The 60,873-nt window shown below is 41.5% G+C and overlaps 3 protein-coding genes across 11 annotated transcripts; 1 reads left to right on the top strand and 2 right to left on the bottom strand.

Moving 5' to 3' along the window:
* The first annotated feature begins 1,780 nt into the window (after positions 1–1,780).
* On the top strand, positions 1,781–30,877 carry gosr1 (golgi SNAP receptor complex member 1). Of its 2 annotated transcripts, XM_072692013.1 has the most exons (9): positions 1,781–1,872; positions 2,703–2,814; positions 2,939–3,026; positions 3,135–3,242; positions 3,590–3,681; positions 6,702–6,776; positions 21,719–21,748; positions 24,889–24,971; positions 26,599–30,877. In XM_072692013.1, exons 1-9 carry the CDS (start codon positions 1,845–1,847, stop codon positions 26,721–26,723), a joined length of 741 nt encoding a protein of 246 aa, XP_072548114.1. In that variant the 5' UTR covers positions 1,781–1,844; the 3' UTR covers positions 26,724–30,877. The 2 variants fall into 2 exon arrangements, with proteins under 2 accessions (XP_072548114.1, XP_072548115.1); XM_072692014.1 differs by lacking the exons at positions 24,889–24,971; positions 26,599–30,877 and adding an exon at positions 24,265–24,881.
* A 522-nt stretch (positions 30,878–31,399) lies between these two features.
* Positions 31,400–45,877, bottom strand: trarg1a (trafficking regulator of GLUT4 (SLC2A4) 1a). Its single transcript, XM_072692017.1, has 3 exons — positions 44,897–45,877; positions 34,959–35,085; positions 31,400–34,231 (listed from the first exon to the last, which is right to left on the bottom strand). Exons 1-3 carry the CDS (start codon positions 45,284–45,286, stop codon positions 34,218–34,220), a joined length of 531 nt encoding a protein of 176 aa, XP_072548118.1. The 5' UTR covers positions 45,287–45,877; the 3' UTR covers positions 31,400–34,217.
* Positions 45,878–47,955: 2,078 nt separating this feature from the next.
* Positions 47,956–55,620, bottom strand: aipl1 (aryl hydrocarbon receptor interacting protein-like 1). Of its 8 annotated transcripts, none has more exons than XM_072691142.1 (7): positions 55,361–55,620; positions 52,469–52,648; positions 50,802–50,990; positions 50,100–50,276; positions 49,344–49,485; positions 48,593–48,897; positions 47,956–48,472 (listed from the first exon to the last, which is right to left on the bottom strand). In XM_072691142.1, the coding sequence occupies exons 1-7, from the start codon at positions 55,454–55,456 to the stop codon at positions 48,170–48,172; spliced, it is 1,392 nt and encodes a 463-aa protein (XP_072547243.1). In that variant the 5' UTR covers positions 55,457–55,620; the 3' UTR covers positions 47,956–48,169. The 8 variants fall into 8 exon arrangements, with proteins under 8 accessions (XP_072547243.1, XP_072547246.1, XP_072547239.1 ...); XM_072691145.1 differs by having other exon boundaries at positions 47,956–48,459; positions 48,697–48,897; XM_072691138.1 differs by having other exon boundaries at positions 47,956–48,897.
* Between the last annotated feature and the right edge of the window lie 5,253 nt (positions 55,621–60,873).

Below are 60,873 nucleotides of genomic sequence, written 5' to 3'. Positions count from 1 at the left end.
AACACCAAACACATAAACAAATACACTCTCGCTGACCCCCACCCTGGCAGCCGTGAAATGAGCAATACAAGGGCCGGGTACTTTAAAATGTGCCAGTTGAAGAGCTGACCAACACTCGGCAGCAGGGAAGTGAGCAATAGAAGTGACGGGTACTGTAGAATCTGCCAGTTAAAGTGCTGACCAACACCGGCAGCAGTGAAGTGTGCAATACAAGTGCCGGGAACTTTAGAATGTGCCAGCTGAAGTGCTGACCAACACCCGGCAGCAGTGAAGTGAGCGATACAAGTGCCGGGTACTTTAGAATGTGCCGGCTGAAGTGTTGATCAACACCCGGCAGCTGTGAAGTGTGCGATACAAGTGCAGGGAACTTTAGAATGTGCCGGCTGAAGTGCTGACCAACACCCGGCAGCTGTGAAGTGTGCAATACAAGTGCCGGGAACTTTAGAATGTGCCAGCTGAAGTGCTGACCAACATCCGGCAGCAGTGAAGTGTGCAATACAAGTGCCGGGAACTTTAGAATGTGCCGGTTAAAGTGCTGACCAAGACCCAGCAGCAATGAAGGGTGCAATACAAGTGCCAGGTAATTTAGAATGTGCCAGTTGAAGTGCTGATCAACACCCGGCAGCTGTGAAGTGTGCGATACAAGTGCCGGGAACTTTAGAATGTGCCAGCTGAAGTGCTGACCAACACCCGGCAGCTGTGAAGTGTGCGATACAAGTGCCGGGAACTTTAGAATGTGCCAGCTGAAGTGCTGACCAACACCCGGCAGCTGTGAAGTGTGCAATACAAGTGCCGGGAACTTTAGAATGTGCCGGTTGAAGTGCTGACCAAGACCCAGCAGCAATGAAGGGTGCAATACAAGTGCCAGGTAATTTAGAATGTGCCAGTTGACGTGTTGATCAACACCCGACAGCTGTGAAGTGTGCAATACAAGTGCCGGGTACTTTAGAATGTGCCGGCTGAAGTGTTGATCAACACCCGGCAGCAGTGAAGTGTGCAATACAAGTGCCGGGAACTTTAGAATGTGCCAGCTGAAGTGCTGACCAACACCCGGCAGCAGTGAAGTGAGCAATACAAGTGCCGGGAACTTTAGAATGTGCCAGCTGAAGTGCTGACCAACACCCGGCAGCTGTGAAGTGTGCAATACAAGTGCCGGGAACTTTAGAATGTGCCGGTTGAAGTGCTGACCAAGACCCAGCAGCAATGAAGGGTGCAATACAAGTGCCAGGTAATTTAGAATGTGCCAGTTGAAGTGCTGATCAACACCCGGCAGCAGTGAAGTGAGCAATACAAGTGCCAGGTAATTTAGAATGTGCCGGTTGAAGTGCTGATCAACACCCGGCAGCAGTGAAGTGTGCAATACAAGTGCCGGGAACTTTAGAATGTGCCAGCTGAAGTGCTGACCAACACCCGGCAGCAGTGAAGTGAGCAATACAAGTGCCGGGTACTTTAGAATGTGCCAGCTGAAGTGCTGATCAACACCCGGCAGCAGTGAAGTGTGCAATACAAGTGCCGGGTACTGTAGAATGTGCCGGCTGAAGTTCCGCTTGCTTTAGGAGGTGCTGGGTGGCGTACCTATAAAGTGTCCGACGCCTCTTCAAAACGTTTATGCATTTAAACGAAAGGTCATGAATTATTACTACCCTCACATGCCCAAATCGTTGTTTTCATACAGTCCCGTTATTTTTTTCAAGCTCAGACTGTCCCCGGACTAAGCGCTGCTCGTTGTTGAGTGAGTGAGCGAGCTTTCCGGGCACAGAGCGGCGCTGTGAGGGAGCTTTTGAGAGCTGAACCGCGGAGTCGTTCCTCTGCCAGCGCGACGCGGATGACGTTCAACAACAAAGATGGCAGGAAACAGCAACTATTGGGAAGGTGAGGTGGCAAAGTGGCGTTATTTGGACCGGGCCGTGGTATTTCCAGCACTTTGAAGCCGCTTAATCCAACTTTTCTATTTTTATGGTGCTGTGTGTGACGACCAGGTCAAACCAGAACACATCGGCCCACTTCACGGCGTTGGCTTTCACTAGCCCGGTTCGCTGGTGCTAGCTAAGCTGGCTAGCGCAACGTCAGTGATTTAGCCGAACACGAAGTCGGAAATACAGCGTTATTGTTTATAGTGTGACACTCTTCACCACGTATTGTTTGTCGGCTTATATCGCGAATATGTGACGCATGTTGTAGTGTTTATGTTATAATAATATTCTGTTTGGCTAATAAATTATATTTTAGCAATAGTGAGGCTGTGGGTTAGAGCTAGCACTAGCTAGCGCGAGCTAAGTTAGCTAGCTAGCTAGCTACGTTGGTGGGTACTTTGAATACTTGTCTAGATAAGGGAGGGATGCTGTTTTAGGAAGGGAGTTAGACAGAAACATTGAGCTCTGTGGCAAAAGTACATGAGTATTTCTTCACTTTTCTTCAAGATGTGATTGATGGTAGACTCAGCTCTGCTTCACACACCTTGATTCGCATAAACAGCTTGCTTTAAACCCCACCTTTCATTAACTAACCTTACCTGTCACTCAGACTGGCCAGCATCTGCTGCCCTCTCGCACTTCAAGGTAGCTAAATGTTATACAAGGGTTCCCAATCCTGGTCCTGGAGCCCTAGCTACCGCTCTCCAGAGTTCAGGTGGAAGCCTAATCTAACCATCAGTGTAATGAAGGAGGAAGCTAACTTGCTGTGTTCATGTTGTATCATTGCAGATTTGCGCAAGCAGGCCAGACAGCTGGAGAATGAGCTCGACCTGAAGCTGGTGTCCTTCAGTAAACTGTGCACCAGCTACAGCAGCTCTAGGGATGGTCGGAGAGGAGACAGGTACCTGAGGATGTCAGCAAGCGAAGCTGCAGTGACCCAGCTGACACTTGCCTGTGTTCTGTATAGGACTGGCTTACCCCCCTGTGCTTATTTCAGTCTTGTTCTCTGTTTTCCCTTCAAACAGTTCTGACACAACACCCCTCCTCAACAACTCCACTCAAGACAGAATGTTTGAGACCATGTCGGTCGAGATCGAGCAGCTTCTTGCTAAAGTTAGTCGCCTTTCATTTGGTTTGTTGTGGTGTGCTACAAGAAAGCTGTGTTTAGTATGCCAACAGTGATCCTATATACTTATTTCATTGTCCTGTTGTTTATTCTAGCTTACAGGTATAAACGATAAGATGGCAGAGTACGCCAGCACACCGGGCGTGACATCTCTTAACGCTGCGCTAATGCACACCCTCCAAAGGCACAGAGACATTCTACAGGTTAGAGATCTGACGTATTCCTGCTCATCATATCCCATCTCAGTCTGCAAGAAACCACTGTGATGACCTTTAGAGACTCCCTGACTGAGATCCCTCTGTGGCAGCTGTTTGTAGTATCAGTATGCTAAATCAGTCATAGTACACACTTAAATTAAATGCTACATAGTCCTTTATTAAGTGATGCCATAGAAGAACCATTTTTGTAAAAGAGGTTTGTGTGTGTTATTTTTACCCATTTAAAAAGATTCTTCACCTCACTGTTGTTTGATTTGAAGGACCACAGCGTGGTGTGTTCAGCATCTCATTTGTTTAACACACTCTTCATGTTTTGCTCTTTTTACTCACAGGACTACACACATGAGTTTCACAAAACCAAATCCAACTTTTTGGCTGTCAGAGAGAGGGAGGATCTTCTCGGATCTGTCAGGAAAGACATTGAGTGAGTGGTGTTCTTCAAAAGCTTTCAGATGTTTGCATCTGTCCACTCTGTCTTTCTGTAATATGGCTTAAGTGTTTTATAGTGCAATCTGAACATGAAGAGCAATTATATCTTTAAAAAAGTGTTTGTTTTTAGATTTGTGAGTTAACTCAACTGAACGTAACTGAAACTATGGTATTTTTGCTCGGTTAACCATTAAAAGTGTAAATAATTCAAATCTTTGACAGCAATAGGTTGGGTTAAGTTTATGAATGGACCATAACACATTTTAAAGCAATGTGTATTTGCAGCTTTGGTTGTTTGGTTCATTTAATTTATGTGAGACCTGTTAGCTCACTGTTATTTGTAATGAAGCAAGCTCCTTTTCGGAAAATGTTTTGTGAGCTTTTGTTTAATATATTTATTTATTTATGTATTTATTTAATGTATAACATTTCAAGCATTTCAGTTTTTACGTGTTGGAACAGACAGTCAAGTGTTTGCATGTTCACAAATTGTCATATGACTGTATCTAAGATGTTCAGTATCTTTTAAAAGGGCTGTGTCACATGTCACCATGGGCTCTTATGGTTACTAACCTTTTTTCTTTCTTACTTCTTCTAGCTGCAGTTGCTCAACCATCTGTGCTAAGATGTTCTTTTTTTTTAGTTAACAAATAACTTTAAGTTGTTACAAATGACCATACATATTTATGCATGGATGAATATGGAAGCAGTGAAATTGCAGACTGCAGATAACCACGTTCAGAATCTACATTTAGTCTGAGGGAAGTCAATATCAGCCCAGTCATAGATGGTCTTATTATAGCACCTAATGAACTGTGGGTAGGAGCAGCCTCATATAGCACTCTTTGGCACACAGCAGTTGCAATAGTACTGCAGGTGTGTGTGAGGTCACAGTGTCCAAATGTTGCTTTCCAATAAGAAACCACAATGGAGTAGCCCAGTGGGTTTTCAACCAGCGAACTATACATTTATTATTGTGTTTATCTTTGCTTGCATCCGGTTGTGGTGACTTGAAGCTTTTGCAATTGATTGTGAAGCAATACAAATGCAGATATTTGTGTATTTGGAGACCCGTCTTGCCTAAACCTTCTGGTCTTCCCAAGTACAATACATCATTAAATAGTGGTGTAAAATATATAACATATACACATACATAACAGATGTTATATAACATCTAAACATCTGTCTGATATAGAGAAATAATTTAAGTATAATCGTGAAAACATTGACACCTATAGAAATGTAATATATATTTTAGTATATTTAAGCATATGTGCACTTGATGTTCATTTAATTTATGTTAAGAGGTTAAGGTAATTGATTAGCTGTAAATGATTAGAACATAGTCTGATTAAAAACATCCAGACGAGACTTAAGTTAGAAAAAAACACTATGCCCCATTCAGTATACAGTGCACTATTTTTGGGGTTCTACTGTTCTGTAGTAGAGTCTGAAAACATAGTGCCGAATTATCGGTTCACTGTAACAATCCCACAAAGCACTATAATAACCAGATGTGGAATACCAACAAGCCATTGTGTTGTTTGGTTTGAATGTTTGCACTTCTGTAAAGAAGGCAGATGTGTGTGTATATATATATATATATATATATATATATATATATATATATATATATATATATATATATATATGTGTATATATAAAGGCAAAATGCTATGTTTTTACAAAAAAACTGTATATTTGTGGACAGGAAATTGGTGTGTATCAGTGTAGGACTAGCCATAGCTGCAAGCTTGCTGAGTAAAAGGATCCTGTCTCACTCTAATATCTACAGTATAGGTTTGGTTACCTCTGTTATTTTGTCGTATTGGTTGGTACAGTCAGTTCAATGATCAGAGAAGTGTTACCTGTATTAACCACCAGGTGTCAGCATTGACTCTTCAGGAAAAGGTCAGTGTAGGTCTAGCTGTGTTCACACACTTCTCTCACCGCTTTCCCTGTATGTGTGAATGTAAAGTCTCTGGTTTCAGCATGAGGGCAGCAGTAATCACATGGGGGATTCACCCATCTCTTAGCCTTTGTTCAATGTGCTCCTCATGTTACCTGCTCCCCTCATTGATCCGTGGAGCTCGGTGCAACCCCTGAAAATGCCACCAGGCAGATATGACAAATCCTGTGTGTGTATGTGTGATTACAGGGTCCTGTCCTTTCACAGCCTTGTTGGAATGATTGAAGTTGGCTGTCAGTCTTCTGCTGCTGTGATTCGAATAGACTGACATGTGGTTTGACACATTTCTAGAGTGATAACACCTCTTTCACAGCTGTGCAGTTGTAGCAACCCAAGAGAAGGGTTGAGAGAGGCTTGTGATGGTTTAGTGATTCAGTCAGCCTTACATCACTCACTCTAGGCCTCACGTGTGTCTCTTCCCTTTGAAATGGAGTATGATTTTAATTTGTGTAGGCAATAAAGCCTGGAATGTAGGCTCTGGGTTCAGAGAGGATCCAGAGCACTATAGGTGGATGTGGGTAGATTTACCCACCCCTGACCTGATTAACTGCTCAAGAAGAGCTGCTTTTCCAAGTAGTGCACTCATTCATTATTCACACTAAATGCTTTCTGTGGTAGATCTGGCCCTGTGCACTAGGCAGACAGTGGGAGGAAGAAGACGGCATTGCTGTCCCACCTAGTCTTCTGTAGCTCAGGCTAAAGGAGGTGGCTCATAAGGAGATCTTTAGAAATTTACAAAGGGCTTGGAAGACATTGAGTTTGGATGTTTTGTTTCCAAGGGTCGTTTCCTGTACCATATAGTAAAATTTGAGTTTCTAAGCACTTAGATTATTATTTTTATTTTATATTTTAATTTGATTCCTATTACATGACTAAAGCATTAGGAGGAAGTTTAATTGATGCACCGTTAAATTCACCACTTAATGGATGAACGATTATCCCATATAAGATGAATGTGCTTGCATGGGGCATTTACATAGAAAGTGTGTGTGTAAGCAGTTGTGTGCATTCACTGAATGGAGTGTCTGTGTTGTTTTATTTACCAGGACGTACAAGAGTGGCTCAGGGGTGAACAACAGACGAACAGAGCTTTTCCTTAAGGAGCACGAACACCTAAGAAAGTAAGACATTCTCCTAATGTTTCCTAATCTTAGACAATTGTAATATTATGGACATTTTCTACCTAGGACTACATTAATACATTCATTAAATAAATGAAAAGCATTGTATTACATATATTGCACCCCTCCAGCCCCCCCAAATGTCAAAGACCTTAATGTTGAATGTCAGTGGGCCAGTTAGTACTGAAGTACTGAGCTGATTTGTTTCTAGCCTACATTTATAAAAGGAACATTTTTGTTGTGTGCAATATAATACTATTTGCTTAACTTCCCTGATCATTTGGTTTCTTTAAAATACTGCAATGAAATCACAGCATATAGGCTGAAACTGTAACTGTTCTGTAACTATTGTATGTACAGTAGTCTGTGACTCTCCTTCGGTTTTAAGCATGCTGTTCAGTGCCAGTTTAAGACCAAAAAAAAAAAAAGTACAGCGTGGCCGCCTGTCTTGTTTTTCTCAAGGGAGAATGAAAAACATTGCAGTATTAAATGTCCCACTTTTTTTCATTTTATTTATTTATTTATTTATTTATTTATTTATTTTTATTATGCCAAGAAACCGCAGAAAGAAGACGTAGCAATAGCAATGCAACAGCCCTTCTCTCAACTTATATGCCCAGGTCTGTAGGAAACGTGGCTTGTTCAAAGAAGCCAAAACACTAGAACTGCAGATATGGTGTGAAACAGGACCACAGTGCAGACACCTAAACAGCTTTGTTACCTTCTAAAAACACATTACTACTGAAGGCTTTGAATAGTGTCTGTTTGATCTAACACAGCGCCTCAGCAGTGGTAAAAACAAAGAATTGAATGTGGATTGGGCTTAAAATAGTTGAAACCCAATTCTTTAACCCTTTAGCAAGTATAGTCCCACCAGAGGGATTTGCAGTTGCTGGTCCTCGGTTGGGGTTGGAATGTTCGACGAAGAACCTACAGCTTTGAACGTGACACAACTAGGTCTTTTAATCTAACCCAGCACATAGCGTGTCCCTAAAACACTGCATAAACACAGCGACACCTGCAATCTGTATAAATCGACGGCAGTTAGCCAGTCAAATACACTCCAGTGACCTTTCCTGTGTCATTCACCAAAACGGCATGGAAATGTTCCAATTTGTCAGTCGTGCTTCTCACAATTTAACAGTGCCGTCACACAACCTGAGTATAACAATTCTGCCTTGAAACTTAGAACGTGGTGTTTTTGTAAGCAAACACAGTTAATCAGCAACCTCTTACTGGAATTTTCTGTTCCACCTTAAATGTTGCAAAAGCTACGGAAGCCAAAATGTAAGTGTGGCACTATTTTAAGGTATATTTTTTGTGTTCAAAATGAGCAGTTAGCTCAAGTGAATACATTCATCTTATGAAGTGTTGCCACTTTATTAAAATCTGTAGTTATAATAAATACTACATGATCGCTGATTTGATCTTATCTGCACAGTCACTGTCTGTTGAGACCCCATACAGTTGTACAGATGAGGTACAGCTGAGTGACAGTTAAATTCTAGTCTTCCCAAATTCTTGTTCCCCACTGTGTCTCACAGACAGAATTCACCTGAGAAAGGGTTAAGGGTTGTTTGAATTGACCCTGTGCTGATTCCAGATTACAGACGCCTACAAGTAAACAGTTTGTGGGAATGTGATTAGTAAATGATACAGTTCAAGATTATGAACAATTTCTTGCGAAATTGATATTTAGCGATTTTGATATCATTGCTCACTTACTAGGGGTCATAAAACCGTATGGAATTATCCCCCATGAACTTGTGAATCGTAATGTTGGGCTCTACAGTAGGCACTTTCCTATGGAGTGATCAGAAGTGAAAAGTCTTCTATTTACTTGCCCTAAAATGAGTCCTTGATGTTCAAGTCATCATAAATCTCAGACTGCTCAGGCGCTTGTGTGAGATTAAGGTGAGATTTTAAACAAGACTTGTGAGCTTGCTTTGATTTATTATAAAAAGCCATAAACCGAAAGAATGGTTGATGGTGGTTTTGGCAGTGTTTCTGGTCATTCTGGTCCATTTGTTTCAGAGCTGCCGTTAATCAGTTTGGTAGGGGAGAATAAGTAGACTGCAGCCCGGTGTGAGCATATTGCTCTCCTCGCTTAAACATGTTTTAGGGATACATTGAGGATCTGAGGCAATTCATTAATGCCTTAAATGAAAACTAATAGATTTTCAGCAGTTCTTAGAAATTGGTGATTGAACGTAAGCTTTAGCTTTCCCTCATCCTCTTCCTGGAAGAGTTACATGAGGGTGATGCAGGAAGTCCATTAATTAAAGACAAGTTCCCCAGGGCTTGCTTGCCTCTTGGAGGTAATTTGCACAATGGGGGAAGCTGTGGCCTGACTGGAGGGACCGTTTCAGTGGGCGCCTTTTGCCTGCAGTGTGGAGAGGCAGTTCTGGCTATATGCCCGCTTTGTTTCTCAGCAGAAAGCAGCAGTGTGCCCTCCCTCTCCTCATGCAGGGAGCTTACAAACCAACCCCCCTGTAAGGAGAAAGCAGGACGTGTCATAACACTCCTCCATGATCTGCTTACTGCTAATATATTGGTGCCCCCACCCTACAGTCATCACAAATTTACAATGATGTACAATACCTGTTTTCTCCAAGCAGGTAAACACATTATACTCATCACAATGGTCATCAAGCTTATACATAGTGATGAGGTGCTGAAGTTAGTTTTGTTGGTTCCCAGTATGTCCGCCTCTTTTCTAATGCTACAGCTCTGTCTATCAGAGAGGAAGTCACCTCTAGCATTAGTAACTGAGCCCATGCCAGTGTAAACAGTAATTGAACATGATGCCATCAGGAATGCCATTTAAAGACATTAACTGCTATGAAGCCCTTGTTGACAGTGCTGAGCACTCAGTGGGAGAGCAGAAAAAGGAAGAGAAAGATGATGATGAGAGCTCAGCTGGATGGGAACCCATTACTGATGATTACTCAATTAAATAGGGGAAGACACCAAGGGAAAAAAAACGAACTGATGAAAACTCATTACGGGGGCTTAGACTGCCCGAAAGTGCTTTGACATCTTCACTCAAGGCCTTCAGTATCATCAAAGGGGGGTTTGTAATTCCCATTTTGCTCACCTCTTCCATCAGCTCCATCATTGTCTCAGTAGTAGGAAACATTTACTCCTTTGTATGACTCAGCTGTCTGAAACAGACTCTTGGTGTATTGAAGATAAAATGTGTTTAGATAACATTTATAAGCCATTATTAAGCCAAACATTAGATTTTTTTTCTACTTAATTAGTATCTGTGTTTCTGTGCTGCATGTCTGTAATGGGCCATTAGTTATACATTTTGAGAAGAAAAAACGTGTCCAATAGATATACAGTAAAATGATCAGTTCAGTTTATTCACAGGGTGACAGAATTTGTGAGCAAAATCAATCATTCAATTAATGTTAAACCGTCAGTCTGGCCATTACAAATGTTAAACTGCTGTAAATCAGGAGAGAGAAGCCGGTTAGCATTAGCTTAATTAGCAGGATAGGACTCTGCTCACCACAGAACAATTTCAAATCTGACTGGAAGCCCACTAATGTAGTTATGTTTAAACGATAATGACTCAGATCGACTGCTGTGGAAAGGACAGCTTTGCTTTGCCAACAGATCCACCAAGTATCGGACAGCCCAGTGTAGCTGCTGTTGACTAACTCCTGAGCTGTCGACACAAGTGTTTACAATAAAAACCTGAAAGGGCAGAGTCAAGCAACTGGCGTTGGGAGTAAAAAAAGGGTGAAATGAGATGTTTTGACTCATAGCCGGTTATGTAGGCTTAGAGAAGGTAGCTAGCAGGCTAAACATCACAGCACAGACAGTGTTTTAGCTGACTATGACTCAAATCATGCAAGTTTAGAAAATAAAGTATACCTGAGAGTACAATGTTCTCTGGTGCTCTCACTCACGGTTTAACAAGCTAGCAATTCTTCACAAGCAATGATCTTAGTCTTAGATCTCTTTTTAATTCACAAACATGTCTCCTTAGCAGGAGCCAAATGTTTGGCATCAGATGTTAGGTAAATCATTCGGATTGAACAGGAATCTCCCAAAGATCCACAACTTCTGTTCTCGCGGGTTAATCATACACTGTTGTCTTCAAACTGACAGGAGAACACTTTTGTTCCTGTGTTGAAAATCCCCAACGCCATGTCTTATGTGATGTTTACAGTGTGTGTAATGCACAGAGGCACAGGAGAGAGTTCTCTTGCTGGATCTTCTCCGAATCCAGGCCTGATAATTAATATGTTACAGCCTCAGACTCCAGTAGACAATTCCTCTTGCTGCAGTAATGGCTGCACTTGTGCTGATTACAGCTTGCTGTAAAATGGAAACTGATTTCAGTGCACTGCCGAGGCCGAGTAGAAGAAATAATCCATCACAAAGCCTTTCTTGTAAAGAATGGATTTATGAAAACACTGAAGCTGTGGGTATGTAGACTGGCTTAGGTTCTCTGTTAATGGGATCTGATCTGCCATATGGTGAAAGTGTGTGAGAGCTGCGAGTTTCTAAGAGGCTGGCTCCTCACCCACAGTAGACTCATGTTCAGTAGTAATCACACTGCAGGCAGCCTCCTTTTGCTACCCCTGCAAGATGGAACAGAATCCAGACCCTTAGTCTGGACCAATTTGCCTGAAGACTGCTAGAACTGACTGCTTGACTTGCTGTTGAATCTCTGACTCTGTGCTGGGTTTCCCTGGTATCTGTGCCTTTTACAGTATTCCATAATTTTCTTTTTAGCACTTTAATAGTTGCTGACTGGCACTTCCCCATGGATTGTGTTTCTGTTTGCATAGCACTAATTCCAGAGTGCTGACCGCATCCCTTTTGCGCAGTATCATGGCACAGGGTTCAGACACAAGGGGAGCAGTCAGACTTGGTTTTTACTCACAACTGAGGAGGTGTAGAGGTGAAAGGACCGTGCCTGTGCTTGCATGAGAGTTGGCTCGTCTTCTGTACACTCAGAGACAGAAGACATGTCCTTAGTTAATGAGAGCCTTTGAAAGTCACATTACAGCAGTGGGTGGCACTTCAGAGAGCAGAGCAGATGGAAAATGGATTTTAGTGTTGATGAGTTGCTTATTGAATGTTTGCTGAGTTGCTTTTTCAAAGCTTACTTTACCCCCTGCTCCATCACACCATCATTCTGCCATCTGTTGCATTATTTTAAATTTTTTACCCAGTTCCATTGAGAAAATGTCAGATAGATCCTGTGATAACATAATTTGCTCCTCCCTAACAGTACGAAAGAATTATTGTATTGCAGTAAGTCACATTACATGTAGCCATGCCATGTGACAAGAAATACAATAGTTTTTTTCCAGTATTGTTTAAAATGAATGAGACATTGTTGGATTAAAAAGGTTGGACAATATTAAAGATTCCCCGCAGATACAGCGTCTAATTATAATAAAATGCAGCTTTGAGGCATTTTTCATTTTTTAAGATTGTAACAGACTCCCGACCAGTCACTAGCTGTTGAGATTTATTATAGTTATTCAGGCTGAACTGATACATTTGCACATAAAATACCAGCATGGTTTAAATTAGATGCATCAGAATCAGAAGAATGGATTTAATTGGCAGTTGTATCAGTCACTACAGCTGCTATAGTAAGACTATTGGAGTCTGTTAACCACATAATTTGACTATATAAAATGATCTTTAAAGATAATATTGCTGGTTCGAAATTCTAGCTCCTTAAAGCTGCTGTTACACTGAACGCAGAAAAGTCAATGGCATGCACAACATGCATTTACCAGTTTTCAGCATGGCCAGTAGATGTGCAGTTGTCTGTCTGTGAGTTCCCTCCAACATGGAGAAAAGGCTAACGTGTTGTCTCCAATTAGCCAGTACACATAAGCAGACCCTCCCATGCAACCGGTGTATGTGAGTGGCTAGTGCAGCACATACTACATTCAGCATATCAACCATTTTCAACGTTTCATTATCCCTTAGAACAGTGGTTTCCAACTGTTTTCCTGGAGAGATACCTTCCTGGCAGGTTTCAACTCCAACCGAAATCAGTAATTAGTTGGATCAGGTAGGTGGATTAGGGTTGGATCCAAAGACCAGCAGCACGGTTGGAGACCACTGGCTGTTTAGGTTGTTTTTTTCGTTTTGTTTTTTTCCCATTGCCTTTAAGACCGACGTGTAGAAATGACCTTCGTTCTGATTGGCCCTCAAACAGTCCAGGCTAAAACGCTCCTTACAACTTGTAAATGAGTGGACCTAAGCTAATGTAGCCTTGGTAGGTGCATATGTTAAGTTATTTGACAGAAACCATGTCTTAAGCATCTTAGTTTTCATATGCCATTTAAAATAGATATGGGTGACACATTTTGTAGATCAGTGGGTCCCTAGTTTAAGTGTGTCTTCACTGTGCAAGTGCTAAAAACCTTCACAGGCCTAATGCACTGAGCTCAGTAAGAATAGTGATGGACACTATAGAGCTGCATAGTGGTCGAAAGCTAATCAAAAAAGACTGTAGTCGTTTCAGAGGAAAAGGAACAACCTTGAACTGATGCTCACTACTCAGACCAGACCCTAATGTCCCATGTATGCGGTGAAAAGAACAGAGCAGACAGTCTGTGCCAAGTGCGCCTGTTATTCCATTATCTAGCCCACAGTTTCCTCTCCCCAGCTCCCTGTGGTGGTGTAAAGCTGCAGTGGCCGGCAGAGGAAATGGAAGTATGTCCTGCTAACATTAAAGAAAGGAAACTTTACCAGTTATGTGGCCCTACATCTAATCTAGAAGGCTGTGTTAGTATTTTTGTATTTTATGAACAGGTAGTGATCTTTCTTGCAGATGTATTCTACTAACCCTGTTCAACAGAAACTTTGGTGGAAGTGTGGTATTAAAGTCTGATGGACTGGAAGTTGAAGTGGCACATATGAGCGACTTATGATACCCAGAGAGCAGAAGAGAAACGTGCTGATGACTTGAGAGGATTGTAGTGGAGTTGTGCAGCATTAAAGCAGCAGATGGAGCTCAGCAGCCTGGACCCAGATGCATTCCCGCTCACCTTGTCTTGTCAACTCTCTTGAGCCGGGACATAAATCTCTTCCTGCATGGGCTGCCCTATCTCAGATAGGCGGCTTTTCTGATGAGCTAGCAAGATCCCTCTCACTTTCAAGCTCAAGTAATAAGGCAAATGAGAGTAAGAAGGGAAGACATGAAGACTAAAGACGAGGACATTGTACAGATCACATTTAGGTATTCTAATGTATATTTTGAAATGCAGCCAAGAGTAGACAGACATTCTTAAGAATCAGAAAACCCACTAGGGATATCCTCAACCCCCCTCCCCCATACACTCTGGACTGATGTCTGATGTTGTTTGTCGACTACCGGTGTGAAATAACTGTTTTATAGTGAGGTAAAAGCTGTTATTTGGGTTTCTATAGTGTGTGAATTAGCATTAGTGTTAGCCACCACTCAGTTTTGCACCTGTTGTTCTCCAGCCAGTAAAATGGTGCATTTCCATGATAGTAGTAATGAAGTTTCAGATATTATGTGTTCATATTCCACTGTAAAATAGTTTCACACTTTTAATTTACCTTATGAGAGTGTCCTTCCTGCAGCAAGCTGGGAATAATATCCATTAATGGTGCCATAATACCATGGTTAAAACAAAGACTGGGAACTGGATTGGGGTTAAAATAGCCAATACCCAGTCCGTTTTTAAAAATGCTTGGATCGGCCCACTTCCCACTAGTGCAGTTGTGTTTTTAGCACTTCACTAATACAAGTGCAGAATTATTGTTTATTACTGTTTCAGTATGAAGAATGCTTTTAAATGGTGTTCATGTTCTTTGGAGTGTCTAGGTGTCTAGTAAAGTTGGACCAATATGGAAGATTATATAAACTATACTGAGAAAAGAACATAAGCCCGAAGTGTTTTTGCCTGACTTTGCAGCTCTTGTAGTAACTGTACAAATATACTGGTGGCATTGTTTAATGAACAGCTTATGATTTTTTTATATTTTTTGTGTGTCTTTGCACACAGTGGTAGGAATGCTGATATGTAGCCTTTGTTCTTCGTGTGATCTCAGGGTTTCACTGTGGTCTTCATTAAATAAAGCTAATAAGTCCTGATGACAACTCCATAAGCTTCTTAATTTGAAATGCTACCAATGACTTGTCTTTATAGTGTAACAAACAGAAGCAGCACCCCAAAAACCCTCTTCTTTAGTATTCAGTACTGAAACTGAGTAATTTACTGTTTGAATCCAGAATATTGAGTTAATCAGTGCAGTTACGCTTGTGTATAATTATCAAGAAACACTAGATGAAGAAATTAAGTGTAAAAACAAATTCAACATTCATTTAAAAGAAATGAGTCTGGGGAAAAACTGTGGTCCCAAAACAATTGTAATAAGTAGGTGTTCATGATTTATGAGTCCCTTTCAAGAGTAATGGTTCTGGTAGATGGTTTCTGATGGAGTGTACTGATTACAGAAGAATGTGCTTTAGTCAATTTGTAAAGCTGCAAAAATGTATAATTTAATACTTTCCATATGGTGAGATACAACCTTATTATGCATATAAGAAAAAAGGAATTCAGAGAAAACAAAATACACATTTAAATGTGGAAAGTGTTATATTTAAGTATTAAGTATGTAGCTTGATTAAGTTAATCACACTGGGACTACCAAACACAGAAAAATTACACTACTGGTGACCATACATAAAAAAAAAAACTATCAATTTCAGCTTTAATCAGGTATTTTAAACGTATAGCAATATTTTGAACATCTGATCGCTTTTTAGCAGCCTTCTGACTAAAGTAAAATGCAACTCTGTTTACACCTGGTCACTTCATGTGATTAGTATCTGTATTGTAATTTAAGCCACACGTATTTACACTTGGTAGACAAATGCATAGTCAGACTGTAATCTGATCGCTGTCTGACTGAATAAGCAAATTTACTGTTTCAGGTTGCACTTGGAGGAATCTTGGTTGTGGAGTGCGTCTTGGAGAGATGGATGAGTTTACTGCTATAACATGGCTGAATTGCATCTCAGACCACCTCTTGAAGTGGTTTATATCTGCTTCAGATGCATCTTTAAGTTATATAATCCTGATGCTCAGGACGCATGAAGTGACCAGGTGTAAATGGGGTCAAAGTTTCTCTGTTTTGCTCTGCTTCAGAAGAAAGGCATTTTATCACATGCCCCCATTCCAAATACTGTGCTGTGTAGCATAAGAAGAACCACACACATTTATTCTCATGTAAGGTCAGTTGGTTTAGAAAAGCATATTCTACTTGGCTAGGTTGTAGGGCTGTCACGGTGAAAGAATTAACCCTGCAGTGATTTAGGGGTACTCAATATCGCGATATGCGGTTTTACCACCAGTCGTTGTGTATTTATTTAATTTCCCAGACTCTGCTCACCACTGAATGGTCAGCTCTGCTGGTGCAGCTCACCCCCACACATTGACTGTTTTATACCGTATTGCCGACCTTTCCGTGTTTTATCTCCTGTGTTTTTGTTTGCTCCGTTTTGCTTTGTGTACCAACCTTTTTATGCTTAGACTCTCTTACCCCGTTTTGTCTGCCTTCTATACCAGACCTCTGCCTGTTTCTCGTTTTCTGATTTTCTCAGCCCTTCTGTTATGGCTGCCACAGGTCCGGTTTTGACCCTTGCCTGTTTACTGGTTTGATTTTTGGATCGCCACCTTTTCAATAAACTTAATCATAATCTAGTAAAAGTGGCAGCACGTATCTGTCTCATCACTAATAATGTGAGTAAGTTTCGTCCTTGTTGTGCGCTAAGAAAAACATTGGAAAAAACGCCTTGTGTTGTTTAAAGAAGACCTGAGTGGGCTAACAATACATCCAACCGCACCAAACTTTCGCTCTTGGTAAATGGTGCTTTGAGTGGCCTGCTCAGACTCTCTAGGTTATGAAGGCAGAGGTCGTTGTCTCTCCAAGACCGTTTTTCAGAGCATTCGCTTGCTCTGTCTTTCACTACCAGCTTCTCTTTGTGTGTGGTTTCGTCTATTCATTGACATGACTCCTCTATAGCTGACGTCCAACGCGCAGGCTTTGTATCTCAAATTTAGCATAGTGCCTTGTCTAAACTGGTGAAGCTGTGTTTAATTTTGTGACCAGAGTACCTGCTGTTGTCTCCATCTTACAAAACGGTGAAAACATGAACGCCGCGGTGTGCCGGTTGCTTGCCATTCCCTGTGGTTCGCTTGTTAATAGCTTGATGTTGTAGAAGTGCGGTTATCGTGACAGCCCAACTAGGTTGGCTAAACGGAGCTACAACCTGCAGCTACAATTCTCAAACATGTTCAGATAAGGCTTTTTATGTTTTTAGACAACCATTTCCCCCTCCATTCACGTTTGGGGACCCTTGATATTTGAGTTTTAGGACACAACACTATTTCGTGTTGTAAATGACTATTTCCCAGATGTTTTCTCTAGTATACGAACCTACAGAACAGTGAAAACTGTTTATCTGTACAGTGGAAAAGAGGTTAATAATGGTCACTACTATTGAACATGAGATTTCTGTTCCTACCCAGAAGGAGGGCACCAGTATTGCATTGCTTGTGTACCACTGTTTTAATTTATAGCGTAGTCATAGTGAATTACTTCTGACCTTTGGTCTATGCATGTCTATAAACATCCTCTGAGAGCACATCTTTGTGGGTGTCTCTCTATTGAATGACTCCTACAGTGTGTCCTCACTGGCTGGATGAGTTCAGTTAGACAGATGGCCAGAAGCAGACTGGCTAAGTGACAGTTGCACAGCTTAGGTCACTTTAAATGGCAGACTGTCCGGTTCCTAGTTCCAGCTCCCTATTGCGAACTGCTGTCTTTACAGTGTGTGACTCTCAACCTTTGCCTATCATTCAGCACAAGAGTCAAGTTGAGAAAGGGCAGCAGCTGTCCACATTTCCACAGGGCAGGTTGAGAGCAGGAATTTCCTCTATATTCCTGCCTGGTTGATGATGCCATCACACTGCAACATACTAAATAGTGATGCAGCTGTGCGCGAGTGCGTGAGCTATGCTTAATATATCTAGGTCAGCACTGTAAACACATTAGGGATCCACAATCTGTTGTTTTTTAATCAATATCAGAACATTGACTTTCGCAGGTCTTATGTTGGCGCTCATTTGAATGGCTGCATTCAGCTACTTTAATTGTGCCTATTGCTGACACAGATGCATTGATTTGAAGTTTGCCTGGTCTGATGAGTCCTATTTTCTTTTACATTACTTGTACAGCCAAGAACCCTTGCTCCAGATCAATGGCAGATCCACCTCGCTACTGCCCGGAGTTAAAGAATCTGATGCCAGATACCACAAGGCATCATTCAGCCCTAATTAATATCACAAACACTTGCTCAGTGGTGTGCTGTGGGAGCAGACATACTGGCTGCTCCTCAATGAAGAACCTAGAGGCCAGAACAGAAGCTCTTCTGACCAGAACTGAGCGAGAGAGCGAGGGAAACTGGAAGGTTGAATGACCCTGTGGGTTTGAAAAGCTTTGTGCTAATGACTGCCTTAATGAGTGCAGTAGCTCAGACGGTCAACTTGAGGGGTGCTTTTCACTGCTTGAGAACCTATTGTCATTATGTGCGCACACACTCCATACCAGCTGCTGACATTCTGTCTATCCCCCTCTGCTCTGGACTGATAGAAGAGCCCAGTAAATCTTTCAGCCCAGTCTCCTTTCCGCCTATATAAACAGCATGAATCTGTGTGCAGCGCTCTTCTCCAAATGCAGCAGTGCACATTTTATGCCTTTGGCCTCTGCACTTGATGGATTTACAAGCCAGCATCCGTAGTGACGGATGGTTGACAGAGTTTCGGTGTTCTCTCTCTGCTCTAACAGCTGTTCTGTACAGGTGTGAAGAAAGTGTGAGAACAGGCAAGGATTCCTATTACCAGCGAGGATTGCTACCTTTTTCCCCCCTTCTTTTCTAATTGGAAAGTGAACTGCTGAGCGCATTGTTTGTGAAGAGTTCAGCTTGAAACCCAAGCCTCGAGGGGGTGATGTGCCTTGTGTGTATTGTATCATATGTGTATGTGTAAGTTTATAGGTTTGGTTATTTGGCTCTGTGGGATGGGAAAGAGAGCTTGTGTGTTCCAAACCTTCAGATGCCTCTCATTTAGAATCCTCAGATGAGTGCCTTTCCCAACAGGAGTGGAAAGGACCCTTGAGATCTGAGCTGGAGTTAGCTTGAGCTGGGTACTGGCTTAGTCAGTTATTTTTCTAAGGCAGTTCAGTTAAAGTATGAAAACAGCCTGGACCCATGACACATCACTTCTTTTCTGCACTTCTGCCAAATGTGTTCTGAATTGGTTCTCCTAGAATGAATATAGAAGTGATGTTTGACTCGCAATCCACTTGTGAAGTTTGCAGTTTTTTAATTTACTAAATACACCATTGACAATTTTAAAGTCATCATAAAGCAAATGTAGCGTGCAGGGTTAATGTAGACTGTGGAGTTAAAATATTAATATAATGACACTGTTCTGCACTCTGATCACTGTTGATTAATAAGGCTAAAGCTAGCTTGTTTAAAACCAGAAGTGAAGGAACATGACGGGAATGTATTATGTGTACTTGGACCTGAAACGCAGAGCAAGCAGTCAAAATTATACTTCAGATGAACCTTTGGCACCATTATCGTCACAGTAACACCAACAACACAGCATGCTATGTATTTAAATAGGAAATATGTAACTGTGTATCTAGCCAACTGCACTGCAGTGGTGAAATAAAGTAGTCATGCTGTTCCTTTAATAATACTACTTTGTAAAGCATCATCCCTCCCTCCAGGCAAACCTTCTATCCTGTGTAGTCAGTGCAGTTTTACGAATATGCTCATTTTGCGTTGTTGATATTTCCAATATATTGCCCAGCTCAACCTTACTGATGCCATTCACCCAACAGTGGTACCAAGCATGACAGAACGTCTGCAAAACATGCTTCAATGTCACAATGCCGCAGTGTATCATTTTCTGCTTTGGTTTGTACCAAGAGAGATGAACTACAAGTATAAACACATCCTAATTTTTCTGTTGGCATGCACTGTAAAGCCCAACACTTTCAGTTCAATTAGGCTCAGCCAACTGCTATCACACTAAACAGTCTTAAATTGAGCTCAGAAATGAGTAGGCCATCTGCTCAGTGAGTTGAAGCCTCTCCTCTCATTCATCTGGAGGTCCCTCCACCCCCTTATGCTAGTTCTGAGCCAAGTAAATTTATAGATACAATTTCTGACTTGCAATCATGTTTAGCACTAGGTAATGTGATTTAAAATACTGGCTACTCTTCAGGGATTGAAAACAGACGCCCCTTAGTAGGGCAGTCAACTGCAATACAGCGGTCATTTGCTTACTGCAATCTCAGGCTTTTATGTAGTTTGCAGATTATTTTTATTTTTGCCCTTTATTCCTTCCCAATTACCCAGCCCATTTATCTCCGCTTATTACATGTGATGGACTGAAACATGCCTTCTCTCACACATAGCCAGCCACTGCCTCTTTTCAAACTGCCGCCAATGCAATGTCACCAGGCAGTCTACGCACTTGGAGGAAAGATGCAGGTCCCAGCTCTGATGCATAGGCTAAAAGACTCTAGCAGCATCACACTGAAGTAATGTTAGGGGAAAGAGCCATCTACCCATTTAGAGAAAGCAAGGCCAATAGTGCTCTCTCTGGCTCTGTCTGCAGATGGCAAGATTATTGATTGAGTACTGGATATTATAGTCAACAGTCCTTGCATTTGCCTACACTCCGGTAAATGGTGAAAATGCTAATTCTCATTAAAAAATGTTTGCATACTTCAATATATAGGATAATGTTAATTTCATTATCGTTTAGTGCAACTAATAATTGGTTTGAAATGCCAAGCACACTTGGTGGATGTTGTGTTCATCATTCCTTTGACTAACAGACATTTCCTGCTAATAGCAAAATAGCTTAGTCAGCAATGTGTTGGTCAATTTATAATGATTAATATTTAGTTGTGACATCAAATGCTCATGCCTGTGGCAATCCATGGTTATTTGTTTGATTAATAATCAATTCATAGACTAAGTTCAAATCAGTCTTATAGTGTGTTTCCCTAGGAAGAACTGCCTTTACTGCTGCACTTTTTGTATGGATTTGTATCCTCACTGCTGTGTCGCTGAAATGAGTGATGGGACCCATTAGACTCCAATCCTCAGCTCTTCTCACTGCATACCAGCACTCTAACACCGGTGCTGTCCAACACCCCTGTGTTCGTGGAGGGCAGGCAGCTCGCAGGCGTCAGGGGTAGAATTTGCAATCTCGTTTTAGTGCATGTAATCAAAATCTGAGCCCTCTGGCAAGGAGAAGGCCATTTGTCTTAGAATGTGGGATGATTTTTCTTTCCTCTCAGGTCTCGCTGGCCCTGAAAATTCTGTCATCTAAAAGGACAAACACGTGATTTTCAAGCCAGCATGGGTTTTCATTTCTTTGCTTATAGATCAGAGATGAAGAATGACAGTGTCATGGTCAGAAAATAAAACGGTCCGTTTTAGACAAATATCTGAGCTGTTGGTGTATGTTTGGAATAGGTTTTTTTTCTGTATTGATTATGACTTTTTCCATGTGTAGGAGTGATATGCACACACATAATTATCTTTGCCTACACGGGTGTGAAGATCTTCTCTAGGGCTGTGTTTACTTTGTCTGTGAATATTTTCAAGATACTGCAATATCCCTAGTTTCTCTTTAGAAGATTCCAGAGAGAGAGTAGATTTGTCTTGATCTCAGTTCATTTGTACAGCCTCATCACAATTCACCACAGCTTACCATTGATTACTGGTGCACTGACCCTGACTCTCAGAGACGAAGGGATGCTCTTGTGACTTGGCCATCCTGTTTTCACTTTAAACCTCTTCTGAATGTGCTCTCTATCTTCTCTCCTTACAGCTCAGATCGACTTATTGAAGACACGATAAGGTAAGGCAGCTTTCACAGACATTGCACTGTACTTACAAGACTAGCAAGACTGCTTGCTCTTTAATATTTTGTAGCTACTCTTCAGACTATATTAATTAGAACGTCCTTGAAATGCAAAGCACCAACTGATAAACACCTTAAGCTCAGCTGTCTCTGATGCACCAGAATATAGTGTCTTATCTAGCACTTAAATTACTGTTAAACCAGTAGCATTTCTCAGGCCCATTCCCATTTAAAGGGACCCCAATCAGGGCTTACCATAAAGGCACTGACCCATTACTTGTCCATTCTGATTGCATTAGATTAGAACAGGTTTAGAGTTTGTTTCTCTGTTTGAAACCCTCAGATTTGACTTTGTGCAAGGGGGCATCCCATGTTCACAATGCACAAAGCTAATTGGTACAAAGCAGACATGACACAAAGAAACATCATGTTGATGTTTTTTTTTTTTTTTTTTTTTTTTTTTTTTTTAATGAAGTGCCTAGTGCTTAGGCCATTACTGAGTAAATAACAATTATGTGACTAAAGCCCTGGGAGACAGTCTTGCCCTTGAGTTCAGTTTGTGCTGGGTGGTCTGTAGAGCTTGTGGTGGCAGGGCCACTGATGAGTGCTCCCCTGTGGTGTGACTGCACTCATTCTCCCCAGCTTCACCGTGACAGCCTCCCTCGTCTTGGGGAAGCACACAGGAGCCAGCTGGCTCAGGTGCTTAATTAAGCTGGTTCCTGGCCTATGCAGCTCCTCTTCTAAATGCTCTCGGTTTTATTCAAGTAGAAAATTGCACAGTGTCAGCTGTCTGAAATCATTGCACTTTCTCTTTCAGCCCAGAGCCACCAACAGAACACTGAGACTCATTGTTTATCATTTAATCATGGTTCTCTGTTGAGCGTGGGTCTTCATCATCGTAATTTGAAGATGCCCAGAATTCTTTTCGTTTGCCAGACAAACGTAATCCAAATGACCTGTCCAATTCATGCAGTACGCATGAGCAATAATGTTGTCATGTTAGTGATGACCCAGAGCAATGTCCTTTCCATTGAAGCCTGCATTGGTGGCTAAGCTGATTCCTTCTAATTTAGTGTTAATTAATAGTTATATAGTAATTAATATATGCTTATAAAAACTGTCCAAGACCTGGAAGACCACAAAATTAAGATCCGGATCTGAAAAAAATCAAGAATCCCTTTCTGAGAAATTGACTGACTACCCCAGAGTCCAGAGCTCATCATTGAATGTTTTTGGGAGATTGCTTGGATAGTGACAAGTAGGAAATTCTCCAACTTTGAAGGCTTCTAAAGTTCTCCCTGCCTGAATGTGAACATGGATTGCATTGTGTAATGTTTTTCTTGATTCTGAGAAATGAGAAATTGCTATGTAAATATATAATTCTGTAATTACATTTGAACAGTGTAGCAAAAACAATGCTCTACTACTAATCATCTAATCATCAGAGAAAAGCCTAGCACAGTGCAGTTACGTATGATTTAACATGTATTGAAAGAACGGGGGAGCTGACATGAAATGAAGAGATCCTTGTGCAGTTCTCAGGGAGGGGCTGGCAGCACAGCACAGCTAGGTGATGAATGTCTCTGGTGTCTGGAGGAGCCTGTGCTAAACTGTACTGAGACAAAGGTCAGGTTGTTTATGACTGAAGTCACCTGGGGAGAAAGCACCAGCGGCTTCCAGGCCCCAAGAGGGAGCTGTCATGTCTTATTTGTTATACCATTTGTTTGCATCAGTGGGACGTGATTACATTTTCACTCATTCGTCCTGGTTTGAGACTTTAATGTTGTTAATATATCAGTTCCATGATGTGTAAACTAAAGAAGTCAGCATTATATGTTGTGCTAACATTATGCATTACAAACAAATGAGGTTTCTGTGCAATAGCCTTTACTCATATTTGCATTTCTGTTATAAAATGGCTTCAAAGAATATCCCATTTAACTTTTTTTTATTTTTTATTCCCCCCCTCAAATGCATGACTATTATTTTGGACCAGTTCATTATTACAGCCCCACAAATGGAGTATATGGACAAAAGTATTGGGACACCAAAAACATTTTATAGTTTCTTTTGAAATAAAGAGTTTATTCTGCCTTTGTTGGAATAACTGTCCTTACTGTCCAGGGAAGGCTTTCTACTAGACTTTGGAGCATTGCTGTGAGGCGTGTTGGTCAGAATGTTGGATGATAACCACCCCACCTCATCCTAAATGTTTTGCATGGAGCACCATCTTTCCAGAGAACAGTTCCCCTTCTCCACAGCTCAATGCTGTGGGGCTTTATATCCCTCTAGCCCACGTCTGGCATAAGGCATGGTGCCGATAAGTTCATGTTTTTCTGTTTCAGAGTCCTATTCTATTGGGAGTACCTTTCTACAGGGACTGGAAAAGCTGTGTGTGTGCGCGCATTTGTCAGCAATGGGTGCAACTTAAAGTAGCTGAATAGATTCATTAGCACAGTCATAAACTTGGCCCCATGGTTAGTAAGCCACCATTAATGTTTTTTTTTTCACAGTCCGTTCCCCTCGCTGAATAGCTGCAGTCTGGACTGCGGTGGGCCCTGGACCTGCAGCCGAAGCAGTAGGTGCCAAGCTATCGTTTACGCTCCCAAAGCTGCTGAGCTCCAGTCTGAGTGAGCTATAGTATCACACTGCAATTTAATCCTCTCCACCAGCAACAAGAAAGCAAGACTCAGCTGAAGAAGACAAATAAGTGCTGTCTCTGGATCTGCCCAACAGTTTTAGAGAAGTCCTGGGTCATACATATGAAAAGAATGCAGGGACAGTGACATCTTTGAAGCCTGGAAATGTATTTTGCCAGAGCAAAGGAAGGGTGTTGCTTGAAAACCTCATTTGTCTGTAATGTGAGATTTCTGGTATCTTCAGTGTCAGAGGAAATGAATGCGTAATGCTGGGTGATCCTTCTTCCATGGGCTGTTTGATGCAAGCTGTGGGCGGGTAGGGCAGCGTCTCGAGGGCTTTGGAGTAATGCAGCTTTCTTTTGTCTTGAGCTCTGACTCTGTAATGGAGTGCTGCCTTCAGTGAACTGCAACACTTTCTAAGCCTTTGACTTTTGCTGAGACCACTGCAAATAGGATGTCCCACTACTTTTTAACCATATTATACTTTTTCCCCCCCAGCATTGCCATGGCAACCAAGGAGAATATGACCTCCCAGCGTGGTGTGTTGAAGTCCATACAGAGCAGGGTCAACACTCTGGCCAGTATCCTTTCTGTTTTTTGTATGTCTGTACGTACAGATGACCGCACAAAAGCATGTGATTGCGTTCCTCAACCCAGCTGCTTATTTGAACAGCGAAAGTGCAGTCATCACACGTTAATACCCTCAGGAGAATTGTGAGTATCTTAGATAGGCTCGTTAATCTATTGTTCGGGGAGCTGTCCTTTGAGAGAGAGAGAAGTGCTGAGCTCGCTGAAATTTGAGGTAAGCGTTTTAGGCTAATGATTTTTATTGGGTTTTTTAAACGCAATGATCACATTGCGTACTGCAGTCTCATAACCCAGAGATGATATTAAGCAGGCAGTTCTGTAACTAAGAGGCAGATCTTGTGAGCAGGGAATGTGAAGTGCAACAAGAACAACTGGAACAAGCACTGAAGTAACAAGGACAATCATTGTCACAGATGTGAATCACCAAAAGCTGTTTGAATACACTCCAAAATAATAGAGGGTTGAAAACAACCCCGTCTGGGGCATTTGGTAACCTAGTGCTGGGTGAATATTGGACAGAACACATGTTCTGTTTAATATAATAATAATAATACTACTACAAGAACTACATGGACTGTTTAGGTACCAAAGCTTGCCCAATCACACCCTCAAAATACTGACAATTCCCAGTGGGGAAGTGCTTCTTCTGACTTGCAGTTAATTTGCTAGAGCCCATTCCATACACAATGTAGACAAATGTTTTGGGACACCTGCTAATTCTTACAAAAAAAAAGAAGTAGTGTTTAAAAAAAAAGAGTTCCTGCTTTTGTTGTAAAACTGCTGTCCAGGGAAGGCTTTCTACTAGGTTTTAGAGCATTGTTATGAGGATTTTATCACATTTTCAACAAGAGTACTAGTAAGCTCACAATTCCTCAACTCATCCCATGGGATGCAGGACCATATCAGAGAAAACAGTTCGACTACTCTACAGCTCAATGCTGGGGGCTTTTACCCCACTAGCCTGTGCATGGCATAGTTTTGAATATGTTCATGTTTGTCTGCTCCAGAGAGTCCTATTCTATTGGCAGTACTTTACAGGGACTAGATGATCTGTGGGGAGGGGGGGTGGTGACATCCAATTCCACCTTTTCTGGACAGTAGAGTTACTCCAACAAAAGCAGGGTTTTTTAATACCCTTGATTTTGGAAGAAACAACAAATTAGCAGGTGTCCCAGTACTTTTGTCAATATAGTGTATGTGGCTAAGCATGTTAAGTGGGATTTGTGTAGTGTTCATCCTTTCCTTTAACTGGGTCCTCATTTATAAAACATTAGTGGAATTTAATTCAGAATTTGGTCTTAGGCTCTCAGCATTTGTGTGCAGATTATTTATAAAACACAAGGTTCATGAATAGTGCACTGTGATGCCTGTAGCGCACTGCCATTATTTTCCGTACGCCAGATTGGAAACTTCATCTGTTTCCAATTTGAGTGTTTATAAATGACTTTCATCTTAATTGCTCAGATTAATGACATTAATTTGACCACCAGTCATTTGAATTGATTAAAAAGGTTTCCTTAAATTAAGATATTTTCAATGTTTTGTTCTAAGCAGATGGACATATGGTTAAAAGAATGCGTAGACCTAGTGCTTTCTTTGGTTCCTTAACATTTCTGTCAGATCGATTCCCGGCCATCAACAGCCTCATCCAGCGGATCAACTTGAGGAAGCGGAGGGACTCGTTAATTCTAGGCACAGTGATCGGTGTCTGCACCATCCTTCTGCTGCTTTACGCATTTCACTGATTGACAGAGGATCTGAGCGATTGCTTTTTTGGGGTATTCTGTGAGCGGTGGCAGGGCCTTGGAGAATAAAGCTCAGTGATGGGACCCTGGGGGCTACTAAGCAGGCTCCCTCTTGGCCTAATCAGATAACAGGATTGATTGTGGCCAGCACGGACTACCTTACTTGTATTTAGCAATGGGATGGATGTAGCTCTTACAGCATTTTTGTGGTCCTATCACAAACATGCTGTTTTTGCGAGGATAAGGGAACTGGAAACCAAATAACTAATAAGACTAGAATGGTTTGGTTTTAAAGAGCAACCTATAACACTGGCTTTTATATAAAAAACAGTCTCTCCCTGACACAGCACCGTGAAATTGTGCTGTCGCTGTTGATTACTGGGCTAAAGAGGATTTTAATGTGATGGTCCTTTTAGTGAAGGGGATGTTCATCATGTTATGTACCTTGTGATTTAATAAATTATTCATATACAGGATATTTAAAAAGTGTCACAGTAGGCGGTTAACTTTAAAAGCTGTTTCTTTTCAGGCAACTTTAAACTCTGGTAGAGGTTACTTTTCACATGGAGGACATGAACAGATTGCATCCAGCTTTGATCAGCTTAACCCCCTCAATTCTTTCTGTGTGCTTTTGCTGACTGTGAAGAACTGTCAGAGAAAGAGCCTGCATCCTAAAAGAGCTCAGAAAACCATCGTTCATCCACTATCAGACTTGAGAGTGTTGTCTCATGCGGTTCACAAGTCTCCACTGATTGACTGAGCATCTATACTGCCAGAGGAACTGGAGTATGAGAACAGCAGCCAGCCAGTGAAGACAGTAAGAAGGTTTAACCCTTAGAAACTGAGCTACAGAGGCATGGATGATCAATTCCTAAATCCTAATCTTAGCTATGGTTCTTTTTGACATTCAGCTCGGTGTGTATGTAGCTGAATTACTGTTGTTTACCTCAGTATTGTTTTCACTTTTTCTGGAAGCCTGTCAAACATTTTTCCATCTGAGCAATTAGCAGAGAACAGATGCCGTAGGATCTTCTCCAATTTATGGCCTGTTTTGCTTTTCAGTTTAGAGAATCTCTAAAATGAGCTCAATTAGTGCTATTAAAACTCTGTTTACAACACCAACTGCTTCTAATGATGGTAACCCAGCTACCGTGCCCATCTTATAGAGAGAAAGCTGTAGGAATGCAGGGTCCTGAAGTGCTGCAAGATGAACACATTTATCTTTGTCTATGATGGTGTCCACCTTTCTCTTTGGTCCATGTAGTTTGACAAATGATGCCTGTTCCCCAAATAGGCCTGCTGAGTTCTACTCATTTGCATCATCTATTTTTGATGCGTCTGTCCCAGTTCATGCAAAGAGGCCTGTACTCACGTTCCTCAGGCTTGTTAGGATGAGGTATTGTTTTTGCTTAAGATTGTACATTGACACGCTGAACTGAAGCATTTTTTTTTTGTTGTTGTTCTAAGAGTTTCATACAGCCAGTAAAAGATTCCCAATTCTTCGACAATGAAGAGCTTGCAGGCACGTTTGTATGTCCGCCTCCGCCCCCCCCCCCCGGTCTTCTCTTTTGGGGCTTTATCTAAAGGTCACAGCAGTCGCATACTGTTTCTGCTCAATACAGTTGTCAGAAACGCTAAAATTCAACTGAAAAAATGTAAGTGTCCTGGGTATCACACGAGGAGAGCTTTGAATAGACCCCACTTTGTGGCAGAGGGCTAGATTTCTCTCTTTTCAGCTGATGCTGCTCTTTGTTCTCTGCGGGAAGAGAATGCTTGGGGTATGGTAACTGCTGTAGAGTCATCATCATCTCTTTCCATGTAAAACTGTATATGTTGAGGGTTATACACTGTTGGAGTTGTGTTTTATCTTTCGTGCCTCTGTGGGGCTATCCAATTGCACAGTCTGGAGAGTTCAAGAGATTACAGCTGGTTAGTTTTAACCATATTTTCAATCCTTTTACAGTCAGTTTGAATGGCAGTGCATGGCATTTATTTTCCTTCCTTCTTTTCATTCGGAAAAGACTCCACTCCACATCTGTTGGCTCGGTACAGTTCAAAATCTGGCACACTTACCTTAAAGGTCTAACCCATTTACTGCAGAGACGATATTCCAGCACAAAGGCGGTCATGATGGCAGCCACTGGGCTATTGCAGGAAGCTATAATCACTGAGCAGTCTTGGGACAGTTTTTCTTCTTTCCTTCAGTTGGACCCATTCTTCCAATCTCATCACTTTATAGACCATGAATACAGTTCTTTCAGTCAGATCTGAGAACTTTTAAGGGTCGAACAAGTACAGAGAAACTGTTCTTAGGTTAAAGTATTTAGACTCTGTCAGAATCTAGTGAGCTGCTTAAGAGGGTGAAGGCTAGCGCATGCTTCCTCTGAAACATGAGGCTCTACTGCATCTTTTCAAACTTCCACCAGCATATAACGCTTGGAGGAGAACACTAACTGCCAATATTGCCAAACTAACAGATTCTTGCATGGCTAGCATCAATCATAATAATAAATCTATTGACCGGGGAAGTAACGTTGATCTTTTTACAGTGGCAGCTGTCAAGGCATGGGATATACATATTAGGTGGCAAGTGAAGCATGAACCAATTAGTCCGTTATTGCAGTTGGTGTGTCTAACAGCACAAATGGGCAAATTGTGATGACTAGACAACTGGATCATTGCGCCTCCAAAATGACTGGTCTTGTTGGGTGTACCTACCAAAGTTCTTAAAGGACAAATGGTGATCTGGCAACATTGGTGAAAGCCATGAAGACCCCACCTTACACCTTCAGGACTTACAGGAATCTGCAGCTAATGTATTTGTGGCAGATACCACAATACACTTTTTGCGTTTTTGTGGACTCCATTCCACAATGGAACAGAGCAGTTTGACAGCATGAGTACCAACACAATATTAGGAAGGTGGTTTTAAAGTAATGGCTGATCCAGGTGTATGGATGACTGACTGGAGTTCAAATAAAAAAATGAGCAGTAAAATATGTTACCTATATTAAAGAAAAAAGTGAATCTTGAAGCAAATAAAGTATTTCTTTGGTGGTGTGTGTTGCAGTGACTAATCAGTGGGATTAGTCTTTGCATAAAGGTGAATCAACACAGTTGTGAGCAGGTTCATTTTAAACTGATGAATTTAGTTATAATAAAAACAATAACACGAGATGCACAAGAGCTCAACTGAGTACTGCGAATGTATGAATAAAAATGCAGGGAGGAAAAATGTAATTGAGTAAAAGTATAAGCATTAAATTCTAGTAATTCTAAATTAAACTGCAAATTCTGCAAGTAAGTTCTCACAATCTGTAGTCGCCCACCCAGAGTGAGGCTCTTTTCTGTAACTTCTGCAGCATTTAAGGTAGAGTGGAAAATTTCTGCATTTTAGGGATGCGCTGTATGTTGTGGAAAGACCAATTAGTAGACAGATTTGATAAATGAGTAGAGCTTAAAGCTGACTATTGAGTCACTTTCAGAGCTAAACATTCAGATCCCACGGGTGGAACCATACTTATGAGAGTTATACCTAGTTGCTACAATATTTCCCGAGACCCTGTCGGTACCCTCCTCATAATTTGCTTGCTTTTTACTTGTTTGGTTACAATCATCAATTGGTAGCTTCTGCTTTTCTGATCTATATGTGGAAGCTAAGCTGGGAGAAGAGACCTTGTACATGCTGCTAACGCTCCTGGAAACTCCTGGAAAAGCTTTTTGCGTGGTCGCTGAAGCATAAGAAAGTGTATGTACAAGCAAGCTACATTACAGTCAGTCCTCTCGCTGAGATGTGGCTTTCAGCCGGAGACGTCCAATTAGGGTGTAACATAAGGAGCTACATTTACACAGGTCTTACTACACTAATGCACAGTAGACTTAGACCAAAGTCTAAAGAGCTTTTTCATTTCCTCCCTGACAGGAACATGGCTATGATGAGGTTCAGTGTGATTTGAGGATGAACTGTTTGGTCAGTATTCAGTAGTTACAGTCAATTCTATGTTGCTTTGCCCCCCACCCACCCAATTCATGTTTAGACCATGGCCTGTTTTCATCGCTCATCAAGCCAAAGACTAAAATCTCCTTGTTACTATATGAAATTGATTTCAGTGTGATGCTTTGTAATTATTAATAAAAATCAGACTGTGCCGTAAGCCTAAGCTTGTATTTGTCAGAAGCTCAATGCAGTTCATTTTGTGTGTGTGTGTGTATGTGTGTGTTTCAGTGTGAGCTGTAAATGGCCTGTGGCTGGGCAGAGAGCCATTCTTTAGCCATCAGGAAGGCAGGAGCCGGCAAGTGAGGTGCAGAATCAGCCACTAGATCTTGTGTTGTTTCCTGAGCCATGCATTATTCACGGCCACACCAGCGCTATGAAAAATGGCTGTGTGTGTTTGTGCACTGTTTGTGCACATGTGCACATTTGACCGAGGAAATAGCCTCACGTCTTTCTGTAGGTGTGTATTGCCAGCTTCTCTCTCTCTCTCTCTCTCTCTCTCTCTCTCTCTCTCTCTCTCTCTCTCTCTCTCTCTCTCTCTCTCTCTCTCTCTCTCTCTCTCTCTCTCTCTCTCTCTCTCTCTCTCTCTCTCTCTCTCCCCCCCCCCCCTCTCCCTCCCTCCCTCCCTCCCTCCACTGAGATAATGTAATGACGCTCTGCAAGATTAACAACCTGACACATGTTGTGGACCATGCATGTTATCATTTATTCCACACATGCAGAAGTACACAATTAACCTGTTGAAAAAGAAAAAAAAATCAATATTCAAAGTGAATCAAGGTAGCAAAAGGAAAACGACTGAAAGAAAGTCACAGTTTAACAGACACATAGCAGCACTTTTGCATCTCGTCAATATTGGCACTGTACGTACATGTACAGCAAGTACCTGATGTGTCGAACAGGGATATTTAAACAAGGGAGGAGTGCTTCTCTTGTAGGTTATTCTGGGGTTCTACAGAATAATGCATTTTCCCTATACATTCATAGAGACGGGCAAAAAACCATTCATTTCATCCCCATTACCTCAAAAATGTGACGGGGTTGAAGATTTTGTGCAAAAATGGCTAATTGGTTTCTATGCTAGCAATGCTCTAAACAAACCTTTTCACATCTATGTCCATACACCAAATGCTTTAATGTGACAACTTGTTAACTACTATTTTAGGTAGGAACTTGAGCTTCATCTGAAAGTAAACATGTTTTAACATATAGAGAAGGCTGAATATAGTCTTTGAGGATGTCACTTTCTCAAAGTGATGTGAAAGATCCAGCATTATTTTTACAGGGGGAGAAATGAGTGTTACTGGATTGAATGAGGGACTGTCAATCTATTGGGACATGCCAAAATGGTTTTCCTTAAGCAATACTTTCTAAAGATCTGAATCTATTACATAATGCCAATTATTTTCCCAACTGGTATTATTAACCATATGTGTCTAGCTCTATTCAGATGAGATTAGTTTGATATGGTGGAGGTTTTTTTTCAGTGATTTTTTTAGACCTCACCAAATGCGCATGTACCTCAGATCCTTGAAGTCTGTGACAAATCCAGAAGACGAGCCAAAAGATTGCTCAGAGACCTGACTCTTCTGGGAGCTATTGGCATGTCATTGTGTAGCATAACCTATAGCTTACGTACACATACTAAAATTTGTGTGGTGGTTATAATATTAGTTTTCATCGGTTTTCTTTTTTTTTTTTTTTTTTTTTTTTTTTTAGGTGAGAGCAGCGTGTCTGTCGAGTAGCCACTCCCATCGCAGTCACTTATGCTGAGATTTCTTATCCCGCCCTGTAGTAAAATTACAGTACTCCCCAAGTAAAACTAATTGCCTTAGAGTCTTAAAGGGCACCACATTCTGACAGTTGCTCAGTAAACAAGAAACAGCAGTAAAAAAACAGTGATTACATGGCTGGGTGTTTTGCAGTTGAACAGTCTTTACCAATGGCATGATGGGAAAACAACTACAAAAACAGCATTTCTGTTCACGGTCATTGGTAGATTTATCCTAAAAAGCAACAATAATCAATACGTAATGATTAAGTAGAAAAAAGTGCTTTGAAATCAGTGAACGGGGCAGGAAAATACTTGATTACACAGAGCTATTGGCCTACTAATGGAGGAGTTTCCTGCTGACAGGAGGTCTGAAGATCCAGATCTACACCTCGTTTTCTGTTTTAGCATTGACTCCAACAGTGTGGCTTAAATTTTGCACTTCAAGACAGGGTTGAAGAAGCTGCAGTGGTGCAGTAAATACTGTCAAATGTGTCATACCAATGAATCATCCCTGAAACAACACAAAGTTAATTTGTAAAATGGTGTTTTTGGGGTGACGATAGAAAACAGGTGTACTGTCTGCCTACTGCATGCCTAAATAGTTCTATAAATATACGGATATATAGCATACATATACAGGTTAGGAGTCTGACAGGGACAGATTTGCATTCTGAACTAATGGTAATCAGACAGGGTTTGAGGTGGGGAGGGGCTGGTCAGTGACTAGCTCTGCTTTTAGATAGTGTACTGATCAGAGGGCCTCAGCACAGAATGTACGTCGGTGCAGGCCTCTTCATGCCTCTAGACGTATGTCCATGCTTCAACAGCTAGTGTAGACTAAAGAGAAGTTCACATGCGTTTTACTACACCCAGGCTGTTCCTGAAGACCAGCCAAAGAGAACAGTCAACTCAACAGTCTGACAGAAGCCACACCCCTGAACACACAGTATGTACATGCCACTCTAGATACCAATGGCGTCCACTTTTCATCCAGAACCAAAACACTACAATGGGAAGTGACAGCGTCAGGCTATTCACATGCAGGTGGTCGTTTTCGTAATCAAAAGCTATAAAATCAAGAATGAAACAAAAAAACAACTCCTCCCTTTTCAGAATTGTGTTTCCGTTTCCCTTTGACAAAGTCAGTGAGGCCCCGAGGCAGCCAGCACTGACAAGGCAACTGTCCAGCGCTCTGTTTGCCCCATGTCCGTTTCCGTGGCCGTATCTTAGGTCAGCATACAAATCGATATATAAAATATACGTCAAGAGTTATATTGCAAATAAATCTGTGCATCTGTATACTGTTGGACTGCAAGACCAGGACTAATATAAGGTTATGATGCAGGTCGTAGTCCTTAGTCTTTGTCTTCGCATTCCTGCGAAGTTATTCTTGATGAACAGTTTCATTCCCATCTTCTGTATCATCTTCAGTCAGTTCCTCATAGAAACAGCATTGTCTCTCAAACACTAATTAAACAGTCTCTCTTCATTTTTAATCTGTTTTTTTTTCTTTACTTTTTCATCAAGCACACGTTTACTTAATGCATGCATGTTGTTTCTCTTTAAATAGGTCTTTTTTTAATAGATTTTTTTGCTACACCCATTTTCATTGTGTTGATTTTGTGGCTTTATCTGATAAGATAGAGGGCTTTGAATCAGTAGTTTGGTTGTTTTGTTTTGCTGTAGATGATCATTCCTCTTCAGCCGGGTGTTTTTTTTTTTCCCTTCATTTGCCAGTTACTGTGGAACAAAGCAAAGACATTTGGGTCAGTCAACTATATTTGCTTGCCATTTACACACACACTATATGGGCAAAAGTACTGGGACACATTTATTGCTTCCTCTTAAATTTAATAAAGGGAAATAAATCAGTAATTTGTCTTTAGAGTGTGCAGAAGTGGGGGGGTGATAACTATTATTCTGTGAGACTGTGAGTAGTTTTATTATAGTATTTTTGCATGTCCCACTCCAAAAGACCAAATTTACAGGAGGATGTTAGTAAACCTTCTTAACTTCTTCTTAACAAGAGACATGTTTGGAGTCATTTTAGAGCATTTCTATTTGTCCAGTTCGTCATAAAGTGTAAAAGATGTGTGTGTATATTTACAGTCTTGTCAGAATATTATGACCACATACCTAATAGTGGGAATAACCACCCTTTGCTCGGATGGCACTAGAGAGACGTTGTGGCATGGACTGTATTTGGTGATGGTGGATGGTGGTGGTGTTCGAAATCAACAGACTGCTGTGGACCAGTTAACCTCTATAATGAACACCTTCCGTCACCTAATACAGTCCATGCTACAACGTCTCGCTAGTGTTCTCTCAGCCAAGGGTGGTTATTCCTAACATCATACTACACTATATTAAACTAGTATATTCATTACGTTTTAGAGTATCAGTACCTTCAGAGTGACAAATGCAGCTAGGGACTATTGGCAGATAAATGTGTGAGTGCGTGTTGTACCTGACACCACTACGTAGACTATAATCATGAGCAGGCCCAGGGTGACGGCAACAATGCTGAGGAGGCGAGCCAGGCGACCCAGACGTCTTGCCCCATCAATATCACCCTGCTGGAAACTGTTTCTTGACTGAATAAAAGACAGAAAGAGACGGAGTCAGAGGCATAAGGTACAAATCCACACAAAGTGCTTCTTTCTCAAATATGTATGACATACTGTTGGAGCAGCTGCCAAACAATGCAGCAGATCTGCACCTGAACAATGTACAGACGCTGCAGAGAGAAAGATAAATGGCTGAGTAGGACACAGTCATTTTTACTAGCTTTGCTTTCCAGGTGACAATATTATCTGGACATGAACCACAAAACTGAAATCAGTCCGCACTATAAGAGCATTAATTACTCACAGAGAAGCGGACTGGCAGCATTTACTATTCAGAGCCACACCTTCTTTTTTCTCTCACAGTCCAGAACGATGGATGTGAAAAGCACTTAATGTAATTGCCTGATCCATTATCTAACCTCAACCCAACTGTTGCTAGGTGGGGCAAGCTTTTCAGAAAGTTCATAGAAATCTCATTCAACTTAATAAGAAATAATAGCACAGATACCTGTTTTGTCAACATAATTTAGAGCTTATTCATTTTAAGTAAAATATAATTTTGTATGCATGGTAGCAAATGTGTTGATATCTTTTCTAACCTGCTTAGATTCAATTAGCTATCGCAGACTGTAACACCGCTGACCATAACAGCATAGTCACAATATCTGAAATTACATTTCTAAAAATGTATTTTCTAAAAGATTTACATAGTGTCCTCTGCCACTTTCATTTCTGGGCATATATTTCAATATTTAAAACACCTAATTAATTAGTAACAACACTGACACAACGTTATTTTAACACATTAAGCTGTCAGCATTTATTTTAGCCAAATGTATCTAAAATATCAACATAATTTTTACTGTCTATGGACCTCTCATTAATATATATCATCACTGTCCAGTGAAAAACATGAATATCCAAAATGTAAAATGAGACACACATAATGTAAAATTAAAGTGATTTAATGCATTTCTACTGGTCTCATTCAGAAGGATTTACACAGCGCATAGAGCAGCTACAGGGTTCAAACAATAAAATGGTAAATGAGAAAACGGTCAAAAATAGAAATACATATTTTTCATTGGACAGCAGTAATATATATATATATATATATATATATATATATATATATATATATATAATAGACTAGTATTCTAGTGTTCGTTTTTATGCACAGCTTAACCAAATATAACAAAAATGAAAGATTATTTTTGTTGCTTGATGAAGCAATAAAACAGAATGAAACAGACTACTTTGAGCTCATTTGAGCTAATGGCTGTACAGTTGTGGAACGTTGTTTGCTGGCAACAGTTGCTTAGAATCTTAAGTATTAATTATATTTATTAACCAATAACAATAAACAATTCTTCCAGTAAGACATAAAGTTTAATAGTAGACTATTATTGCCAAGAAACAATCAATGATTATCCATAAGCAGCACAGTTTGTAGTAACACGATGCCTTAATACAAGGTTCAGCTGATATGCACAGACGGAGGTGTGTAGATCTAGTTTTTACACCAACTTTGAATTTGGCTCAGTTAGTCTGCAGTCAGATTTTAGACCCCAAACTATTTTCTAACAGAACTTGGTTATAACGTATAGCAGAACCAGTTTATACTAGAACTTGATTCTGTAGGTGGTTGTGAAATTTGCTGTAGCGATGTGGAGACAGTGTATTCTCATTAACAGGGGCCCTATGCCACCACTTCCCATTAGCCCATCACTGCACCCTGGGGGGGAAAAACCCTCCAGTAGACTGCATTAAAGCGATCAATACTAAGGAACAGGCAGTGGCCAATCTCACCCTGTAGTGCTATTCCCATACATATCATCACGCCACCGGACATGCTTAGTGACATGGGTTGACCTCAGGAAAGTCTTATAGGAGGTGCTAAAATGTCATGAGTCATAAGCATTAACACAGGACCTTGCACTGGCCATTGCAGTGGAGCTGTCCAGGGTGCTGAATAGGCTTTGGCAAAGTGTAGTGAAATAGAAGCACTTTGTTGCAGTTTGTCCCCGTTCTCAGCAGAAAAATGTTCGAATCCTCTGAGTAATGCTTGCAGATTTGTTCTTAGCGCTGCAGATATCTAATCCATAACTTTAAAGTTATGTGTATTAGCTTTCAGAGGAGGTACTTATTTGGTCTCCATTCTGTTTTAACCTAAGAAAATTGAAACCAGACTGCCTTGGAATTTGTTTGTCAGATAGTAAGTTAACAGAATGTAACCAAGATTCTTGTTCTGATTTTAACCCCGAATTATCTCCCCAATCTTGTAGTCAGTTCCTACTCACTAGTAAGACCTTTCCATGACACAATGCCATCAAGCTGTGAGGGTGAAGGGTAGGGTAAATCCTGCAAGTTATGTCATGCGTCCCTGCATCTTTTCATCTTTTCACAGCTGAGTGCTCCTGAAGGAGAATGATAAATTGCAGTACTGTTATGTCGGCCAACAGAATGCCGTGTTGGCTAGCGCTGCGCTTAGTGATAGGAAGAGGGAGGCCAGTTACGCTCCTTTGGAGTCCCGACCACAGATGGCTATAGAATTGCAGAGGGTTGTAATTGTGATCTCCCCACAATATGGCCAATGCTTAGACAGCTACACCACTCAGGAGTCTAGATTCTTGTCCTGTTAACATATTGTTAAAAGATTAGTAAGATCACATATAAGAAGCAGTGACTTAATGACTTTCTGAGCATCAGGAAACTGTGTGTATAAAGCTTCACTAATGGCAGCATATAAACCATCCATTGTACTTCACCGCGGCATTGCAGCTGTATTTGCTTAGAGCAGGGGACACCACAGTAGAGCTTACAATTACTGTACTATCAGACTGCTCTTGAAGAAAACGAGGAGCTCCCCCAGCCACAGTCACGCCCTCTTCCTCCCTCCCAGAGGGAGGCTCCATCTCCATACTGGCTCTGAGAGGATGTTCAGTAGACAGAGTCTGCATGAATCTCACTGCTTCTCCTGCTCTATCACTCTATCTCTCTTTTGAACAAATGTTGCGTGTGTGTGTGTTGTCATTGGAGAAATGTGCCGCCCTCCCTGCTCTATCCTTCATTACGTTCAATTTCAAATACTGCAGACTGGCTCTGACATCTTAGCAGAGGTATAATGTGTGGCTTTAGCAGCAGAGCTTTATTGATCCCCTGGTCCAATCACAGTGAAAAGCCACCTCAGCGCTTTGAATCAATGAGGCATCTTGAAAAACGGTGCATAGTAAAATGCCATACGTCTTGCAGGTTCTTCATTCTCCTCAATCCTGTACTTACTACATTTAACCCCTTGATACAGAAAGGCTTATTACACACTAATGCATATTACTCAGTAACTACAGGGACATCTGTATAAACTGGTGGGGCCAATCTTTGGTAATAGAAGTTTGTAATAACACTTTTGGCCCACTAGCAGGCCATAGGCTGTTTAAAAATTGGATTGTTCCAGTGCTACAATTTGATTAGCACATTATAAGCTGTCCTACATTTGTGCATATCATCACATTCTGCATTAATGTGTTTAGTTATTAAGTACTTTTGTGCTCTTAATGGAAACATTGATAAACATTGTAAAAGCTTGTAGAAATGAGCTTATAAATGAGCAATTTACACTACATTGCATGGTGGAAGAATGTTATATTAGAAATGAACTATTATTCATATAAAGCAATAAGTCACAATTAAACTAAAGAAAACAAGAGGGATGTGTTACTGTGAATGGCTGTGGTCACAGGCGGTTTATATTACATGCATTACCTGCTAATTGTTTTCCGATCTGTGGGTGAAACTGATAGATGATCATTTTGCTTCTCATTGTTTTACAAAACATCATTTGCAGGCCTAAAGTCAAGATCCACTAAACCCAAGGACAGACAAAGTGGAGGCTTGTTCAGGTACCTGTCGAGCTCTGGGCGTAGTCCAAGATAACTGCTGACACTATAAGGCTCACCTTTTGTGGTGCATATGACTACACAGACTTCAGCTCAGCCTTTTCAACAGTGATACCGTTTTTTAAAAAAGCTGTCACAAATATTAGCACGATTAAAATGCTTCTCAACCAATCAGATTGTGAGTTTGGAAGCAATGGTTGTATAAAGCCTTGCATGACTGTAATTTTACTGTAATATATAGTATTTATTTAGGCAGGAGGCTTTTATAGGGAATATTGTGCTGCTAATGGCAGATATAAGTTTTGATTTGACTAATATATCAAATTGATATTTGATGCAGTATTTACTGTACATAAATGTTTGTGACGACATTACCAAACATGCACCAAAAAAATAAGGGATACCAATGTCTGCCCACAATTCCTGTAATGGTGCATCCCTAGTATTTTGTGGTGTTGTGCCTGTCCGGGACTCTTGCCTTATTGCTTTAATAGAGAACTTGAAGCCGCTCTCTAAAGCGTTGGAGGCTGGAGAGCATTGCATTACTGTTGCTGTGAAGTCTGTGAGGAGCTTTGCAGGGATCTAATGATCTATGTGGCTGGAGGGAGTAGGGCAGGGGCTGTGCCCACAGTGTGATAAATGGGTGTATTGATTCGCTGCTAGATAAGCTGGCAATATTTTTCTTGTGAATTTGCAATTCTTTGGTGTCTCTGTGGTCCCTCTGTCAAATAACACACAGGCATTTATATGTGTTATTCGACAGGCTTGATGAGATCTTCCACACACTCCACCTCTTTTGACACCCCCCCCCCAACACCCCCCTCCCGTCTCCCTACCCAGTGCATAGGGTGTAGAAGCTTTGAGTGCTTTCTCACATGCCTGATCCATTAATAATGGAGGGAACAGCTCTGTCAGAAGTCAAGGAAAGCTGTGAAGGAAGAGTGACTGCAAGGGTGACAGCAAAAAAAATAAAAAAAACACTGGAACTAAAACACACACACACACACACACACACACACACACACACCCTGCAGTCTCCCTGGTGATCTGGCCAGCTCTCAGCTCTCCTACTGTTCTCTAAAGCCTCTGTTTGTCAATGTGAGAGCAGGTGCATTGGTAACATGACCTCAGTGGCAGTAAGCATCTATAAAGTGATGTTTCACTTAGTAGTGTAAGAACAGAGCAGCTACTCTTTCAAAAATGTGCAGCTATTCTGCTGGCTCGGCATTTTCCCGCACTTTTGCTTTGATATAGCTGCTGAGCTTTTACATAAAGAGGTGTTCGGCCTGGCAGACCTCCAATCGTAGTGCTCTACCAGGAGCGTGAATAAACAGAAAGAAAATGTAAACATTAGCCCGGTGGCTATGCTGCAGCTCTGACGCCCATATTTCAACCACAGATGTGCCGAGCATGCAGTAACTGCCTAGCAGCTCTGGCCCTTCCCATTATGCCGAAAGCCTGCTCAGTCCAATAAAAGCCTATTACTTCACATCCTCACTCCCAGTAATGGACTCCCTCTGGCTTCCGTGAGCTGCAACTTGCATGTAGATCTTACGGACTCACTGTTGTCTACTGTATTCTCCCTTTTCCCCATTGATCTCCAAAGCCCCACCCCCACCAACACCTGGATAATGGGTTGCCTGGTACATTTCACTTGGAAAGGTGCGGGGTTTAATGGGAGAACCAATGAGATCTTTTTCTGTCGTTTTTTAAAATGTGACGAGTTTTAGTTTTAGAGTGATCAGCCCATTTATTGTTTGGAAAAAGTCCACAATTAAGTGCAGGTTTTGATAATCAAGTGCCTTAAAATTAGTGCATTGGTAAATGATAATTTTCTCAAATCCTCATGATGCTAATTCATTTGAGGAGCAAGGAATTAGAGATAAGACAGAGTTAAAGGTGCACGGGGGTGACAGGGTGGTGGACTGTGAAGATTTTGTCATAGACACGTGAACAAGGTAGAGATGGTATTTCTAGGACGTTCAATTGGAAGGAGGGGGTTCAGGTATGTTCCTCCTCATAAAATATCTCCTCCCACAAAACTCCACTTCATTACCTGCTGAGGACACTCAAATACATTACTCATAATCGCTAATTGCTAGCACTATTGTCTATATGTGATTGTTTTCTATTCTCAGTTTAAACATAATTTTAAGGGCTGTTTTATTACAGTATTAGCTCAAGTAAGTTTTTTTTTATATTTCTTTTTGAATATTTCAATACATAACCAATAAACACTTTTTCACTCAATTTTTCCTTCCCAATTTTCCATTTATTTTCCAAGTACCCAACCCACTCGTAACTACTCTTCCCCTATCACATGCTCCTGACACTGGAAGGGTGAGGACTGACACATGTCTCCTCCGACACATGCACAATCTGACACCCCCTATGTAACGACCTAGCACCTTAGATGGCTAGACCACTTGGAGCCATACTTTAGAATATTTACATTTTAAAACTATAGCATTTGATGTGCTATTGTTTTTTTTTATTCTGCTAGCCTGATTGTTAGCAAGCTAAGAGCTAAGCAGCGACCAGCAAGCAGTGCACAATAATTCTCATTATAATCATGAAGCATAAATCCGATAAGGCAGCTATTTGCATAGTGCATCTACGTTACGCTAGGCTTTGCTAGCCATGAGTTGGCTAGTTCACTGATGCTAGCCTAGCTGAGAGCAAATACATTATATTATATGAAATCTGCTCTTCGGTTATTTGCTAAGGCTAAACTTACTAAGGCTTTAGCTTTGGCACATTACAATGGGATTAAAAGGACAGAGTAGCACCTGTCATGGATTCGTCAGTACATCTGGCCTATGTGTGATAACTTGGTTAGGCTATAAAGATATGTTGTCATGAAGGCAAGTCAAATCTTACAAATCACCTGGCAAACCTCCCTTCAACTGTAGTTCAGGATAACTGTCAGTTGTGCTGAACTACCTCCAGCATATTCTAAGGTAAAGCGGTTGTCTATCAGCATGATGCCTGGCTATCAGGTGCAATTTGCCCTCTGCAGAGAGGCTAAATTGACTTCTCTCTCTCACCCTCTATTGAGTTAGAGAGCGGCTCTGGTTTCTGCTGGCACTCGCTCTTCTGGCGGCGGGAGAGAGGAACGCCTGGCATGTTTGAGTTCAGTCGTGTGGTCAGGCACGGTCAGGCATGCCCTGTTTGGATGACTGTGGTTGGTGGCTAAGCCATGTGTGGAACACAATCTCAGCCATTACTACAGCTCATTATAAATAATCATTATGCGATGGATACCAGATCTGTGTGAGTGCAGCCAACGTCTCCAGACTGAAGAAAAGTGCTGAAATTTCCTTCACAGGCATCCTTCTTGTAAGCATGTCTCCAGTTTTGTCATTGAAAATCGCAGTTACAGTGTGCACATAATGCTGCTGAAAAAGCAGACCAAAATAAGCGATCTACACATATCTCTGGAGAGATGACTCCCCGTTCTCCCTCCCCTCTAGAAATTAGGATAACAGGTACAAGGACGGCATAGCCAGAGTGTTAGGAGGACAGTGGGAGTAGAAAAACTCCACCATGCTGCACTTTGTTGCAATAATGTGCGCACGTTTTCTGTGCCGCCACACTCCTCTGATTCTGTGTGGGTCAGTTTCTGTGAGCTGGTCTTTTTATGTCCCGATATGGGATATATTTTGGGTCATTGCCAATATTTTTAATATTGCAGATGCTGGTACCAATTCAAATACATATACGCTATATGGACAAAAGTATTGGGACACCTAGGCATTACACCTTATAGCAAGTGCGCTGGCAGGGATTTTGGCCCTCGTAAAAGCATATTACAGTAACCCAGTAGCCCAACAATAATTCTGCCAAAATACTTTTTTTAGGGCCCAAGTCTGTCCCCCCTTGACGATGCACTTTCCTTAAAAAAGATTTTTATGATCTTTTATGATATCCCATTTTAAATCCATTAGTAATTGAGTCAGCAGAGCGTTGGCGACTTTTACATACTATATGCCTCAGCACTCTGTGACCCCACTCTGTAACTTTACATGGTCTGACACTTTGTGGCTGAGTTGCTGTGGTTCTTGAACACTCTTTAGGAATGTTGATGGTGGAATATCTAGAAGGGAAGAAATTTCATCAAAGGATCCTGCTACAGCACTAAACTGGAAATCAGTGAGCTCTTCAGAATGACCCATTCTTTCACCAATGTGTGTAAATGCATAGTTGGCTAGGGGCTTGATTTTATACACCTGTGGCAATGGGACTTAATGAAACACCTAAATTCAATAATTAAGAGGTGTGTCCCAATACTTGTGTTCATTACAAAAAATGTCCACTGTTCTTGTTCTGTATTCTTCACTACTAGAGTGAAATAACAGCATCATCAACTATAGGTTCTATAGATACTGATATCAATGTTTTTTTTTAATCATAACCTCCACATGAAAGGGTCTTGAGTGCTTTGTGGATCAGAAATCAATGTGTGTCCAGAATTGGGTGGAAAATGTCTGGATGATCCTGGATGAACGCCCCATTTTCTGCTGAAAAAGAAGCTGAAGTCATGTAATGGTGCTATGCTCCCATCAGGAGCACTGCCAGGAATCTTGGGCACCATCAAAGGATATTTTTGCCAAAATTTCTAAAACATAATTTTTTAGGGCCCCTGTCAGTCCTTTAGAGTCGTCCTTACCTTCTCCCCATATGGCGCCCCTCAACATGGCCTGCATCTTCCCCACAAAAAACCCTGAAACAGTTCTTGACCCATGACCCTGATGATCAATTACTTCCAGCAACCCCCCCCCCCTGAATGAAGGGTAGTTCAAGGGGAGCTGATGATCAAGCAGAGCATCAATCATGGCCATGATCCTAAACCTCACATTGATTTATCAGTCTACTCATGCTTTAGCAGGAACTCAAAGGCAGTGTTTTCAGTCCCTTTTTAGAGTCTGTTTGAGGTAAAACGAGCTCGATACAGACATTTCATTTCCATATTCTGAAAACTTAGTTTAACATCCCAAAGTGTGCCATTTGCCATCTCTGGCAGGGAATCCTCAAGAATGCAGTTGCCTATATGCTCATTTTTGAACTACTCACAGAGGAAAGGCAGACAAAGACAGAAACAGTGGAATTCCTGTAACACAAAGGCAGAATTTGACTTGATCCATCACCAGATATCGTACTGCCACTGCCCCATTATCTCTTCTGGGACAATGGAGTCAGTTTCCTCAACTGCTGCACACAAGCCAATCAAGTCTTGCATAAAGCCACACCCAGCATGCTCCCTGCCTACCTCCTCTACTGAATGAGCCCTTCCAGAGAGAGGAGGGGGGGGGGGGGTGCTTCTGTATGAGTTATGAGTCCCAGGTGGAATGAAGCATTTTGGAGATTTAGTATCATCTTTTTCTCGACGAGTGCTCTCACATGTGCTCTATACTGACCTTTTCTACCTTACAGATGGTTTGTGTGACTAGGCTTTTAGGCTTAAGATTCGGGACGTTTTGAAGGCAATCAGGATGAAGGAGGATATCTGATATCTGATTACAAATGCTGTCCTGGTTTGCTGTGAAACGAAACAGACATGATCTGACACTTGACGTGTGGCCATTGGGCACCTACATGACATGAGAACGCTGTTATCTGAATTCTTTTACATCAATATGAGGCAGAGCTAAGCTTAAAGCACTTATCTCCCATCAGACTGTACAGCTCTACTGCATCAGCGATCTGACCACACACGTACAAGCTGCGGCTGCTTTCTTGATGGTGGTCAGCCAGCACCATTCTCTGTTTCAAAAGTCATGCTGGGACACATGCCAATTTATTCATCAATCATAAATCGCACTCTCACCATTCTCACCACTCTCCTCACTCTCCTCACTCTCCCCACTCTCACCGGACCCCCAAACATGTCGAAAGCATGAGTGTGTGCCAGCTCTAACTTTTCCTGTCATCGCTCCACTCACCATAATTGAGTACACCAGTGCCACGATGCTGACCGGCCACACAGGGCAGAAGCAAGAGAAGATGACCAGCAAGAGGTAGTCCTGGGGCTTGGACTGCTCTTGTACAGCATTGCCCGTGGATGAGGCGCGGCTCAGGCTGGTCCGGGACGGCGAGAGCGGAGCTGAGCCAAGCTGTCCAATGGAGCCAGACCTCAGTGGGAGCCCATGGCCGTTCTGGTCGCCGTCCTGCACCTTTTCAGCACCAACGCTCACAGTAAGCCCATCTCCGGCTGGGGGTTCCGTGACCACAGCGCTCAGGAGTTTCTCAGTCTCATGGGACTCGGTGGGACGGGTGTTGCCGTTACCCCCAAGCTGGGACTTCTCAAACCCGCTGTCTGTGTTTATGGCCATTCTTCAGGTCCAGAGCCCACAATCCCGAACGAACTCCCCTCCACTTTCCACAAGAAAAACAGCTAGAGTGAAGTCACGTGACGGTGCTAAACTCCCATTATTGTCCCATAAACATTCCCTGTCTATCTGTAGGTCTCTTGTCTAGCTTCCAACAACAACAGCAACAGAAAAACAACAACAAACACGTGCAGCAGATCTTCTCGATTCTTGATCTTGAGGACTGAATGACTTGCAATGTTGATCTGAATGGATCTCGAACAGGGGGCTCAAATCACGCAGAGCATCAATCACAGCCGTGGGACAGTGGCACGAGCCCGGTCTCCTCTCCTGATCGCGCGCACGCGCTCGCTCGCTCGCTTGCTTGCTCACTCGCTCCTCCTCCTCTTCCTCTTTCTCACGGACCTGCAGGAGCTCCGCAGCCCCGCGCCACTATACCCCCGCAGGACAAGAGCATCGTCCACACTGTCTTAGCCTCGAGAAGAACCCCCCCTCTAAAGCAAGGCAGAGGATGAAGTTACGCGCGGGAACAGAATGCAGAGCTGTGGCGCAGGAGGGGAAGGAAGGTGCTCGTGAGAGTTTTGTGTTGCTGTCCCGTTCAGTCTGCTTCTGTGTCAACGTGTGCACGAGCACTAGTGGACTCCCCCCAACCTCTTCATCTCCCTCCTCCCTCTCCTCCTCCTCCTCCTCCCACTCCTCTTTGGCGTCCTCGCGCACCCAGCTCCTGCTGAATAGCTGCAGCGCTGCTCTGCGCGTGGCGCGTCTTTGGCACGGAGTGAACACGCTGGGTTTCATTGGTTTGGATTGTGGCTTTAATGCTTTAATGGCTTCGTCATTCATGACTCGTGAGAGGTGATAGTGTGAGAAGAGCCCACTTTAGAGTGTGGGCCTGGTTTGGAGCATGATGTGGGACACGAGGAGGGTGCTAAATGAGCAGTGGTGTGGTCTGCTCCCTGCATGACTTGGTGTAAGGGACGCTTTATTGGTACTTAGCTGCTTTCTGTCGACTGTGCAGAAAAACTCCAGGTGGTTTCCAGCAGGAGAGGAAATGAAGAAAGACAATTCATACTGGTTTGCCCATGTCAAGACACCCTACACTCTCAGATGTATATGTATATGGATATTTTGCAGCATTGATGTGAGAATTTGATCGCATCCAGCATCGACTTAGCATCAGCTCCCCAACTCATCCCAAAAGTATTGGATGGCACCATCATTCCACAGTTCCACTGCTACACAGCTCAGTGCTGGGGGACTTTATACCTCCATAGCCCATACCTGGCTTTAGGCATGTTGCCAATGGGAGCACAGAATTTATTAGAAGGGGTTAAAAGAAAGGGGGGTCCACAAACATTTGGACATATAGTGTATAACGGGGTTGATACCCCCCCCCCCCCCTTACCACTATGGTGGTACTCCTCTTTATTCCATTGGTGGTACACTGGTGTGGCGAAAGCGCTCCAAGAAAGGTCAACTGGTCAGCTAGGACAGGGCTATGGGCATTAATAGGGTGCGAAGGCTAGCTCATCTGGTCTGATCTCACAGAAGATCTAGGTTAGAGTAGGGTTAGGCTAAGTTTAGGTTATGGTAAAGGTTAGGGTTAAGTTTAAGGTAGTTATTGGTTAGGTTAAGTTTATGGTAAGGGTTATGGTTAGGTTTAAGGTAGTTAATGTTTAGAGTTAGGTTATGGTTGAGGTTAAGTTTAGGGTAGTTAATAGTTAGGTTACGTTTAAGTTATGGTTAAGGCTAGGGCTTAGTTTAGGGTAGTTAACGGTTAGATTTAGGTTATGGTTAAGGCTAGGGCTTAGTTTAGGGTAGTTAACGGTTAGATTTAGGTTATGGTTAAGGCTAGGGCTTAGTTTAGGGTAGTTAACGGTTAGATTTAGGTTATGGTTAAGGCTAGGGCTTAGTTTAGGGTAGTTAATGGTTAGATTTAGGTTATGGTTAAGGCTAGGGTTAAGTTAAGGGTAGTTAACAGTTAGGTTTAGGTTATGGTTAAGGTTATGTTTAAATAATAAATAGTTAGGTTAAGTTTAGGTTAAGGTTAAGGGTCGGGGTACATTTAGGGTAGTTAATAGTTAGGTTTAAATTACAGTTAAGTTCAGGTTATGATTAGTTTAGGTTAAGGTTGAGGTGTAGGTTCAGTTAATAAAAGGTCTTTGTAACAGCCTGTTCTCATCATTTAATTTCTGTGTGTCTGGGTTGCGTCAGTAATTTGTGCATATGCACGATGGCCCAGCAATGTTTAGTACACATTGTACGAAACTGGTCTTTTAGTCACACACACACACACACACACACACACACATATATATATATATATATATATATATATATATATATATATATATATATAGTCCTGGCTGTTTGCAGGCAAACACGTTAACACTACTGCCTGCAGGCATGGTGGATTTTAAAGGTGCACACAAAACTTGTGTCTTAACTACCCTGCCAGCATCTTTGATTTAGCAGAATGCTAATGAAAATGAACTATAAGTAGTTACTTACACAAGACGCAAAGGCAAGGATTAAGTAAATTATCAAAGCCATGGCTGAATCTGCTTTATTGCAAGATGCTTCTCAGCGGCATATAAAAGTTTTGATGTGCAGGCATTATATTTATTGCATTACAGACAAACCTCTACTTGCAGAAGAGTTTGCAAAACACCATGCCTGTCTAAATCCCAGCTCTACTCTAACAGTCTTCAGTAAGATGCCACCCATGAAGAACATGTGTATATCTACTCAGAACAATGCTTAAATATCATAAATAGCCTCATGGGCAAATTCTAATGGTAATAAATAACATTTACAGGAACAGAAACAGCTGTGTTTATCACTCAAAAGGAACACAACAAATTACTGTCAGACATGGTTTATGTGCCTTCAGGGGTCTTCATCATCATCTAGAGCTGTCTCTGGTTCTGGCATCTTTTGTTCTGGTGCTGCTTCTTCTGAAACTGGTTGTTCTGGAGTTGCTTGTTCTGGGATTCGTCCTTCTTGAGTTTCTTGTTCTGGGGTTTCTTGTTCTGGGGTTTCTTGTTCTGGGGTTTCTTGTTTGTGGGTTTCTTTTTCTGGGGTTTCTTGTTCTGGAGTTTCTTTTTCTGGGGTTTCTTGCTCTGGAGTTTCTTGTTCTGGAGTTTCTTGTTCTGGAGTTTCTTGCTCTGGAATTATTTCTTCTGGAGTTACGTGTTCTGGAGTTACTTGCTCTAAATGAATCTGTTCTGGAGGTGCTTGTTCAAGACTCTTTTGTTCTCGAGGTTCTTGGTCAAGACTCATTTCCTCAGGAGGTAGTTCCTCTAGGCTCATTTGTTCTGGAAGTCCTCGTTCTGTAGTTGCCTCTTCTGGAGATTCTCGGTCAGTGGGCACCTCTCCTGGTGTTTTCGCTGGAGCTGTTTGCGCTGCTGCTGTGCCTGTGAACATGCCCTTGTATTTCAGTCTGTCCTCCTCTCTCTTTTCCTCCATTCGCATGCTGAGAACAGCCAGCTCCTTCCTCACAGTCTTCTTCATGCCTGGGTCCAAATCCAGCACCCTCTGAAAGTCAGCCTTGGCCTCTGCCTCGTTCCACACCTCCATGTGTGCTTTACCCCTGAGGTAGAAGGCTTTGATTGCCCCTATACAACATGAACCATTCAGTTAGATAGTGATGAACATGCTAATTGGAAAACATCTTATTATTTAATATCACCATTTTTCTTTTCTACAAATACAAATCATGCTATCAAACATAAGTAGTATTTGCATAATAACACTGTTCTTCAAGAGTACTTGTAATGTCCTGATGTGCATAGTTTAGAACATCAGAAATTACATTAGCAAAGTACACAGAGCTTAGACACAGCCTAAATGCAGTTTTCATACTTAAATAAATAAAGGCAGGGCCCAAAGGCTTATCCTGAAATATTTGAAAGTGGATGACGTGGGTCTAGATTTTTACATTTGCAGCTTTGGCAAACACTCTTAACCATGCTAAAGAGGAACATAAACTGTAGTGTTAGAGGCCTTGCCTAAGTTGGCCTGTCCAAACCTACAAGAGCAGTACTGTTTATGTCCTACATACCAGGATGTTGGTTGATGATGTCACTGGTGTGCTCAATGATCTCGTAGTACTCTTCCTGGCGCAGCAGACACTGGCAGTAGTTGAGCGTGAGGGTGTTGGCCATCTTCTCAAGCTTCAGCCAGGGGGCCTCCCAGGCCTTCTCCTGAGAGCACACACACACACACACAGGCATAATACACAAAGCTGGAATCAATAAAATGTACTATGCAGAGAATCTGTTAGCCCAAACAACACAACCACAGCAAAGAATGCAATTCCGTTTTCTACAACACTCTTAAAAATAAAGGTGCTACAAATGGTTCTTTGAGCGAGACTATAGAAGAACCATGTTGTTTTAATAGAGATGTGTTATTGTGAATAAATACATATAGAACCCTTTACTTGATGGAAGGTCTAAACCACTCTGTTACAAACATGGTTCTTTATAGAATCCAATACTTTTGGGATGGGTTGGGGAGTTGAGGGTGAGGTAGGGTGGTGATCATCCAGCCTCCTGAACTTAGTTACTGAACTCAGTAACACTAAAGGCTAAAATTCCCACAGCAACATGCTCCAAAATCTAGCAGGAAACCTTCCCTGGACAGTAGAGACAGTTACCCCAACAAAAGCAGGATAAGTTCTTTTTTTATATCCTTGATTAACATTGAACAAACAGGTGTCCCAATATTTGTGTCCATAGTGTATTTTTATTTCATTTTCAGGGATACATTGTTATCACACATTGTACTGTTCCTATTCACTTGTTGGCTCTCTCACCTTCGACTGGACATTCTTGATACAAATGATGGCCTCCTTGTACTTGTTCATGGCCTCGTCGAGGCGGCCCAGTTTGTATAATCTGTTGCCCTGACCATGGAGCACAGGCACAGCCTTTAGCCTCTCCTCGTCACTGAGAGCCCATGGCTCCCTTTCATACTCACTCGGCTGCTGAACCTAAAACACACACACACACACACACAGCCATGCAAAGTTAATAAGACATAAGATTGAAGCTTGGGAATTAAGCTAGGTTTACCTTCTCATAAATGGGGGCATAAACTAGAAGCACATGTTCTGGAGTCTTGCTCTTGGGGCCTTTAGACAGAAAATTATTCCCTAGCTCAACCTAGTGGCCATTCATGTGAAGTATTTTTATGGTGTGTGTACCATTCCAGTGCCTTTCTCAGGTAATAAGAAATGCATTATGCTACACATTTACTGAAAGCCCAGACCAAAACAACAGGGTTATGAGATTTCTATACCTTAAATAGTCACACTTGCCTCAAACTGCATCAAGTAATCTCAAATAGCCATGGTTTCTGCACTATTTAGCATATCGTTATCTTCAGAATTCATTCATATTTACTTTTTTTTTTTTTAAATTAACATTTTTTTTTTTTTTTTTTAACAGTTAACAGAACCTAAATTAGTAAATCTTTTTAGGGCAGGTGTGTTACATGAGAAACAGGGACCACTGACCTTTAGCAGTTCCAGTACAAAAATAAGAGGCTGAGGTTCCTTCTGAAGCTGGTCAAGGTCCTCATAGCCCAGGGTATGATAGGCGAACATGTTGGCCATGCCACAGGTGTGGATGTGCCAGTCCACAGGGTCTTTGCCTTCTGCAATGCGTCGTAGGCTCTTTGCCACCATGGGGTACAGGCCAGTGTGCTGCCCAGCCACAGACAAAACAGACTGTTAGACAGGTCATGAAAAAAAGGCCTCTGCACTGGTGAGAATGAACCTCTACATCAACTGATGGTTTAATGAAAATATGAAAATCTCTGCTAAGATGTCGTTGAGACGTGTCATTGTCACCCCAGCATTGAGAGTATAAAAAGGTATAAAAAGATATACGATATATGATTCAGCTGTGGAGCAGTGGAACTGTGTACTTTTGGGATGAGTTTGAGAATTCAGGGGTAAGGTGGGGTGGTGATCATCTTGAACATCCTTACCATTGTCACTGAATGCAATAGCAGGAAACATTCCCTGGACAGTAGCGACAGATGAGGGTACCATACCAGTGAGAGTCTGGTACTTTTCTCTGAGAGTTTACCCAATTGTTTGGTTCTTTTACTTTTACTGGCATGATTACTGAACTGAAGTAACAACAGTCCTACTTCAGTATGGGTCTATGTTACCCAACCCATTACCCTGACAAGCAAAGCGAGATGTTTGTACAGTACATTGAAATATTTATGCATGTTGCTGATTATGATGAAATTTCCTAAAACCGAAAGTGGTCAGGCTGACCGCAGTTTTCCTATAGAGCTCAATTCTGCTGGAAGACATGGTTGACAGCATTGCATAATAATGATTACATGAGGCGGTTTAATCCTCCTTCAGCCATTCAAGCTGTCAGTCAGGCTAACTTACAACACACTCCTCTGAAGCCTACGCTGGAGCTGGACAGTGCTGCTTAAAGTAACTGTTTGGATCTGCATGTCCCGCCATAAAGTTTACTGACCAAAATGTCAACTGCTCGCTGTGTTCTCTCAGGAACCGTACTGACACTGTACAAAGGTTAGAGTGTTTACTTTTAGCTTTAATTTAATACAGCCTGTGCAGAGGCCCACAGGCCCGCAACCAACGTCATATTTTACGCATGTACACAAGCCCCATTACAGTGCTCCCTTTGCCAGATAATAAGCATGACTGATCTGTTTGTATAGGATCTTTGACTTTTGCACAAGCTTTGAAAGGAGGCTAGAGTTTGTCAGCTGGTATGTTGTTTACTGCTATCCTTTTCCAAATTCCTGACTATTTACAAAGTGCCTCACAGCTCCTGTGTTCAGCAGGTCAGGTCCAGTATTACCTAAAAAGCCTTGTTGTAATGTTAATTGCACACTAATGTTAATTTAGACAAGTGAAGTGAAATGCATTGACTGTCTTTATCTATAGTGGCATATGGCAGCAAATGAACAGTGTCAGTTCTTGACATTGCTTATGTGTTGAAAGCAGTAGAATTAGTCATTGTAGAGTCCATGCCCGGAATGATCAGATCAGATGTTGTGACCTACTCAATATTAGGCATGTGGTTTTAATGTTATGGCTGATCTGTGTACTTCAACCATATTTCAGAGGTCACACTCTTGCTATCCAGACTTGAGTAGTACACTGGACTCAACAGAGACGAGGATACTCACAATAACATCACACCAGAACTCGGCCACCTCTCCAATGCGCATAGATTTGAGCAGTGTCTCCCATACATCCAGCTTGAACATGTTCCCGAACACCACTTCCATTGGCACGCCCACCTTCTTACTGTCGTCTATCACCGTCCGGTCATCGTTACACAGTATGGTGCGGAAGTGGAAGGTCACCTGTATGCAGTGGAGAAGAACAAGTAGAGAAACAAGTGTTTAAAAAGTGCTTAGAACCATGTTTTTGAAAGCCACTGCCAGAAACGTACAAGCTAGGCACCAGCTAATAAAAGCTAACAGAATATTTATGTAGTTTAAACAGCGCATGTAAAACATACTTTGTGTCATTCATTTCATATTCTTATAGCAACAACATTAACATCAAGTATTATTTGTGATAAGTTGCAAAATTTGAACAGATATGCCTCAATATTCAACCTGAAGACTGTGTTTGTACCCTTAAAATAATCTGTTTTCTTCGTTAGTGTCTTCTTTCACTGAGCTGTGTGTAGAAGTCACAGAATTTACCCCTATATAATTATTTATTTCCCACTTGGTGACTCTAAGACTTTAAGGTATAGACTATAGACTTATCTTAACAGTGCGGGTTCAGCAGGTTAAAATATTTACATACTAACTTGTTTTCTGCTAACAGGAAGTGATGAAGATTTCCATTACCAACATTAGCTCCCCCGGCGCCTTTGCTGATACATTTGTTATATAGAATATATATATTTCACATTGCATTGTGGGATAATAGTGTCCATCGTAATTACACACAAAAACAGACTGGTTCTAAGTATACATATTTGGATTTATTTACAGGCATATAATCAGACACAAGGCCCACTTTTTGATGACATTTATTGGAGGGGATTGTCTGAAAATACATTGAAGAATACAGATTTATTTTGGGTAATGCCACTGCTTTCACTCATGCACTGTCTGCTACTGTCTATTGTGTCTTCACTAGCCTGAGATGCACAAACATAGTAAGTAGAATAGTTAGTGCCCCCTTATGACCTGATTGAAATGTACTGGACCACAGTAAATGTAATGTTATGCCCATGAGAATAATAAGAAAAAATAAAGGGGGGTGGTCTTTTTCATATTGTCCACTATTGTTAATCAATCAATGTGCCACATATTCAACTATTTATAATAGATACTACATACTCAAATACTAGTTAGTACTAGCAATTAGTATGCAATTGGAACACAGCCTATTATGGCATTATTCTGAAATACGTAAGCAGCTCACAGTAAGGACTAACCAAGCTAAAGTATTGCCTCCACACAGCGGGGATAGTTGTAATACTGTTACAGCTAAGCCTTTCAAAGAAACAATAGGAGACGTCCATATCCTCCCATATCATTCCAAAATGTTAATTGATTGGATGCGCAGATTCATCAGAAATGTATGTAGACTAAATAAAGCTTCGTAAAAAAAATTAAATGCACCAACACATGATGCTAAAAAATAATTTGCCTTGTTTGACACAGCCTTTTACAATACTATTTATTCTGATGAAAATGTGCAGGTATTCAGAAATCTCAATGGTCTCAAACAATGCTGAACTGTTTTGAACGAATCCTGTTTTAATGATCGTTCCAACCAGTCCCATCGTCTGTTCACAATTAACATTATAGGGTTACATTATAACAATAAACATTATAAGTTTGCACACCCTTCTCTCATTGCTGAACTATTTATAAACGGTTAGTTCTGGAAACAATGTTTACAGGTTCATGTTTAGCAGAGATGTGTGTTCTCTAATATTAATGTAATTCAGGGGCGTATGATGTGATGTGTCAGTGCAGCTGAATATGAATACCTGGTCTGGGAGGTGGGCTATTGTGTTGCAGAGTTTAGCATCTACCCTGCACGATCATTTTACCTAATTACCTAGTTAGCATTAGGTGTATTAAATCAGAGAAAGCACTAAACTCAGGACTGTGGTTCTCCAGATCCTTGTGTCTAATCAGGGTAAGTGTACCGGTAAAACCTCTCTTCACATGTTGTGCTGTATTATGCTGCCCTCTTGGTTTGGCAGTAAGTATAGGCATACTCTGTCACAACTGTCAGATAATGACAGTTAAAAGCTTTTGTTTTATTATTCTCATATAGAGGCTACACTACATGTCCAAATGTTTGTGGACACCCCTTCTAATAACAGCTGCAGTTGCACTCATTGCTGTCACACACACAGCTTTTCTAGTCCCTGAAGAGGAGCACTGTCAGTAGAATAGGAAGCTCTGGAGCAGATAAACATGAACCTATTGGCACCATGCCAAATCCCAAGCGTGGTCTAGAGGGGTATAAACAGCTGTGGAGCAGTGGGACCGTGTTCACTGGAATGATACGTTTGGAATGGGTTGGGGAATTGGGGATGGCGTGGGGTGGTAATCATCCAACATCCTGATCTCACTAAAGCTTTTGTCGCTGAATGCAGTCAAATTCTCACAGCAATACTTCAAAATCTAGTAGAAAACCTCACCTGGAGAAAAGAGACAGTTGCTTCAACAAAAACAGGATAAACCTCTTTTTAATGGTACCCTGATTTCAGAGGAAACCATAAATGAGCAGCTGTCCCAATACTTTTTTTTATCCATATAGTGTATCACTTACTTGTCTTGTGAATGAAGAAATGGTTTTCTTAGATTAAGCAAATAATACACACTCTTTTTACACACTTTTTTTTTTTTACATACTCTAGAGTCATGTTTTTGAGCGGTCCACCCCCCTAAAAAAATCCAACCAAAAGCATCAAACACTTATTACAGTCTGTTACAGTAGTAGCTCTGTTTCTATACTCAATGGCTATTATAGCAGTACTGGCATGAACATAATGATTGAAGTGGCTATAGATTGATGTGAGCAGTAGGCCCTACCTTCGATCCTGTCATGAATTTGGGAATCTCACTGGTTCCTCCATACAGGATGGTTTTTCTGATCCCCTCCACACCAAGCAGCATACTGTCCTCCATGCTGTACGTGAATGTGTGTATATATTAAGAATGTGTATGTGTGGCTCAGTGTGTGTGTGAAGTATGTTTGTGTGCACAGCAGGACTGGGTTGAGGTATGAGGGCTGGCTCATGTAGCGCTGGATTAAAGGACAGGGATAACAGGATTAAAGCCGGCAGCCCTGCCTGTCCCCAGCCCCGTCATCCACAGAAGGGCTTTCCTCAGCACTTTTAACCAGCGTCCACACACATCCAGAAATGTCTGGAACATATCTGAATAGCAGGGTAAGAAGTGCATTAATGCATTGTGAAACAGTAGTCCCAGAGGCAATTCAACTGCGCTGATTTAGGACTATCAGAATCAACAATGTTTACATGCTTTAAAGAAAAGACCGAATGATGGCCACGACTGACCTTATAGAGTTATATATATATATTTCATATGGATTTGCTGAGTGGAATAGAGCAGAAATCCAGGTAATTCCAAAGGGTTCACTACCTTTTCCTTCCTTTACTTTTTGTCTGTATTCTCTGGAGCTCTCTACTGATATCTTATGGCCATATTTACTGTGAAAATTAGTTTTATGAAGTAAACCTGACATTACCATCACTTTACCATCACAACAAGCCGTGTTGTGGTAATTAAGAGTTTTTTCAGAAATAAATACCCCACAGCTAACATAGGATGCACTTATGTGGAACATTAGGCTTCACTCAATAAACACAAAGAATACATGTTTAAGACATGAATGTTATGGGAGGAGAAAGCATTGTTACTTCACTCCCCCGCCATCTACTTACTGGTGGGCCAAGGGATTGAACTGGTTCTCTAACCATTAGGTCATGGCTGCCCCAAAAATTTAGTTAAAAAAATCATAAAGAAGTGTATTTGATTAATGGGATTGCACTAATATTACACTCACAGAGAGAGCTAGCCATGGTTAAGTGGTGCCTCCACATCATCCTTTCAAACAAGAAACAATGACAGAAGTCTATCTCTACATATAACTTCAGAGCAGTTCCTTTTAAGGAAGTTGTCATACATATAATAGTTTAATTAAATGAATGAATCCAAGTTGAGTAGCTCATAGTAGCCCCCCCACCATGAAGAAACAGCTCACTCTACTTTTAGCTCAATAACAAAAAATAATTCATTCAGACAGTCTGTCTTTCATTTAGCTTGTGTTTTATAGCATTTTTTTTTTAATTTGCAATTTGTTTTATTCATATGGCAGAAAATGCACTCAATCAGATGACTTTAATACACTGCTAAGAATAGGTTCACCAGTCATATTTTCAAAAACCTTGGGTAATACTTTACAATAAGGGTACATTAATTATTACACCTGACAATACTTAGGACATTAGTAATTATTACCAAATGTTTAGGTAATGTCTCAGTTAAGCATTAAAACAATTACAAATACAAACAACATTAGGCTTAAACCCAAGAAGCCATTAACCAAAGTCTGTGTAAATATTTGGTAATGCATTAATTAAGGCAACAAGCATATTTGGGTGTTTCCATGATCAGTCTGGTCAAAATTAGTAATTGGTAATTAGTCAATTGGTAAAATTGACTGCACATATCCCTTAAAAGTGCACCGACATGTTTAATAAAAAATACTTCAACATATATTTACCTATATATTTACTAATTAATATGAATTTAGTGAATTTAGAATATAGAGCTTTTTACAAGGAATGTTGTCATAAAGCAGCTTTACAGAGATCTGGGTCAGAGCCTCTTTTGAGCAAGCCAGGGGCGACAGTGACAGAGAAAAAACTCCCTCAGATTTAGAGGAAGAAACCTTGAGAGCAACCAAGACTCAAAACTTCACAGGCAAAGGAAGTCAGTCTAAAAATATTTTATTTCCAGTCATTTTGGAGCATTTCTATTGGTCCATTCATAATGGAATTTTGACACAATGTAAAATCTACCAGATTCACATGATGCCAAAAAGTGAAAAACGGAAGATCCAATATTTTTTTTGCATTGACTCCAAAATACCAAACAAGAATCACTTTGAGATTCCACACTGAATCACTTCCTGAAGAATTGAACTGAATCATAGTATGGTCAGAGATTTACACTCTTGGCCTGAAGTCGCGGCCCCCACACAGAGCACCTGGGAGACGGCCCAGTGCTCCTTCCTCTCTCCCTGACAGCCTCCATGGTGGTCCATGCTAACATGCCGGAGTGAAGTGAGAGCATGGACTCTGCGACCCTGGCCTGCACATGTGGCTGACAGCTGGAGAGTGTGCGGTGTGTTACAGAGCTGCCCTGCGAGCTCCTGCTGAGAAAAGCGCCCGAACAGCCCATCTGCTCTACAGCTTCACAAGACTGTCCTGGATTACAGAGAGGGGCTAGCGTCAATTAGCTGAGTGCAGTTGCAGTTTTAACTAGCCGTGTTTGGAACACTGTGTACGTGTCAGTCACATAAACTGTGTAACATGGCAACTCTGAACGTGATCAGAACATGACTCCACCCTTTTTCACACGTTTTATTTCCAGTTGAAAATGCCAACTGCCTCTTGCATTATGGAAACACATGAGCATACCAGTGGAAAATTACTGGGCATAAAATGTTGTTACGTTAACGCTGTTAACTTTAAAGTTCTGAACATTTTTCCCCTTTTCCTGTAAAGTTATCATTTTAGAGTTCCAGCACCGATCCTACTGGGGCAAAGAGTGCTGAACAGGAAAGTACATCAGCCACAGCTGGTCTGCTGCCTGGGGAGGGGACTGAGAGGGACCTTCCTTTAAAAGGAAGCCTGCATTGCTTCCTGAAATGACAAAGTGTACTTGCATTCCTCAAATCATGTGGAAATTGCTATTGCACAACAGTGCAGAAGGAAGACTTGGAAGAACGCCAAGCACATTCTGCAGCACGGCATGTCGCCCTCGTGTGGAGGCAATGTGAACACGTCCATGTGCTCGCAGCTCCTGGGATTGGAACAGGCGCGTTATGGTCACATAAGCAGAGGACGCTGACCATTTTGCATCTTGTGTAGTAATTGCACGCAGATAAGGCCTTTGGAGTCCATGAAGTACACTGTAAATCACTGTACAAAGGACACCCTCAACTCTCTGCTATCTCTGTTTTGACCCCATGTAGGGCATTTATCAAGATCAAGAAGCACTTTGTCATCCTAACTGTATACAAGTGTAAAGTGGAATGAAACAATGTACCCTCAGGGCCTCAGCACAACATACATTACTGTGCAAAAGTCACAGACTACCATACACCCCATCCATCAATGCCATTTTTCAGTCAGAAAAGGTCCGTAGGTATAGTGAGCAGAGGTCTATCTTTTTCATCATCAGGAAAAAGGCAGAGAACCCTTTTAACTGAGATTGACACAGACGTGTGGCAGACGTGTGCCAACCTTTAGCTGTATTATAGCTTCCATTCCCCTCAGGAGACTCACAATTCAGTTTTTTACAGAAATCTAAAGGACATTTTTCTACACCTCAAGTTCAACTCTTCTTATTATGCAAGTAATCCTGAACACATTAAATAATACTGAGGTCTGAGTGGTCAGTCAGGTGGTCAGTCCACTGTTGATTACAGATTTATTTGAAAATGTTATGTTTTTTATTTATTTATGTTTTTTTTTTTATTTCAGTTTGTTCAGCGAGAACTGGGCCGTCATTGGGCCGTCTTCTCACAGTGGAAGGATGGACAGAAACACATAAGGATGTTTTCAGATCTAAAGCCATAGTGAAGCTTAATATCCTCCTCTCTCTACAAGTTCATCTGATGGGGGCAGTGTTGGTGATCTACCAGGTCTTGCTCATGGAGTCCCATTTTGTCTGTGCCTTTTAGTTGTTGTTTTTTTAAGTAGTCAAAAAAAGTAATAAATTACAATTATTTAAACATATATTTAAAGGAGACAGTGTAGGACAATACCAATTACTACTAACACATTGGCTTATTGTGCCATAGGTACAGCGTAGGTGTACCTATTGCATAGCCTCTAGCCCTGCACCTCATTAAATGAATTACACCTCATTATGAATCAGCTCCAGTGAAAACCCCTTTGGTGTCCCATTCACAGTAATGTACTGTAAATCTAGCCAGTACAATGCTTGAACCTAAGCATTCAGACCTTCATTATAAACATGTCCTCTAAATTTATAGTCATTCTGTACATTTCCTTTTTTTCTGCAAAAATGGACCACCTTTAGTTCTACTGTAAAATGCATATTCAGTAGTTATTCATAAGAGATCAGTTATACAGCTATAAATAATTATACAATTATAAAGTAAGTTTGAAAGACAACTTTCAGAATCCTCATCATCCTCATCATCCTCAGTGTTGCCATGGGTACAGGCCTGTGTCTATGGAAAAAATGTGTGTGTGGCATCACTAGTCAGAAAAAGAGGCCTGACATGCCTACTGAATTTCAATCTTCTGTAATAACCACTAGAGGATGAATGAATTCCTCCATTCACTCTTGGACTGGGGGATTCACGTGTGGTGCCATTTTAATCTTTGGGGTAGTGCTTACAGGAACATTTTTATCAGAAGAAACATTAAGAAGAGGTGCTTAAACGGCAAGCGCGGTATTACGCTGCGAATGTCAAATGCATTTTCCTTGGCCGTCCAGAGGGATGTTTAATGGTCTAAGTGAAGCGGTGCAGAAGCTGCTGGCCTACTGCAATGGAGCTGTTATATATAGTGCAGCTGCAGCAGAATGGCAGTAAGTGGGCCTGTGGCTGGGGCCGGCGTGATTCTCCACCTGTCACGCACACGCAAGAGGACGTTAACGATGCTGTAAGTCAGCTCTAGTGTCAGAGTGAGTCATGGAGACTGCGTCAGTCCCTCCCACGCAAGCAGATTTGTGTGGATGCGTGCATGCTTTTATCAGAAAGGGTGGGTTTTCAAGGAACACCATGTGCACCCTCCTGAATGATGCCATGGAAAGCTGACTAATAATAATGCATGGCGTAAAGCGATACTGCCGGGCTCAGAGCACAGCAAAGCTTTCTCATTCATAAAGTTATGAGACTATAAAACCCTTGGAACAGATAGCAGGTGCTGCATGGACTTCTGAATATCCACTCTTAAAATTTAAGGTGCCATAGAACAGTAATCACTAACCCTGTTCCTGGATACCTACCTTCCGGCAGGTTTCACATTTAACCCAAATCTGAACTAATTAAAGGCTCATGAAGTTAGATGATCAGTTGGGATGTATACGCTTTAACAGAGCTTAGTAACTCTGAGATAAATTACTGATCAGCACAGTGATTTATCAGTCTACTTCTGCTTTAGTAGAGCTCAGTAACACTGAGATAAATAACTGACTAGCACAGTGATTTATCTCAGTGTTACTGAGCTATACTAAAGCTTGAGTAGACTGATAAATCACTGTGCTGATCAGTTATTTATCTCAGTGTTACTGAGCTCTACTAAAGCCTGAGTAGACTG

The sequence above is a fragment of the Salminus brasiliensis genome, chromosome 11 (genome assembly GCF_030463535.1).
Source record: "Salminus brasiliensis chromosome 11, fSalBra1.hap2, whole genome shotgun sequence".
Lineage (NCBI taxonomy): Eukaryota > Metazoa > Chordata > Actinopteri > Characiformes > Bryconidae > Salminus > Salminus brasiliensis.
Note: the sequence above shows the minus strand (reverse complement) of the source record. Positions and strands in the feature narration are given on the sequence as shown.

Excerpts from the sequence above, each read along its gene's own strand:
- aipl1 (XM_072691138.1), bottom strand. The coding sequence starts at position 55,456 with ATGGAGGACAGTATGCTGCTTGGTGTGGAGGGGATCAGAAAAACCATC. Across the intron at positions 49,486-50,099 it reads TCAAGAATGTCCAGTCGAAG|GAGAAGGCCTGGGAGGCCCC; the intron begins GTGAGAGAGCCA and ends GTGTGCTCTCAG. Across the intron at positions 48,898-49,343 it reads CATCATCAACCAACATCCTG|GGGCAATCAAAGCCTTCTAC; the intron begins GTATGTAGGACA and ends CATGTTGTATAG.
- trarg1a (XM_072692017.1), bottom strand. The coding sequence starts at position 45,286 with ATGGCCATAAACACAGACAGCGGGTTTGAGAAGTCCCAGCTTGGGGGT. Across the intron at positions 35,086-44,896 it reads CACTGGTGTACTCAATTATG|TCAAGAAACAGTTTCCAGCA; the intron begins GTGAGTGGAGCG and ends TCTTTTATTCAG.
- gosr1 (XM_072692013.1), top strand. The coding sequence starts at position 1,845 with ATGGCAGGAAACAGCAACTATTGGGAAG. Across the intron at positions 3,027-3,134 it reads TCGAGCAGCTTCTTGCTAAA|CTTACAGGTATAAACGATAA; the intron begins GTTAGTCGCCTT and ends TGTTTATTCTAG. Across the intron at positions 6,777-21,718 it reads GAGCACGAACACCTAAGAAA|CTCAGATCGACTTATTGAAG; the intron begins GTAAGACATTCT and ends CTCTCCTTACAG.